Source organism: Lithobates pipiens, unplaced genomic scaffold (genome assembly GCF_037356315.1).
Source record: "Lithobates pipiens isolate NorthernLeopardFrog02 unplaced genomic scaffold, aLitPip1_a1.2 Scaffold_84, whole genome shotgun sequence".
Lineage (NCBI taxonomy): Eukaryota > Metazoa > Chordata > Amphibia > Anura > Ranidae > Lithobates > Lithobates pipiens.
The window spans coordinates 708,205-779,439 of NW_027507908.1; the positions used below are offsets into that span (position 1 = coordinate 708,205).

General features: G+C 47.6%; 5 protein-coding genes across 5 annotated transcripts; all 5 read right to left on the minus strand.

Annotated features, from left to right (window-relative positions):
- Nucleotides 1-20,375: 20,375 nt before the first annotated feature.
- On the minus strand, nucleotides 20,376-25,068 carry LOC143973597 (galectin-1-like). The gene is made up of 4 exons (XM_077474449.1): nucleotides 25,048-25,068; nucleotides 22,890-22,969; nucleotides 21,864-22,023; nucleotides 20,376-20,703 (listed from the first exon to the last, which is right to left on the minus strand). Exons 1-4 carry the CDS (start codon nucleotides 25,057-25,059, stop codon nucleotides 20,560-20,562), a joined length of 396 nt encoding a protein of 131 aa, XP_077330575.1. The 5' UTR covers nucleotides 25,060-25,068; the 3' UTR covers nucleotides 20,376-20,559.
- A 3,531-nt stretch (nucleotides 25,069-28,599) lies between these two features.
- Nucleotides 28,600-38,699, minus strand: LOC143973594 (galectin-1-like). Its single transcript, XM_077474446.1, has 4 exons — nucleotides 38,610-38,699; nucleotides 35,350-35,429; nucleotides 29,314-29,473; nucleotides 28,600-28,926 (listed from the first exon to the last, which is right to left on the minus strand). The coding sequence occupies exons 1-4, from the start codon at nucleotides 38,619-38,621 to the stop codon at nucleotides 28,783-28,785; spliced, it is 396 nt and encodes a 131-aa protein (XP_077330572.1). The 5' UTR covers nucleotides 38,622-38,699; the 3' UTR covers nucleotides 28,600-28,782.
- Nucleotides 38,700-41,605: 2,906 nt separating this feature from the next.
- LOC143973601 (galectin-1-like) lies at nucleotides 41,606-51,881 on the minus strand. Its single transcript, XM_077474453.1, has 4 exons — nucleotides 51,850-51,881; nucleotides 44,119-44,198; nucleotides 43,093-43,252; nucleotides 41,606-41,933 (listed from the first exon to the last, which is right to left on the minus strand). Exons 1-4 carry the CDS (start codon nucleotides 51,859-51,861, stop codon nucleotides 41,790-41,792), a joined length of 396 nt encoding a protein of 131 aa, XP_077330579.1. The 5' UTR covers nucleotides 51,862-51,881; the 3' UTR covers nucleotides 41,606-41,789.
- A 2,288-nt stretch (nucleotides 51,882-54,169) lies between these two features.
- On the minus strand, nucleotides 54,170-64,416 carry LOC143973596 (galectin-1-like). The gene is made up of 4 exons (XM_077474448.1): nucleotides 64,387-64,416; nucleotides 62,114-62,193; nucleotides 56,048-56,207; nucleotides 54,170-55,651 (listed from the first exon to the last, which is right to left on the minus strand). Exons 1-4 carry the CDS (start codon nucleotides 64,396-64,398, stop codon nucleotides 55,508-55,510), a joined length of 396 nt encoding a protein of 131 aa, XP_077330574.1. The 5' UTR covers nucleotides 64,399-64,416; the 3' UTR covers nucleotides 54,170-55,507.
- Nucleotides 64,417-68,823: 4,407 nt separating this feature from the next.
- Nucleotides 68,824-70,455, minus strand: LOC143973589 (galectin-1-like). Its single transcript, XM_077474445.1, has 3 exons — nucleotides 70,385-70,455; nucleotides 69,361-69,520; nucleotides 68,824-68,967 (listed from the first exon to the last, which is right to left on the minus strand). The coding sequence occupies exons 1-3, from the start codon at nucleotides 70,420-70,422 to the stop codon at nucleotides 68,824-68,826; spliced, it is 342 nt and encodes a 113-aa protein (XP_077330571.1). The 5' UTR covers nucleotides 70,423-70,455.
- Nucleotides 70,456-71,235: the final 780 nt, after the last annotated feature.

Sequence of the window (71,235 nt, forward strand, 5' to 3'; positions counted from 1 at the left end):
CACTTACACCCCCTTCCTGCCCAGGCCATTTTTCAGCTTTCAGCACTGTTGCACTTTGAATGACAATTACGCGGTCATACAACACTGTACCCAATCGACATTTTTATCATTTTCTTCCCACAAATAGAGATTTTTTACTAAACAAACTAAAAAAAAGACCAAAATTGTTGAAAAAATAAGTTTTTCTTTGTTTTTGTTATAAAATATAGTTTTCTCCTTCACTGAGGAGGCGGCACTGATGGGCACTGATGAGTAGGCAATTGATGGGCACTGATAGGCGACACTCACATGCAGCATTGATGGGCACTGATAGGTGGCACTGATATGCAGCACTGATGGCCACTGACAGGCTGCACTGATGGGCACTGACTGGTGGCATTGATGGGCACAGACCGGCGGCACTGATGGGCACTGATGGGCACTGACCGGCGGCACTGATGGGCACTGACCGGCAGCACTGATTGGCGGATTTAATGGACACTAATAGATGGCACTGATGGGCAGGTACTGACAGGTGTTAATGCTGTGCACTAATTGGCACTGTGATTGACACTGATTGGCACTATAGTGGGCACTGATTTGCACTGTGGTGGGCACTGATTGGCACTTTATTGGGCACTGAAAGAGGTTATGATGGGCACTGACTGATAGCTACTGGGCACCGATTGGCAGCTGATGGGTACATTTGATGGGGGCTGTGCTGATAATCAATGTGCTGATTATCAGCACAGACCCCCGCCAATTGGCTCTCCCTGTCAGAGCGAACTGAGGAATGCCGTTTACCAGCACTTCCTGGTTCACGCGATGATCAGCTGTGTGATTGGTCACAGCTGATCACGTGGTAAGAAGCCTCTGTCAGATTAAGTGTTGAGTATCTATGAAAAAGGAAAGAGATTGTGGGACTTTATATGAAGCACACTACTAAATGAAACGAACCAATGAGAACAATAATTGTTTAATTACAAAGGGCCTATATACATATAAATTGGTAGAGAAGGTATATATAATGTAATATAATAAAAAAGGTCTCGACAGATATCATCAAAACAATTGATAGTCCTCAATTATTCCAACATGATACACATAATAATGGACCTTGGGTGTGTGGGCCCAAATTGTACCGCTAACATTTATACATGGATAAGAATCAGCTTCTTTCTCTACGAAACGCGTAGAGATTTCCTACAATGCTACATCACAGTAACTACATGCAATATTTGTATTTTATTATAACGAATCATTCTTATCCATGTATAAATGTTAGCGGTACAATTTGGGCCCACATACCCAAGGTCCATTATTATGTGTATCATGTTGGAATAATTGAGGACTATCAATTGTTTTGATGATATCTGTCGAGACCTTTTTTATTATATTACATTATATATACCTTCTCTACCAATTTATATGTATATATGCTCTTTGTAATTAAACAATTATGGTCCTCATTGGTTCGTTTCATTTAGTAGTGTGCTTCATATAAAGTCCCACAATCTCTTTCCTTTTTCATAGATACTCAACACTTAATTTGTACAGCACTTTCCCCCCTGGGGACTCAATACACCGAGAAGGTGAGGCAGACATCTTGGAGAGGGCGTTGGCCGGGAATCGAACCCGGGTCATCTGCTTAGAAAGCAGCTATGCCCACCACTGCACCACCAACGCAAAAAAGTTGCATGTCTTTCACAGTAGGGGAGGAAACCCACGCAAGCACAGGGAGAACATGCAAACTCCATACAGTGTCCTGGTCAGGATTTGAACCAAGGACCCCATTGCTGCAAGACTCACCCCTAAGCCTCTGTGCTGCCCATAGACACTATACTAACACTGCACTACAATCACACACTATAATAACACTGCACTACAATCACACACTATAATAACACTGCACTACTAATAATATAATAACTAAATAACTGCGCCCGCACAGCTTAACACACAGCGCCAGCAATGTCGAGACACCTGAACCCCCACGCCTGCACGCCATGTTGGCCCGGCCTATTAAATCACCGGAGATTGGTACCTGCTACTGTTTTCCGTTACCGACTTTGGCGTGTCTTGACTATCCTTGTTTGCCTGTGATCCTGACCTTTTGGCGTGTACCCGACTATTCTTGTCTGCTTGTGGCCCCGACCTTGGCTTTGTCCCTCACCATCCCTATCCTCCTGTTGCCTACTGTGGGTGTGAGCTGGGGGACCCTGGGGGTCGCGACCTGGAGCCAGTTGCAGCCAAATCCATCCTCACCACCAGAGGCGCTGGTGAACACCTGCTGGCTCTTAAGACTCTGCTCCCCAGGGAATCTTCCGCTCTAACCCCAGTAGGATCTGTCCCCCATCTGCAGCAGTCAGCCGTAGGGTCCACAACCTTGCGGTGCACTCCTGATCCCTACGGTGTGCACCTGTCACCTCGCCTCAAGGTGACCTGACAATCACCATTCTGTGGGATGATGTTGCTGTGATCCCGAGGAGGCGTGACACCGGGAATGGGAACGTCAGTCTTGTCCATAACTCTGTTCAGTTTTTCTTACAACATGCGGCACTGGGAACAGGAAAGGAAGTCTCCGTAGCGCTCGCTGCATTTTTGCTTGGTGAAAAGATAACATCACTCGGGGGGGTGATGACATTCTGTCGTGGGAAGATATTCTCGTGCCTGTCCACCATTTCTGCTTTCAGCTTCTCTCTAAGCTGGCTTAGCCTAGCACTAAGGGAAGCTTGAGGAGGTGGGACTATGGAAACGGGAACATCAGTCTCTTCCATACAGCTGTCCACATTTTCCCTTGGTGGAATGATGACATCACTCGGGGGGCTGATGACATTCTGTCGTGGGAAGATATTCCCATGCCTGTCCACCATTTCTGCTTTCAGCTTCTCTATACGCTGGCTTAGCCTAGCACTGAGGGAAGCTTGAGGAGGTGGGACTATGCAAACGGGAACATAAGTCTCTTCCTTAGAGCTGTCCACATTTCCTCTTGTTGGAACAATGTCATCGCTCGTTGGGAATATGCCATCCTTAAACACTTTGGTTGGCCTTTGTTTCTTCACTGGCCGGCATAAATCCCGTATGTGAGCACGGATGTGATCCCTAGGAGGTGCGACTCGGAGAATAGGAACGTCGGTCTCCTCCATGGTGCTCTCCACATTTTCACTTGATGGTGGAATGATGTCATCACTTGGTGGTAGAATGACGTCCCTTGTTGATGGAATGGTGTCATCACTTGGTAGAAAGACGTCACTTGGTGGAATGGTGTCATCACCTGCTGGTAGAATGACATCACTTGGTGGAAAGGTGTCATCACTTGATGGTGGAATGACAGCACTTGATGGTGGAATGATGTCATCACTTGCTGATGGAATGACATCACTTGGTGGTGAGGTGATGTTGCTACTTCTTGGTCGGAACAGTCGGTAGATTGGCTTGAAACATGTTAGGAGTAGTACCACCAGCATGGCGATAAGCCCCAGAAAGCATTCTGACCGGTGTTCAGTAGCAATATTTATAAGCAGGGGTGGGATTATGTTCTCAAAGAATGCCCCCCCGCTGTTCCTGATATCAATCAGTAGATAAAGGAATCTACAAAGCTCCAGCATCATCAAATAGTGTTCTAATACACTGGCCAGGTAATTTTGGTGCAGGATGTACTTCAGAATGAGAACACAAACCAGGACTGCCAAGCTAAACCAGAATGGAGGGCGGTTCTGGAATAAAAACCAGCTCAAGGGTTCTAGCATTAGGTTCTCAAAGGACGTTCCCCTGCTGTTCCAGATATCCATCAGTGGATAAATGAATGCAGTCAGATCCAGAAATGTCAAATAGCGTCCTAATATGGTGACCAGGTAATTTTGGTGCAGGATGTACTTCAGAATCTGGAAAATGATCAGGACTGCCACGCTAAACCAGAGTGGAGGACGGATCAGGTATAAAAACCAGCTGATGGGTCCCGAAGGGTCATTTTCAATTCTTAATGTTTCCTCCACTGGCTGCTCCGTCCTCTTCATGTTCTCCTCAATGCTGGACCCTGTGGTGACATTTCTTGGCTCCTCCATGCGGGTCTGTGGGGGTTGGGCATCTCTGGGCACAGCCCATGGATACAAGATTCTAAATATCAGCAGAATCTTTGCTGGTTGTTGGGTTGTGGTCACAATCCCCTCCACTGGGGACCCTGTGGTGACATTTCTGGGCTCCTCCATGCGGGTCTGTGGGGGTTGGGCATCTCTGGGCACAGCCTGTGATGTGAATCTCCGCTGGCTGCTGCTGTCTTTCTACAATCCCCTCCTCCTGATCCATGTGGACCTCTGGGGATTGCTTGATGGTATTTCTGTTTAGTCCCCAAGGGACCAACAGAACAAGAATCACAGCGAGGACTTCGGTCCTCATTTTTTTATTTTTATAGAAAACGGCAAGAAATGCCAATTGCTATAAAAAGAAGACTAGACAATGCCAATCAATAAACTGACTCTCACTTCCAATAACTGGAGATAATATCAGCAATACAAATCACTCTGTCAGGAGCTCCTGCAAGAGAGATCTCTCTGCTGCAAAATTAAACATTCCCCTTAGGTGAATATATAGGACATATTATGTTATATACGGTAATTGGATGCTTTCCAGATCTGCTGTATATATTCACCTAAGGGGAATGTTTAATTTTAGGTGAATTATATATTATAAGAGGCTTCAGGAACAGAATTATGGGGGGGGGGGGGCAATAAAAACTGTTTACAGACCGAGAAAATTTAATTGCCGCATCAGATAGAAAAATATATATTTGTATTATTAGATCAGATCATAATTTATTATTTGTTTTATTATATATTTTAATTAATTATTGTTGTTAAAACATTATACTATATGTTTTATATGTATAATAATTATTTATTTATTTTAATATAATATTATTAATGATATTATTATTTGTAATAATATTTACAATAATAATAATTATTATTATCATTGTAAACATGAATACACTTAATAATAATAATAATAATATCAGTAGAATGAAATGTCTCTCTGTATTCAGTCATTTCAGGGACTGCACTGATCTCCGGGCCCACTAGAGGCCAGCACTTCCCACACTGTGCCATCACTAGACCGTCCTTCCGGGGATCAGCATAGAGCTCCGCCCGGTACCGGAAGTGACACGGGATGAGCGGCGTACCCTCTATACAGCAGTCCCGGTAGGCGGGGTGATGATAGGGAAGCTCTGCCCCCGGGTGGATGGCGGAGAGGAGACCCGGGGAGGGGGAGGGGCTCGCATTACATCCGTTACCATGGCAATGTTGTTTATTATGATTCCTTCTTACCGCACACACTGCTCAGCCATAGAGGAGAACACCGGAGGACCTCCCATAGACACACATACATACATATATAGACACACATATATACATATATACATACATAGACACACATATATACATATATACATACATAGACACACATATATACATACATAGACACACATATATACATACATAGACACACATATATACATAGACATACATATATACATACATAGACACACATATATACATACATAGACACACATATATACATAGACATACATATATACATACATAGACACACATATATACATAGACATACATATATACATAGACACACATATATACATATATACACATATATACATACATAGACACACATATATACATAGACACACATATATACATAGACACACATATATACATACATAGACACACATATATACATATATACATAGACACACATATATACATAGACACACATATATACATAGACACACATATATACATATATACACATATATACATACATAGACACACATATATACATAGACACACATATATACATACATAGACACACATATATACATAGACACACATATATACATAGACACACATATATACATACATAGACACACATATATACATAGACATACATATATACATAGACATACATATATACATAGACACACATATATACATAGACATACATATATACATAGACATACATATATACATACATAGACACACATACATATATACATACATAGACACACATATATACATACATAGACACACATATATACATACATAGACACACATATATACATATATATACTGTGGCAGCACGCAGGTAAAGTCACCTGGTTGTATTCAGGATGGGAAATATGTGTGTCCTAGATTCAGGCTTTATGCAGACTTTTACAATTAGAGGGGAAGAGTTAATGAGCCCAGCTGAATTAAGTGGGCTCATTAAGGCCTCTACAAAAAACCCCAGCATGCTTAGGGAGATGCTCCATCCTGGAACCAGTTTTGTGTGTATAGACTGGGGAGGCTGAGATCTGTTCTGTGCGGTGAGTTAACGCCTGTGTGGCAAACCTCTACAATGGCTGCACCCAGTTGTTAGACAGGGAGTCTACGTGTGTAGTTAGAGGTCAAGCTGACCAGGATTTATTTTCTTGTTTTATTTTGTTTGGCTGTTTATGTATCACTGCATGTAGCAGAAATAAACCGGATCTTTTGTTTTTTGAACCTACACCGCTGTCTGCTGTGCCTGACTTTGTGTTGTGAACCCATCCAGGGGGTCACACACACCCGCTACCGAGCAAACCCCTCACATTTGGTGGAGAATTTTGGCACTTTTTTTTTTTTTTGTTTTTTGTTAAGGCCAGCATGGAGGAGATACTGAGACAGCTGGCTCTAGCAAATGCAAACCAGCAACAAGCAAATGCAAATCAGCAGCAAACAAATGCAAATCAGCAGCAAACAAATGCAGCTTTACAAAAGAGCCTTGCAGCCCAGCAGCAGACAAATGCAACTTTGCAGCAGAGTCTGGAAGCTCAGCAACAAGCCCAGCAGCGATCTGAAGCCCGCTTCATAGACCTGTTGCAGAAGCAAGAGCAGAATTTTCAACAGAAAATAGAGACATTAATACAGCAACGTCCGCAGACCAATGAAGCAAGTGGTTACACTAATACCGCATCCTTTGGTGTGAGCCGTTTACTGACAAAAATGACTGGAGAGGATGATCCGGAGGTGTTTTTGACCACATTTGAAAGGACTGCTGAAAGGGAAAAGTGGCCTAAGGAGCAATGGGCTGGACTGGTGGCCCCTCTGTTAACTGGGGAATCGCAGAAAGCTTATTATGACCTAGAGCCTGACCAAGCAAAAGACTATGTGGTGCTAAAAGCAGAAATATTGGCACGGCTGGGTGTCACCCTGGCCGTCCGGGCTCAGCGTGTGCATAACTGGACTTTTCAGGTTGGAAAACCTCCCAGGTCTCAAATGTATGATCTCATTCACCTGAGCAGGAAGTGGCTGCAGCCACAGATTTTGACCGCACCAAACATTGTGGAGCGTGTTGTTATGGATCGTTTCCTGAGAGCTCTTCCTACTGCCATCCAAAAATGGGTAAGCCATGGAGACCCAGAAAATGCAGATAAACTTGTGGATCTGGTTGAGAGGTACTTGGCTACAGAGAACCTGACCACCTCTTCCAGGGACTCACGGACTTTCCCCCCCAAGACCAGATCATCCCCAGTGGCGGGTAAGATGACTCCAAGGGGTGAGGGTGGAGAGAGTGAGAGGGTGGGAGTTCTACCTAAGGTCTGGCGGGAGCAGCCCAGGAAGCCCATGCTGCAAGAGGCAGCGAAAAAGATTATTTGCTACCGCTGCCGGCAAGAGGGACATATTGCAGCCAATTGCCCCGTTGTGGATGAGCCTATGCAATGTGACTTTATAAGGGAGAGACGTCAGTCGCTGTTTGCGACAGTTGCATGCACTGCCATTCGGGGACCTGAGAAACATTTATGTAAAATGTGTATTAATGGTAGACATGTTGATGTGTTGCTAGATTCAGGTAGCCTGGTAACATTGATAAAAGCTGAATTAGTTACTACAGAGGTCTCTGGGAAGAACAGGGTGGCTGTTATTTGTGTGCATGGGGACACCCGAGAGTATCCTGTAACTTCAGTGTTTTTTGAGACCCCCAAAGGTAACCTCTCTCATCAGGTGGGGTTAGTGTCTCACTTACCACATGATGCTATTGTGGGAAGGGATTTTCCAAAATTCTGGGACCTCTGGGATTGTCCTGAGCCCCCCACTGGTGCCCCTATAAACCAGGAAGATGACCAGAATTCCTCTGGGGGTGGTGAGGACTCTCCTGAATTTCCCTTGTCGATTATTGGCGGGGGAAACTCGAGAAACTGGGGAGGAGCCAACATCCTCAGTTGAAAACATGCCGTCTGTGGAGTTTTCGGATCTTGAGGTTCACAGGGAAAATTTTGCCACAGAACAGTTAAAAGACCCCACCCTAATAAAGGCACGGGAAAATGTGGTGAAAATAGATGGCGAGTTAGTGAACCCAGATAAGACTTGCACTTACCCGTACTTCACTGTGGAAAGGGACCTGCTGTATCGAGTGACTCAAAGGGCAGAAGAAACCATTGAGCAACTTGTGGTGCCCAAACCTTACAGGAAGTTGGTGTTAGAATTGGCCCATGGGCACATTCTGGGAGGTCATCTGGGGGCCGAGAAAACCAGAGAGAGGGTACTGCAGAGATTCTATTGGCCTGGGGTCATGAAGGAAATAGAAAATTATTGTTCCCCCTGCCCTGTGTGTCAGAAGTCGGCACCTATGCCACATTTCCGTAACCCGCTGGTACCTCTTCCTATCATTGAGGTCCCCTTTGAAAGGATCGCAATGGATTTGGTAGGTCCGATAATGAAGTCCGCTAGGGGGCATCAGTACATTTTGGTTATATTGGACTATGCCACCCGTTATCCGGAAGCAATTCCTCTCCGAAATACCTCGGCCAAAACCATAGCCAAAGAGCTATCTCTGGTTTTTAGCCGCGTGGGTATTTGTAAGGAACTGCTTACGGACCAAGGTACACCCTTTATGTCCAGGGTTATGAAGGAACTATGCAAGTTGTACAAAGTGACACAATTGCGTACATCTGTGTATCACCCCCAAACAGATGGGTTGGTTGAAAGATTCAACAAAACCCTAAAACAAATGTTAAAGAAGGTGGTGGATAGAGATGGAAAGAATTGGGACTGTCTAATACCCTATCTGATGTTTGCTATTAGGGAGGTACCCCAATCCTCTACGGGTTTCTCACCCTTCGAGTTGCTCTATGGGAGACACCCAAGAGGGTTGCTGGATATCGCCAAGGAAACTTGGGAAAATGAGAGTTCTCCTCACAGGAGTGTGATTGAGCATGTCGCCCTGATGCAAGATAGAATTGCACAGGTAATGCCAATTGTAAAGGAACATTTAACCCAAGCGCAGTTAGCACAGCAAAGAGTGTACAACCGTGGGGCCAAGACACGTACTTTTTCCCCGGGGGATAGGGTCTTGGAGCTAGTCCCTACGGTTGAAAGCAAATTTCTGGCCAAATGGCAAGGTCCATATGAAGTAATTGAAAAAATTAGTGAGGTGAACTACAGGGTTAGACAGCCAGGAAGGCGAAAGCCGGAGCAGATCTATCACGTCAATCTGCTGAAAGCCTGGAGGGATAGGGAATCCCTAGTCGCAGAGACTTTGTCACAAACACAGCCTGATTGCTTAGTTCCTGAGGTTGGAATAGCAGACACCTTATCGAAAGCCCAACAACAGGAGGTTAAAGAGTTTGTACTTCGTAACAAAGAGATTTTCTCTGAGCTGCCGGGACAAACATCTGGCGTAGAGCATGACATTATTACCCCGCCAGGAGAAAGGGTAAAACTAAAACCTTATAGAATACCAGAGGCCCGACGGGAGGCAATACGTGGGGAGGTTCAAAGGATGTTGGAATTGGGTGTGATAGAGGAGTCCCAGAGTGACTGGTCCAGTCCTATCGTACTAGTGCTCAAACCTGATGGGAGCTGGCGGTTTTGTAACGATTTTCGACAATTGAATAAAGTTACAAAATTTGACACCTACCCCATGCCGCGTATAGATGAGTTGATTGACCGGCTGGGAACAGCCCGATATATGACAACTCTTGATCTCACCAAAGGGTATTGGCAAATTCCCCTGGCCGAATCGGCCAAGGAGAAAACTGCGGAATGAAGCCCCCCACCTCCACGGAGTGACCGGGTTTGAGGCTGAAGTTGAGGCTGAAGTTATACAAGAAACCCTATACCCACCACCATCCATACTCAGCAACCCAACCCTCCCCACACCACACCACACCACACCACACCACACCCACACCCACACCCACACCACACCCACACAACCCATTTTCTCAGCTTTTGCAGCTTCCATCGGTACTCATACTCACATTATCTGCCATGCTGCTTCCTTATCCGACAAACTTGTGATGAGCTGCACTTCTACCTCTTCATATATAGGAGGTCTGCTGGGGGCGGAGCCAGTCAGGAGGGAGGAGTCACCCCGCCCAGCTCTCCCTGGACTGAGAATTCATTACAGAGAATGAATTAAATGTGGATGGGGTGTGACTGAGCATGGGGCGCCCATCGTCACTCTGCTGGGGTGTCACCACTCACCACAAACAGCAAGGGGGCAAAAGATGACCGTCCTCAAAGTCATTTCTACAACACAAAGGGGGATATTTACTAAGACTGGAGAGTGCAAAACCTGGTGCAGCTGTGCATGGGAGCCAATCAGCTTCTCACTTCAGCTTCATCAATTAAGCTTTGCCAAAAAAAATCCTGGAAGCCGATTGGTTGCTATGCAGAGCTGCACCGGATTCTCTACTCTCCAGTTTTAGTAAACCGACCCCAAAGTAACAATTTCCATTCCCTGCCCCCCACCTCGCAGGCTATGGGCAGTATGTGATGTCTGTGTACATGGCTATGAGTGGTGTGGGACATCTCTGCACCTGGGAATGGGCAGGGTGGGGCAATTGTACTCTTGGGTACGGGTGGCTTGCAATGTCTGTGCATCTGGCTATGGGTGGCATGCAATGTCTGTGCACCTGGCTATGGGTGGCTTGCAATGTCTGTGCACCAGGCTATGGGTGGCTTGCAATGTATGTGCACCTGGTTATGGGTGGCTTGCAATGTCTGTGCACTTGGCTATGGGTGGCTTGCAATGTCTGTGCACCTGGCTATGGGTGGCTTGCAATGTATGTGCACCAGGCTATGGGTGGCTTGCAATGTCTGTGCACCAGGCTATGGGTGGCTTGCAATGTCTGTGCACCAGGCTATGGGTGGCTTGCAATGTATGTGCACCTTGCTATGGGTGGCTTGCAATGTCTGTGCACCAGGCTATGGGTGGCTTGCAATGTATGTGCACCTGGCTATGGGTGGCTTGGGATATTTGTGCACCTGGCTATGGGTGGCTTGGGACATCTTTGCATCTAGCTATGAGTGTTGTATGATGCCTGTACAACTGGCTATGAGAGGTGTTTGACATCTATGCACCTGGCTATGGATGGCATGGAATGTCTATACACCTGGCTATGAGAGGTGTGGGACAAATTATTCTCTGTGCCTTATCTACATGAAATCAGCCTCAGAACCCGTGTAATTCATATGTGTTTGGGTTTAAAGGGATGAGGTGGCAACTCTAAGCACTTCTCCATGTATACTAAGTCCTCACTAGGGATGAGCTTCGAGTTCGAGTCGAACTCATGTTCTACTCGAACATTGCCTGTTCGCCTGTTCAGCGAACAGTGAACAATTTGGGCTGTTCGCAGCAAATTCGAAAAGCCGGAACACCCTATACAAGTCTATGGGAGAAATCTAAAGTGCTAATTTTAAAGGGTAATATGCAGGTTACTGTCCTAAAAAGTGTTTGGGGACCCGGGTCCTGCCCCAGGGGACATGGATCAATGCAAAAAAAAGTTTTAAAAACTGCAGTTTTTTCAGGAGCAGTGATTTTAATCATGATTAAAGTGAAACAATAAAAGTGTAATATTCCTTTAAATTTCGTAGCTGGGGGGTATCTATAGTATGCCTGTGAAGGGGCGCATGTTTCTGGTGCTTAGAACTGTCCCTGCACAAAGTGTCATTTGTGAAGGAAAAAAAGTCTTTTAAAATCACTTGCGGCTATTGTCGGGTCCCGTAATACAGAGAACACTCAATGAGTGTTCTCTGCATTAGCCAACAATTCATTCATTCATTGATAAAAAAAAAAAAAGCGTGGGGGTTCCCCTAAATTCAATTACCAGGCCCTTCAGGTCTGACATGGATATTAAGGGGAACCCCGTGTCAAATTAAAAAAAAAATTGACGTGGGGGTCCCCCTAAATATCCATAACCAGACCCTTCAGGTCTGATATGGATATTAAGGGGAACCCTGCATCAAATTTGAAAAAAAATTGACGTGGGGGTCCCCCTAAAAATCCAAATCAGACCCTTTATCCAAGCACGCAACCTGGCAGGCCACAGGAAAAGAGGGGGGGACGAGAGAGCGCCCCCCCTCCCTCCTGAACCGTACCAGGCCACATACCCTCAACATTGGGAGGATGCTTTGGGGGTCTGTGACCCCTCAAAGCACCTTGTCCCCATGTTGATGAGGACAAGGGCCTCATCCTCACAACCCTGGCCGTTGGTTGTGAGGGTCTGCGGGCGGGGGGCTTATCAGAATCTGGAAGCCCCCTTTAACAAGGGGACCCCCAGATCCCGGCCCCCCCCCTGTTTGAAATGGTAAGGGGGTACAAAAGTACCCCTACCATTTCACAAAGAAAGTGTCAAAATGGTTAAATAAGACAAACACACTTTCGAAAAATTCCTTTATTAAAAATAAAAAAAATTAAAAAAAGATTCCAGCGGTGCTAATCCACTCTTGCTATCCAGCGACGGGTCTCCGGGGTCCAGCGATTGGATGATCATATCCAGCGACGGGGGATCTCTCAGTCCAGCGCTGTCCATACATCCTTCTTCTGTCTCCACTCCGGAGACACTGCAGAGATCCCAGCGCTGATGTTTCTTATATTAGAGGGGCGGGGCCACCCGTCACCTGACCCCGCCCCTCTGACGCTGGAGAGGGAAGCCAGGGGTTCCCCAGTGACGTGTGGGTGACCCCGCCCCCTCTGATGTAACGCAGGTTTCCGTTACATCAGAGGGGGCGGGGTCACCCACACGTCACTGGGGAACCCCTGGCTTCCCTCTCCAGCGTCAGAGGGGCGGGGTCAGGTGACGGGTGGCCCCGCCCTCCTAATATAAGAAACGTCAGCGCTGGGATCTCTGCAGTGTCTCCGGAGTGGAGACAGAAGTAGGATTTATGGACAGCGCTGGACTGAGAGATCCCCCGTCGCTGGATATGATCATCCATCGCTGGACCCCGGAGACCCGTCGCTGGATAGCAAGAGTGGATTAGCACCGCTGGAATCTTTTTTTTAATTTTTTTTATTTTTAATAAAGGAATTTTTCAAAAGTGTGTTTGTCTTAATTAACCATTTTGACACTTTCTTTGTGAAATGGTAGGGGTACTTTTGTACCCCCTTACCATTTCAAACAGGGGGGGCGGGATCTGGGGGTCCCCTTGTTAAGCCCCCCGCCCGCAGACCCTCACAACCAACGGCCAGGGTTGTGAGGATGAGGCCCTTGTCCTCATCAACATGGGGACAAGGTGCTTTGAGAGGTCACAGACCCCCAAAGCATCCTCCCAATGTTGAGGGTATGTGGCCTGGTACGGTTCAGGAGGGAGGGGGGGCTGCTCTCCCGTCCCCCCCTCTTTCCCTGCGGCCTGCCAGGTTGCGTGCTTGGATAAAGGGTCTGATATGGATTTTTAGGGGGACCCCCACGTCAATTTTTTTTTTTAATTTGATGCGGGGTTCCCCTTAATATCCATATCAGACCTGAAGGGTCTGGTTATGGATATTTAGGGGGGCCCCCACGTCAATTTTTTTTTAAATTTGACACGGGGTTCCCCTTAATATCCATGTCAGACCTGAAGGGCCTGGTAATTGAATTTAGGGGAACCCCCACGCTTTTTATTTTTTATTTATTTATCAATGAATGAATGAATTGTCGGCTAATGTAGAGAACACTCATTGAGTGTTCTCTGTATTACGGGACCCGACAATAGCCGCAAGTGATTTTAAAAGACTTTTTTTCTTGCACAAATGACACTTTGTGCAGGGACAGTTCTAAGCACCAGAAACATGCGCCCCTTCACAGGCATACTATAGATACCCCCCCAGCTGCGAAATTTAAAGGAATATTACACTTTTATTGTTTCACTTTAATCATGATTAAAATCACTGCTCCTGAAAAAACGGCAGTTTTTAAAACTTTTTTTTTGCATTGATCCATGTGCCCTGGGGCAGGACCCAGGTCCCCAAACACTTTTTAGGACAGTAACCTGCATATTTCCCTTTTAAAATGAGCACTTTAGATTGTGAACGTTCGAGTCCCATAGACTTTAACCCCCCTGACGGTATTCCCGAGTCTGACTCGGGGTGGATTTTTCATACCAAAAGCGGTATCCCCGAGTCAGACTCGGGACAGCGTCGCTGGATCCAGGAGGAGGTTTACTTACCTTCTCCTTCGGATCCAGCGTTGTCTCCCCGCTGTACGAGCGAGCCGTGTCTCGCTCGATGCATTACATCGCCGATCTCCGTGCCCTGCGAGCGTTGCGACGCACGGGGACGGAGATCGGCGCCAAATTCAAAAAGTGAAACAAACAGTATACATACAGTATAATGTAATCTTACAGATTACATTGCTGTATGTAAATATTTCACATCCCCGTTGTCCCTAGTGGTCTGCACAGTGTCCTGCATGCAGTTTTATATAATAAAAACTGTTCTTTATGCCTGGAAACTGGAGATTGCCCATAGCAACCAAAACTGTCACTGTACATCAAAAATGATTTTAGACCAGCTAGAAAACAGCGATAATAAATTAGAATCACTCGCAGAATTGAGCGATAGCGATTTGTGGGGAGATCCGTCATCAAATACTGAAAAGTAATGACAGTGACAATTCTGCAACTGAGCAAATTTCAGTGTTTTTGATTTGATTACATTATTGAATAATTTTTATTATTGTTATATTATTATTTGGTACAATTATTTATAATTATTTATTATATTATAATTTATGATTTAATTTTTCAAACTTTATCATACCCGGGATGTCTGCTAGACTCTGGTTTGGACAGATTTAAGAGAGTTATTGCTAAGAATTACAGGACTACAATATAAAACGCCAAATTTTCATGCAACATAATGGTACCGCTTTTAGCACCTAAAATCCGAAATAATCGTACCGCCAGGGAGGTTAATAGGGTTCTAAAGTTCACACGAAGTTTAGGTCTGTTCGCAGGTTCTGGTGCAAACCGAACAGGGGGGTGTTCGGCTCATCCCTAGTCCTCACCATTAGTGTCCATCACCTCATCACAGGACCTGCAGCTGAGGGGGATGAAGACACCTTCCATAGCAATGTTTCTCAACTCCAATCCTCAGGGCGCCTCAACAGGTCATGTTTTCAGGCTCTCCATTATTTTGCACAGGTGATCTGATCAGTTTCACTGCCTTAGGCTGCTTTCACACTGGGGCGGTATTCAGGCGTTACAGCGCTAAAAATAGCGCCTGTGTAGCGCCTGAAAAAAACCGGCCCCTTTAACTCCAGTGTGAAAGCCGGAGGGCTTTCACACTGGAGCAATGCGCTGGCAGGACGGTGAAAAAAGTCCTGCTAGCAGCATCTTTGCAGCGGTGAAGGAGCGGTGTATTCATCGCTCCTATCCATTGAAATCAATGGGACACAGCGGCAATACCGCCGGCAAAGCGCCGCTACAGTGGCGCTTTGCGGGCGGGTTTAACCCCTTTTCGGCCGCTAGCGGGGGTTAAAACCACCCCGCTAGCGCCCGCACACCGCCGCTAAAACGACGGTAAAGCGCCGCTAAAAATAGCGGCACTTTACCGCCGACGCCGCTCCCGCTGGAGTGTGAAAGCAGCCTTAGTAATTACCACAGCTGTTCCGTCTGAGGGAAATCCTGAAAACGTGACCTGTTGGGGCACCTTGAGGAGTGGGGTTGAGAAACGCTGTTCTATAGTATGTCAGTCACTTCCCAATATCCCTCTGTCCAGTAGGGCATGCTCCCAGATGGCACACACATTCCCTGGTTTCCACCACTTCTCACATAAGAGGACTCTGCCCAGACCTCCCATGGTCTGCACCACCTGGTCTGGGGCTTCAGCCCTGGAAAGGGCCCTTTAGATGAATAATGCAGGTCAGGAGGTGACGTCTTAATAGGGATGAGCTCCGGCGTGTTCGCATGGTCCATGTGCAGAGCCCGCCAGGAAGTCGGCACGGTGCTGCGCTAATCACAGGCAGTGAGACGCTGCCCCGATGGCTGCAGAGATCAGGCAAAGTCTCACTGCCTGTGATTAGCGCAGCGCTGCGCCAACTTCCTGGCGGGCTCTGCACATGGACATGTGAACACGCCTGAGCTCATCCCTACGTCTTAGTAGCTCTGGGGCATCTCGCTCCCATGCCCCATCTCTAGAGGATGGCTTTTTCTAAAAGGGGAGCTGTAGAGGAGGGCAGAGATTTTTTTTTTTTTGATGAAGGTAACCAGGCCTTTTTTTTTCAGTGGGAATGTGGGGGGAACGCATCTCCGGAACCTCCAGCACTGAATGTATTCTATTGAAGCTGACTGCTGTGGGGATCTATTGTCACTGGGAATCTATTTTTTTTTTTTTTGGGGGGTCTATTGTTGCTGGGGGGAGGTCTATCAAATTCCATACCATTTAGTAGCACAAAATGATCCTTGGTTCTGTACTCGATGTGTATATATATATATAAAATTAAAAAAAAGTAGATTAGAACAGAACACCCAGCCTGCATTTAATCTCGTTAGTCATAAGGTTATGATGATTGAGGTCTTCAGAGACATTCAGATTTCCTTGAATAGTTTTTAGTAGGGAACCATCTAAAATATGGAGTTCTGTGTTGTATCTCAGATAACGGTGTGTTAGCCAATGCATTCACATTTTCTCCAAACGTGGCCTCATTATTTGGGTACAAGTGTTTAATTTGGGGATAGGTAGTGATTACCATGGTGTTGTGGACATTGGTGGTGCCCTAGTCATGTGTATAACAGACCCTCCCAAATGATGACGAACCTTGGCACCCCAGATGTTTTGGAACTACATTTCCCATGATGCTCTTGCACTCTGCAGTGTAGTTGAGCATCATGGGAAATGTAGTTCCAAAACATCTGGGGTGCCTGAAGGTGAGTGAAACTAGGAGGGGGCAGCGTGACTGGAGCATGCAGAGGAGGTGGGGTATTTAGTGGTGCGATTTTGAAGGTAGTATTCCGCTTACCAGATTGGTGGGTTGCAGAGCTGAGGGGTATTTTGAGGGAGGAGGTTTTTTTTTTCTGAGTTCGTCAGAGATGTTTCCCCCACCCTCCCTTGTTTGTGTTGGTCTGAGGGTGCTTCCTATTTTCTTCAGGTGCTGGGGGTATATGTAGCAGGTTTTTCAAGATTTAGGTTTTAGACAGCCATTCAATTTGAGGCTGTTATTTTCTTGTCATAGTAGCAGACAGGGGTCTATTGGGTCTTTGAAGGGGGTGCTGGGTATTTAATTGTTTTGTAATAAAAGGCTGCTATGGCCTTTCAACTCCAGATGAAAGGAGTTTATCTGGTTAATTTGGTAGGGGGGGGGAAGAATATAGAGAACCGCTTTGGCAGGTCCCTCAGTCATGCTTCCCAAGCCCAAAGTGAGAAGGTTGGCAGCGCCAGGGAGATGGCTCCTAAATCTGAGCTGCCCTCTGCGGGGGTGGGAAGACTTCCACTTTATAGGTTATACTGGAGGAGAGCCTCTAGTCCCAACCTCCCTAATTAAGGTAGGTTTTTGGCACAGCCAAGATGCAAAACCCTGCTCTGGCCAGGGCAAGAGGACAGATTGTGGTTATAAGACGGGAACTCCCAAACGCTGGGAACAAATGAGAGAGGGCCTAATTTTGCAGTCAAAAGACCAACTTCACTGAGTTAGCAAGACATTGCTGAGCAACTGTTGGCACTTTAGCTGTAAAGATGGCAGGTCCTCAAACTGGGACATGTTTTGTGCCGACAGCTGGGGGCTTTGAAAACCAAGGGGGTGGAATCCTGACCAGTTCTATTAGCCAGGCTTCAAAGCTGAAGAGATGCCATAGATCTTGTTAGAGCTGCACAATTAAAAACAGCAAGAGTTATCACTTTTTTTTTTTTCACCGTTGGAATCGAAAATTACATAGAACCCCCAAAACAAATAAGTGGTTGTTGCAATATTTTATGTCACACTGCATTTGAAAGACAGCTGCACAAATGTTTCTACCCCCGCCGGCCCCCCAAAAATGAAAAAAAAAAACACACAATGGAGCTTGTTTGATTTTATTTGAAAGGTGTATGAAATCCATTTTTAGTACTGGGTAAAGCACAATGTATGGCTACATGAGCAGCAGGAACAGAGTTACAAGATAAGAATCTTTGGCCACTATGGACATTTCACAGATCCTGGATAGGGACATGTGGGGGACAGGCGGTTCCTCTGTGGGATTCTTCATTTGAATGTGATGGATTTGAGCTGGAGGTCCACCAAAGACAAGTAGGAGATCACCTCTATGGGAAAGCGGACTGGAAATGAGAGAGGATTTCCGGTAGGTAGATGTATGGTGATCATGTCTTGCTCAAACTGGAAGTAAACCTGCAAGAAAAAAAAAAAAAAAAAAGTCAATAAGTGATCTACAAATGACTGACTTGAGGGTAAATGAGAATACAATTATTCAGAGTCAACACACACTTTTTCTTATCCCCCATGTACACTTCAATGTCACATTATTTCCTCTATTGCCCCCCCCCCCCCGATCAGACCAGCAGCAACCATTTGCTAGGCGGTATATAATAGCACACAATCCAAACTTGATGTTGGTTCATTGTGACTCCTAAGGCCAGCAACCTTTATCTTATTGTTATTTGATTATGAATATTATTGTTTGTTTTAAGGAATGTTAATTTTTTGGTTATTTGTTAATAAATGGCCAATGCATTCACATTTTCTCCAACGTGGCCTCATTATTTGGGTACAAGTGTTTAATTTGGGGATAGGTAGTGATTACCATGGTGTTGTGGACATTGGTGGTGCCCTAGTCATGTGTATAACAGACCCTCCCAAATGATGACGAACCTTGGCACCCCAGATGTTTTGGAACTACATTTCCCATGATGCTCTTGCACTCTGCAGTGTAGTTGAGCATCTTGGGAAATGTAGTTCCAAAACATCTGGGGTGCCAAAGTTCACCATCACTGACCTATGCAACTATGATGAATTGTCAGTATGTGGCCTGGAGGTGAGTGAAACTAGGAGGGGGCAGCGTGACTGGGGCATGCAGAGGAGGTGGGGTATTTAGTGGTGCGATTTTGAAGGTAGTATTCCGCTTACCAGATTGGTGGGTTGCAGAGCTGAGGGGTATTTTGAGGGAGGAGGATTTTTTTTTTCTGAGTTCGTCAGAGATGTTTCCCCCACCCTCCCTTGTTTGTGTTGGTCTGAGGGTGCTTCCTATTTTCTTCAGGTGCTGGGGGTATATGTAGCAGGTTTTTCAGGATTTAGGTTTTAGACAGCCATTCAATTTGAGGCTGTTATTTTCTTGTCATAGTAGCAGACAGGGGTCTATTGGGTCTTTGAACGGGGTGCTGGGTATTTAATTGTTTTGTAATAAAAGGCTGCTATGGCCTTTCAACTCCAGATGAAAGGAGTTTATCTGGTTAATTTGGTAGGGGGGGGGGAAGAATATAGAGAACCGCTTCGGCAGGTCCCTCAGTCATGCTTCCCAAGCCCAAAGTGAGAAGGTTGGCAGCGCCAGGGAGATGGCTCCTAAATCTGAGCTGCCCTCTGCGGGGGTGGGAAGACTTCCACTTTATAGGTTATACTGGAGGAGAGCCTCTAGTCCCAACCTCCCTAATTAAGGTAGGTTTTTGGCACAGCCAAAATGCAAAACCCTGCTCTGGCCAGGGCAAGAGGACAGATTGTGGTTATAAGACGGGAACTCCCAAACGCTGGGAACAAATGAGAGAGGGCCTAATTTTGCAGTCAAAAGACCAACTTCACTGAGTTAGCAAGACATTGCTGAGCAACTGTTGGCACTTTAGCTGTAAAGATGGCAGGTCCTCAAACTGGGACATGTTTTGTGCCGACAGCTGGGGGCTTTGAAAACCAAGGGGGTGGAATCCTGACCAGTTCTATTAGCCAGGCTTCAAAGCTGAAGAGATGCCATAGATCTTGTTAGAGCTGCACAATTAAAAACAGCAAGAGTTATCACATTTTTTTTTCACCTTTGGGATCTTGACAAGAGATCGAAAATTACATAGAACCCCCAAAACAAATAAGTGGTTGTTGCAATATTTTATGTCACACTGCATTTGAAAGACAGCTGCACAAATGTTTCTACCCCCGCCACCCCCCCAAAAAATGAAAAAAAACACACACAATGGAGCTTGTTTGATTTTATTTGAAAGGTGTATGAAATCCATTTCTAGTACTGGGTAAAGCACAATGTATGGCTACATGAGCAGCAGGAACAGAGTTACAAGATAAGAATCTTTGGCCACTATGGACATTTCACAGATCCTGGATAGGGACATGTGGGGGGACAGGCGGTTCCTCTGTGGGATTCTTCATTTGAATGTGATGGATTTGAGCTGGAGGTCCACCAAAGACAAGTAGGAGATCACCTCTATGGGAAAGCGGACTGGAAATGAGAGAGGATTTCCGGTAGGTAGATGTATGGTGATCATGTCTTGCTCAAACTGGAAGTAAACCTGCAAGAAAGAAAAAAAAAAGAAAAAAAGTCAATAAGTGATCTACAAATGACTGACTTGAGGGTAAATGAGAATACAATTATTCAGAGTCAACACACACTTTTTCTTATCCCCCATGTACACTTCAATGTCACATTATTTCCTCTATTGCCCCCCCCCCCCCTCCCCCCGATCAGACCAGCAGCAACCATTTGCTAGGTGGTATATAATAGCACACAATGGTAGCGTGATGGATGGAATCAATTGGATCTTCTATGCGGGAGGTCCTCATCCTTCATGGAATGAGCTGAAGGGGTGACCATCATAGCAAATCCTTTATACCCTTGAAAAATGGAACAAGTTCCCCCACCAGCGGGGTTTTTAGGCAGCAAAAAACAAAGATAGATGCATGTCAAATTAATATGAAAAAATGTTTAATATTGGATAAAAACATGAGCTCCACCTGAACACTTAAAAACAAGCTCTTATATACAGAATACAATATTATCAATGGACATACACTGAACAGACTTAGCTATAAATACACTGTATGAAGTAATAACAGTAGAAATATAGTTCTAACGCGTTTCAACCACTTAGGGTCTTCTTCAGAGATGGTCTGTTAATAAAAACAAAATTACACTCATGAATCTATCAAGTGTTCTTTGTATTGGGATTATCTAATTTTTGTTAATATGATTTACCCAATGGTGTGCTTCCAAAGGAATTTTGATTCTATTCATGTTGAGATTTCTATCACAGATGTAGCTTACCACACTGGCCGGCCGCCTATACAAGCACCTACTTCCTATATTTATGGGGGGTACGGTATCCGTGTGACTTCCCGCGAGCCACGCCTCTGGTTTTCCGACTCCACTCCCTCTTCTTGGCATCTTGGCGGAACATACGGACCGGGTAACATCCCAGATATGTGAAGGAAACTGAAACATTACCCTATGGGGGAACTCCACCACTAAGTATTATAACTTACAACTTTATTTCCTTTGGAGAACTTGCTCCATTTTACGATTTGATAGGGGTGAGCAGCACCCTCCGAGCTCTTTGTAGCACTGTGTTCTTCCTGATTATCATCCTTTATACCCTTCACCTAACCCATCATTCAGAGATATGTGCCCAATATGCACAAGGATACCACTTTGCCCCATCCAACATAGACCTACTGTGATGTCTGACCCCTCCTGGAAGGGGAAGACGCTTTCCTTCAGCTCCTCTCCATAGACATCGTCCACCATAGAGTTCAGGATTATCTTGCGCTCATCAAAGCGAGGGTTAAAGTGCAGCACTATATTCTTTTCATCTTTTCCCAAGTTTATGGAAAACCTAGAACGACGGAAACAGCAATTATTCTGCTCAGCTGACCTTGTTGGATATTGTACTCAAGTCATTCACCAGTGGTCCTCCCATGGATACTTCACCATCCCCCACATTATGAATTTACATGATATCAGCTAATATTCCCTCACTGACATTTAGAGTTGTAGCCACTATGGAACAATTCATCCTGGATGGTCAAAAACAGTGAAGTCATTGAAGACTAGTCTCGGCTCTCTTCTCCCATCCATCCCAATAGTGAGAGGGAGAAAGGAGAGCAGAGTGTCACTACTACTTTGTGCCCTTTCTCAAGAGATATCTGCCCCAACAGTAGATAAAGTGCTTTGAGATCCCCAGGGAGAAAAAGGGCTACAGAAATTAAAAGCCAAATCCTAAATTATAAATATAAAGTTTTATTTTTTTGTTCACATCACTTCCATAAGGTGTCACCATCCTCTGAAGGACCAGAAGTTGCGGAAATTCAGCCAACCCCCATGGGGTGTATGTACCATGGCAGGGAAGAGGTCTGCCAAATCAGACCAGTGGAGGGATGGAGGACTGGTAGACAGAGAGTGTAGATGGGAGTCACAGGATTGTCAGTTGTCATATTTCAGATGATGGCTGACAAGTTGGACAAGTTTTATCCAGGATGACATTTTGTCACAAATGTTGAAGCTAAATTTGCTCCAATCAAATCAATTTGATGTCTGGTATTATTTAAGGGACCAAATCCCCAGTGAGGGGTCAGTAGGATGGATTGTACACAGAGCACACTTCTACTTCTGTAAGTTGTACATTTGGCAAATTCTAGTATTATACAGAGATCAGACGTATATATTATACAATAAGTAGCCAAGGATAAAAGCTTCACCTACCTTTTACATCCCTCCGGAATGAAGCCCCCCACCTCCATGGAGTGACCGGGTTTGAGGCTGAAGTTATACAAGACAACCGTCTGTATGGGAGAAAGGAGAAAATTTACTACAAAACCCGTATACTAGAGGGGCAGGGCCGTCTTACTGAGATCAGCCCAGGGGCCCCAGATGCACATGGGCACCCCCCCCCCCCCCCCCAAACAGGGCCAGTCGTATCTAGAATGACAATATCGACACTGCAGGGTGGAATTGTATACTGCAGCCCTCAAATGGTTAATTGAGAGCCGGTCTCCTGGTGATCACCCCGGTGGAAGAGATCAGATGGAGGAAGAGGAGATCCAGAGATGAGAGTGCAAATAGCAGGCTGTTACAGCTTACATGAAATTGCCTCTGCTCTGCATCACACAGCCCCGCCCCCTCCTGACCCCACGCCTGTGATAGACAGAACATCCCATTATTGGACCTGCATTCTGTCTATCACAGGCACGGGGTCAGGAGGGGCGGGGCTGTGTGTGACGGCGAGCAGAGCCGAGGCAATTTCATATAAGCTGTAAGAGCCTGCTATTCACACTCATCTCTGGATCTCCTCTTCCTCCAGTCATGATCCGGTCCACCATCTCTCTTCCTCCGCCATGGCGAGGCTGCAGTGATGGGCACAGTGAGGCTTTATACTTTTATTCTCGAGTGAAAAAATTAAAATAAAAAATTGGGACAAGCTTGGAGGGGCCCCAGAGAATTACTCTGCCCAGGGGCCCATGATGCTGTGAAGATGGCCCTATACAGGGGGATGCTTATTACACCCTGTATACTAGAGGGGGGGATGATTATTACACCCTGTATACTAGGGGGGGGGGGAGGAAAGAGGATGATTATTACACCCTGTATACTAGAGGGGGGAGGGGGAGAAGAGGATGATTATTACACCCTGTATACTAGAGGGGGGAGGGGGAGAAGAGGATGATTAGTACACCCTGTATACTAGAGGGGGGGGGGAGAAGAGGATGATTATTACACCCTGTATACTAGAGGGGGGGGGGAGAAGAGGATGATTATTACACCCTGTATACTAGAGGGGGGGGGGGAGAAGAGGATGATTATTACACCCTGTATACTAGAGGGGGGGGGAGAAGAGGATGATTATTACACCCTGTATACTAGAGGGGGGGGGGGAGAAGAGGATGATTATTACACCCTGTATACTAGAGGGGGGGAGAAGAGGATGATTATTACACCCTGTATACTAGAGGGGGGGGGAGGATGATTATTACACCCTGTATACTAGAGGGGGGGGAGGGAGGATGATTATTACACCCTGTATACTAGAGGGGGCGAGGGGAGGGCAGATGATTATTACACCCTGTATACTAGAGGGGGCGAGGGGAGGGCAGATGATTATTACACCCTGTATACTAGAGGGGGCGAGGGGAGGGCGGATGATTATTACACCCTGTATACTAGAGGGGGCGAGGGGAGGGAGGATGATTATTACACCCTGTATACTAGAGGGGGCGAGGGGAGGGCAGATGATTATTACACCCTGTATACTAGAGGGGGCGAGGGGAGGGCGGATGATTATTACACCCTGTATACTAGAGGGGGCGAGGGGAGGGCGGATGATTATTACACCCAGTATACTGGGGGGGGGGGGTGTTTATAACACCATTTAGATTAAAGACAGGTCATCATTTATACACCCAGCAACACCATAACAACCACATGAAGCAGCACCATACCACCATTGCCCAGACCCAGCAACCCTATACCAATCTATACCTACCACCCTTCATTCTCAAACCCTATTCCTTCCACTTACCATCCCCAACAGCACTATTTGCATGACAGCCCAAAACACCAACAGCACCATACCCACACCCAACAACTAGGGTTGCCACATCATCCCTTTAACACAGGACACATATGAATTACACAGGTTCTGAGGCTGATTTAATGCAGATAAAAAGGTACCAAGTGAGTGTACTTAATGTGTGTCCTGGATTAAAGGGATGATGTGGCAACCCTACCAACAGCCCTACATCATCCATTGTCCTAACCCATCAACCCTATACCCACCACCATCCATACTCAGCAACCCAACCCTCCCCACACCACACCACCCATTTTCTCAGCTTTTGCAGCTTCCATCGGTACTCATACTCACATTATCTGCCATGCTGCTTCCTTATCCGACAAACTTGTGATGAGCTGCACTTCTACCTCTTCATATATAGGAGGTCTGCTGGGGGCGGAGCCAGTCAGGAGGGAGGAGTCACCCCGCCCAGCTCTCCCTGGACTGAGAATTCATTACAGAGAATGAATGAAATGTGGATGGGGTGTGACTGAGCATGGGGCGCCCATCGTCACTCTGCTGGGGTGTCACCACTCACCACAAACAGCAAGGGGGCAAAAGATGACCGTCCTCAAAGTCATTTCTACAACACAAAGGGGGAGATTTACTAAGACTGGAGAGTGCAAAACCTGGTGCAGCTGTGCATGGGAGCCAATCAGCTTCTCACTTCAGCTTCATCAATTAAGCTTTGCCAAAAAAAATCCTGGAAGCCGATTGGTTGCTATGCAGAGCTGCACCGGATTCTCTACTCTCCAGTTTTAGTAAACCGACCCCAAAGTAACAATTTCCATTCCCTGCCCCCCACCTCGCAGGCTATGGGCAGTATGTGATGTCTGTGTACATGGCTATGAGTGGTGTGGGACATCTCTGCACCTGGGAATGGGCAGGGTGGGGCAATTGTACTCTTGGGTACGGGTGGCTTGCAATGTCTGTGCATCTGGCTATGGGTGGCATGCAATGTCTGTGCACCTGGCTATGGGTGGCTTGCAATGTCTGTGCACCAGGCTATGGGTGGCTTGCAATGTATGTGCACCTGGTTATGGGTGGCTTGCAATGTCTGTGCACCTGGCTATGGGTGGCTTGCAATGTATGTGCACCAGGCTATGGGTGGCTTGCAATGTATGTGCACCAGGCTATGGGTGGCTTGCAATGTATGTGCACCAGGCTATGGGTTGCTTGCAATGTCTGTGCACCAGGCTATGGGTGGCTTGCAATGTCTGTGCACCAGGCTATGGGTGGCTTGCAATGTCTGTGCACCAGGCTATGGGTGGCTTGCAATGTCTGTGCACCAGGCTATGGGTGGCTTGCAATGTATGTTTCTCAACTCCAATCCTCAGGGCGCCTCAACAGGTCATGTTTTCAGGCTCTCCATTATTTTGCACAGGTGATTTAATCAGTTTCACTGCCTTAGTAATTACCACAGCTGTTCCGTCTGAGGGAAATCCTGAAAACATGACCTGTTGGGGCACCTTGAGGAGTGGGGTTGAGAAACTCTGTTCTATAGTATGTCAGTCACTTCCCAATATCCCTCTGTCCAGGAGGGCATGCTCCCAGATGGCACACACATTCCCTGGTTTCCACCACTTCTCACATAAGAGGACTCTGCCCAGACCTCCCATGGTCTGCACCACCTGGTCTGGGGCTTCAGCCCTGGAAAGGGCCCTTTAGATGAATAATGCAGGTCAGGAGGTGACGTCTTAATAGGGATGAGCTCCGGCGTGTTCGCATGGTCCATGTGCAGAGCCCGCCAGGAAGTCGGCACCGTGCTGCGCTAATCACAGGCAGTGAGACGCTGCCCCGATGTGCGGCTGCAGAGATCGGGCAATGTCTCACTGCCTGTGATTAGCGCAGCGCTGCGCCGACTTCCTGGCGGGCTCTGCACATGGACATGCGAACACGCCTGAGCTCATCCCTACGTCTTAGTAGCTCTGGGGCATCTCGCTCCCATGCCCCATCTCTAGAGGATGGCTTTTTCTAAAAGGGGAGCTGTAGAGGAGGGCAGAGATTTTTTTGTTTTGATGAAGGTAACCAGGCCCTTTTTTTCAGTGGGAATGTGGGGGGAGAACGCATCTCCGGAACCTCCAGCACTGAATGTATTCTATTGAAGACTACTGTGGGGATCTATTGTCACTGGGAATCAATTTTTTTTTTTGTGGGGGTCTATTGTTGCTGGGGGGAGGTCTGTCATGTGTTGGGGGATCTATTGTTGCTGTGGTGGGGTCTATCAAATTCCATACCATTTAGTAGCACAAAATGATCCTTAGTTCTGTACTCGATATAAAAAAAAGGAGTAGATTAGAACAGAACACCCAGCCTGCATTTAATCTCGCTAGTCATAAGGTTATGATGATTGAGGTCTTCAGAGACATTCAGATTTCCTTGAATAGTTTTTAGTAGGGACCATCTAATGTATGGAGTTCTGTGTTGCATCTCAGATAACGGTGTGTTAGCCAATGCATTCACATTTTCTCCAAACGTGGCCTCATTATTTGGGTACAAGTGTTTAATTTGGGGATAGGTAGTGATTACCATGGTGTTGTGGACATTGGTGGTGCCCTAGTCATGTGTATAACAGACCCTCCCAAATGATGACGAACCTTGGCACCCCAGATGTTTTGGAACTACATTTCCCATGATGCTCTTGCACTCTGCAGTGTAGTTGAGCATCATGGGAAATGTAGTTCCAAAACATCTGGGGTGCCTGAAGGTGAGTGAAACTAGGAGGGGGCAGCGTGACTGGGGCATGCAGAGGAGGTGGGGTATTTAGTGATGCGATTTTGAAAGTAGTATTCCGCTTACCAGATTGGTGGGTTGCAGAGCTGAGGGGTATTTTGAGGGAGGAGGTGGGGGGGGGGGGGATTTTTTTTCTGAGTTCGTCAGAGATGTTTCCCCCACCCTCCCTTGTTTGTGTTGGTCTGAGGGTGCTTCCTATTTTCTTCAGGTGCTGGGGGTATATGTAGCAGGTTTTTCAGGATTTAGGTTTTAGACGGCCATTCAATTTGAGGCTGTTATTTTCTTGTCATAGTAGCAGACAGGGGTCTATTGGGTCTTTGAACGGGGTGCTGGGTATTTAATTGTTTTGTAATAAAAGGCTGCTATGGCCTTTCAACTCCAGATGAAAGGAGTTTATCTGGTTAATTTGGTAGGGGGGGGGGGGGGGAAGAATATAGAGAACCGCTTCGGCAGGTCCCTCAGTCATGCTTCCCAAGCCCAAAGTGAGAAGGTTGGCAGCGCCAGGGAGATGGCTCCTAAATCTGAGCTGCCCTCTGTGGGGGTGGGAAGACTTCCCCTTTATAGGTTATACTGGAGGAGATCCTCTAGTCCCAACCTCCCTAATTAAGGTAGGTTTTTGGCACAGCCAAAATGCAAAACCCTGCTCTGGCCAGGGCAAGAGGACAGATTGTGGTTATAAGACGGGAACTCCCAAACGCTGGGAACAAATGAGAGAGGGCCTAATTTTGCAGTCAAAAGACCAACTTCACTGAGTTAGCAAGACATTGCTGAGCAACTGTTGGCACTTTAGCTGTAAAGATGGCAGGTCCTCAAACTGGGACATGTTTTGTGCCGACAGCTGGGGGCTTTGAAAACCAAGGGGGTGGAATCCTGACCAGTTCTATTAGCCAGGCTTCAAAGCTGAAGAGATGCCATAGATCTTGTTAGAGCTGCACAATTAAAAACAGCAAGAGTTATCACTTTTTTTTCACCGTTGGGATCTTGACAAGAGATCGAAAATTACATAGAACCCCCAAAACAAATTTTATGTCACTGCATTTGAAAGACAGCTGCACAAATGTTTCTACCACCGCCACCCCCCCAAAAATGAAAAAAAAAAAAGAAAAAAAAAAAAAAAAAAAAGACACAATGGAGCTTGTTTGATTTTATTTGAAAGGTGTATGAAATCCATTTCTAGTACTGGGTAAAGCACAATGTATGGCTACATGAGCAGCAGGAACAGAGTTACAAGATAAGAATCTTTGGCCACTATGGACATTTCACAGATCCTGGATAGGGACATGTGGGGGACAGGTGGTTAATCTGTGGGATTCTTCATTTGAATGTGATGGATTTGAGCTGGAGGTCCACCAAAGACAAGTAGGAGATCACCTCTATGGGAAAGCGGACTGGAAATGAGAGAGGATTTCCGGTAGGTAGATGTATGGTGATCATGTCTTGCTCAAACTGGAAGTAAACCTGCAAGAAAAAAAAAAAAAAAAAAGTCAATAAGTGATCTACAAATGACTGACTTGAGGGTAAATGAGAATACAATTATTCAGAGTCAACACACACACATTCTTCTTATTCCCCCCCATGTACACTTCAATGTCACACATTTCCTCTATTGCCCCCCCCCCCAATCAGACCAGCAGCAACCATGTTAGGTGGTATATAATAGCACACAATGGTAGCATGATGGAATCAATTGGATCTTCTATGCGGGAGGTCCTCATCCTTCATGGAATGAGCTGAAGGGGTGACCATCATAGCAAATCCTTTATACCCTTCACCTCAGCCATCATTCAGAGATATGTGCCCAATATTCACAAGGATACCACTTTGCCCCATCCAACATAGACCTACCGTGATGTCTGACCCCTCCTGGAAGGGGAAGACGCTTTCCTTCAGCTCCTCTCCATAGACATCGTCCACCATAGAGTTCAGGATTATCTTGCGCTCATCAAAGCGAGGGTTAAAGTGCAGCACTATATTCTTTTCATCTTTTCCCAAGTTTATGGAAAACCTAGAAAGACGGAAACAGCAATTATTCTGCTCAGCTGACCTTGTTGGATATCGTACTCAAGTCATTCACCAGTGGTCCTCCCATGGGTACTTCACCATCCCCCACATTATGAATTTACATGATATCAGCTAATATTCCCTCACTGACATTTAGAGTTGTAGCCACTATGGAACAATTCATCCTGGATGGTCAAAAACAGTGAAGTCATTGAAGACTAGTCTCGGCTCTCTTCTCCCATCCATCCCAATAGTGAGAGGGAGAAAGGAGAGCCACTACTACTTTGTGCCCTTTCTCAAGAGATATCTGCCCAAACAGTCCCCAGGGAGAAAAATGGCTACAGAAATTAAAAGCCAAATCCTAAATTATAAATATAAAAAGTTTATTTAATTTTTGTTTTGTTCACATCACTTCCATAAGTAGGGATGAGCCGAACACCCCTCTCGGTTCGCACCAGAACTTTCGAACGGACCGAAAATTCGTACAAACTTTAGAACCCCATTGAAGTCTATGGGACTCGAACGGTCGAAATTAAAAGTGCTAATTTTAATGGCCATTATGCAAGATACTGTCCTAAAAAGGGTTTGGGGACCTAGCTCCTGCCCCAGGGGACATGGGTTAATGCTTAAAATGTTTTTAAAAATGGCCGTTTTGGCGGGAGCACTGATTTTAATGACGATTAAAGTGAAAAAATAAAATAAGTAAATATCGTGCCAGGGGTGTCTATAGTATGCCTGTGAAGTGCCACGTGTTTAGAACAGTCCCTGCACAAAATGACATTTAACAGAAATAACGTCATTTAAAACTGCTTGCGGTTTTAATGTTATATCTAGTTCCGGCAATATGGATGAAAATCATTGAGAAAAATGGCATGGGTAGCCCCCCCGCCCATTACCAGCCCCTTTGAGTCTTGTACGGATATTAAGGGGAATCCCGTACCCATATTTAAAAAAAAAAAAAAAAAAAGAAATACGTGTGGCCCCCAGGCCCTATATACTCAGAACAGCAGTATACAGGCGGTGCAAACAAGACAGGGACTGTGTAGGTTTGTTGTGTTAAGTAGAATCTGTTTGTAATTTTCAACTGGTACATTTTTAAAGTGTAGCTCCAGTCTATTTTTAAGCTCTTTGGAAAACATAGGGAAGGGTTATCACCCCTGTATAATTTGTTTTGCCGTCCGTCTTTTTTCATCTCACTTGCTGTTGTCTCCTTCCGTTTGCAAGTAGGAGATGTTTGCAAGTTGGATGTTTGAAAGTAGGGGCCTGCCCTATATGCTCTGCAGAAATGGCGGAACAAGGTGTTGGTTTTGCCACAACATTGTAAGCCCTCAAAGTGACTCTTGCTGGGCGCTGGAGCGCCCTGCTGTGAACTATTATATCAAGAATTGTAATTACATGCCCCTGTTAAACAGGGGTTGAAAAATTGGGCCTTAGGCACTGGTGCCACAACACTGCAACCTCTCCCATATACTCTAGTTGTGGTGCAGGAATGAGCCCTGCTGAAAAGCATCAAAAATTGGAATTAAACTTGGGCTGGTGGCATCACCCAGAACCAAAAATGTTCTTCCAACATATCAGCGGAGGAGGAAGAGAATAGACAATCAACATAAAAAGGACAGTCACTCAGCATCGGCAGTCTTGAAGGGATGTGATATTTAAAAAAAAAAAAAAATATTCAGTTACATCAGCTTCAGGTGCTTGGTAGCTGTGGGTGATCCGAGACTGATTCTTCTTTATGAAGGTCAGTCGATCAACTGATTCGGTAGACAGGCGCACCCTGTGATCGGTAACAAAGCCACTAGCAGCACTGAAGGTGCGTTCCGAAAGAACGCTGGATGCAGGACAGGCCAGTAGCTAAATTGCATACTGTGCAAGCTCTGGCCAGTGATCCATCTTCAAGACCCAGTAAGCCAGAGGATTTTCGGTGGGAAAGGTGTCCAAGTCTGACCTTGCCCCTAGGTATTCCTGCACCATGTAAATCAGATGCTGGCGATGGTTGCGTACAGATGCATACCTTGGGGCTGCAGACAAAAAAAAAAAAAAAAAAAATTGTCTGAACGCATCAGTCAGACGGCCACCTTCACCGCTCCTTCTGACCGATGCCTCAGCAACATGTTGTCCAGGACCAGGAGTTCGTAACCTCCCAGTCTCTGGGAACACGTTGCACAGACCTTTCTGCAAGGCCTCCTGGAGATGCCTCATCCTCTGTGACGGCAAGATAAGGTTGGCAACCTTACCCTTGTACCGTGGATCAAGGAGTGGCCAGCCAGTAATTGTCCCTCTCCTTGATCCGAAAAATACGAGGATCCTTCTGCAGGCTTTGCAGCTTAGGTTAGCTGGGGCATTTGGTCCTGAGTCGCCTGGGTCACTAAGGACAACATGATCCACAGCTATCTCCTCCCAGCCACGTTCAAGTCCGTAAACCATCCCTACAAGACGGCTGCTGCTGATGCTGAGTGCCAGCCTCCACCTCCATGCTGACACAATCATCATCCTCCTCATCCTCTTCCTGTGTGATGGGCGGCACAGCAGGAACACCGTCTGGATAAAGGGGGCCTTGAGAGGCAAGGAAATCTTCTTCCTGCCCCTGTTCTGCCTCAAGTGCCCTGTCCATTATTCCACGCAACAAATGCGCCAACAGGTGGACAAGAGGTACAGTGTCACTGATGCATGCACCGTCACCGCTCACCATCCTTGTGGTCTCCTCAAGTTGAGACAGGACAGTGCATGCATCCCTGATCATGCCCCACTGGTGTGGTGAGAAAAAACCGAGCTCCCCTGACCCTGTCCTGGTGCCGTAGTCACACAGGTACTCATTGATGGCCCTCTGCTGCGTGTGCAGCCGCTGCAGCATGGCCAATGTTGAGTTCCACCTGGTGGGCATGTCACATATAAGGCGGTGCTTGAGCAGGTTCAACTCCTTTTGGAGCTCAGCCAGCCGAGCACAGGCATTAAATGATTGGCAGAAATGCACAGACTTTCCTGGCCTGCTTCAGGACATCCTGTAAGCCGGGGTACCTACCCAAGAACCGCTACACCACCAGGTTAAGGACGTGAGCCACACGTGGCACATGGGTCAGTTGTCCCTATCAGAGGGCAGAGAGGAGGTTGGTGCCATTGTCGCAAACCACCATTCCTGGCTTAAGCTGGCGTGGTGTCAACCACCTCTCGGCCTGCCCCTGCAGAGCTGACAAAATATCTGCCCCAGTGTGGCTCCTGTCCCCCAAACAAACCAGCGCAAGCACGGCATGGCATAGTTTTGCCTGCACACTTGCGTAGCCCCTGGAACGCCTACAGAGCACCGCTGGTTCTGAGGACAGAGCACTGGAAGAGGCCATGGAGGAAGAAGAAGAGGTGGTGGAGGAGAGGTGTGTCACAACCAATAGTAACATTTTGGAGGTGTGGTGGTGGAACCACCTCCAACACTACTGCACCTTGTCCTGCATCCTTCCCAGCTGCCAGAAGAGTGACCCAATGGGCCGTGAAACACAGGTAACGTCCCTGTCCATGCCTGCTGGACCACAAGTCAGCAGTAATATGCACTTTACCGGCATGTGGAAGGCTATGTCCTTGCCTCGCTGGACAGGGCGGTCAGTGGTAGAGAGCCGGAATCGCCTTCCGTGAGAAAAAGTGGCGTTTGGGGACCTGCCACTGAGGAACCACACATTGTACAAACTCACGGAAGGGGGCCGAGTCTACCAACTGAAAAGGCAGCAGTTAAAGTGCTAGCAATTAGCCAAGCTAGCATTCAACCGCTGGGCATGTGGATGGCTGGGAGTGAACTTCTTTCAACGGTCCAGCAGCTGGGGCAGGGACATTTGCCTGCTATAATTGGACGTGGGTGTACTGATAGCAGAGTGCCCTGAAGCACTTGGCTGTGACACACCTAATTCTACACCTTCATTCCTCTCAGAGCAGGTTTCAGAGAGGACTGAAGGTCTAGTGGGGTTGGAGATCCCAGCTGATGAGGAGCAAGGAGAGGTCCGCTTTGCTCTTTGGTGTGGGTCTTTGAGGTACGCTTGCCAACGAGCTGCATGGCAGGTCAACATATGTCTGGTCAAGCATGTGGTGCCCAAGCGGCTGATGTTTTGGCCATGGGAGATACATTTGAGACATATGTTGCAAATAGCAGCGGTGCGATCGGATGCACTCGTCTCAAATAAGGCCCACACCAAAGAACTTTTAGAATAACGTGCAGAGGCAGCGCCCTGCACAGGCGGAGCTCTGAGGTGTGATTTAGTTGGTGTGCTGCCCCTAAGCTGGCCCCCGGAGGGCATCCTGCCTAGTTGGACATGTGCCGTCTCCTCCTCCTCTCCTACCAGGCACCCACGTGGAGTCAGTGCCCTCATCATCCCCTCCCTCTTCATCACTGGAGTAAACCTGGCAGTATGCTGTAGCTTGTGGAACATGACTGCCAGATTTCTGTCCTTCTTGAGCATCACCTCTCTCTGCGCTCAAGCTACTGCCTTCCTCTAGCTGGGTATCATCATCAGAGCCTACAAAACACTGGGCATCCTCCTGGAGCATGTACCCAACACTGTGCTCAAAGAGTTCAGGAGACTCCTCAGGAGGATGTGGTGGGTCTAGGGAAGGAGTCACTGATGATGACATTGAGAGGAGGGAAGACGATGCGTTGGCAGCTGCTTTGCTAATACCCTGAGCCTGGGTGAGAGAGGATGAGGAGGATGAGGAGGATGAAGAGGGCTTGGTCATCCACTCTACCAAGTCGTTGGCAGGTTGCGGCTCAACATGTCCAGCTGCCGAAAAGAAGGACAAGCATGTCCCATAGCCACGTGCTGACGACGATGCACCGCGTCCACGACCAGCACTGTTGTCTCTAGACAGAGCCCGTTTGCCCTCTTTTATCGGCTCATGCCTGTCTGCCTCTCCTTGCTGGCCTTCCAGACATGGTAGTGGCCTGAAGGGAAAACCAGCAATTGGGTAGTGTATATTGTGACACACACACGGCTCAATTAGAGAAGAGCTATGTAGGTGATATAACGGTGTATACTGTTGTCAGGGCACGCAGACAACCACTACAGAAGAGCAAGAACGCAAAATCGTCCAATAACGAATGGTGTATACTGTGCTGAAGGTACACAGAACACCCACTAACTCCTACAGACGCCAACACTACACAAGGCCACCACGCTGGCAGCCTTATATAGTGTGGGGCGTGTACTACACAGCCTGAGCTATGATTGGCCACAGGCAGGATGCCTGTGGCCAATCATGGCTCTCCTCGCTGCCAGCGCTGTGATTGGCCAAGCATGCGGGGTCACAGTGCATGCTTGGCCAATCATGAGCCAGCAATGCACTGCGATGGTGCAGTGCACTGTGGGCCGTGAGCACCACACGAATTTGGAGCGAATGGCCCATAACGTTCGGTATTTGCCGAACAGCTGATGTTCGAGTCAAATGTATGTTCAACACGAAGCTCATCCCTATCCATAAGGTGCCACCATCCTCTGAAGGGCCATTAGTCCTGGAAATTCAGCCAACCCCCATGGGGTGTATGTACCATGGCAGGGAAGAGGTCTGCCAGTCAGACCAGTGAAGGGATGGAGGACTGGTAGACAGAGCGTAGATGGGAGTCACAGGATTGTCAGTTATATTTCAGATGATGGCTGACAAGTCAGACAAGTTTTATCCAGGATGACATTTTGACAACAAATGTTGAAGCTAAATTAGCTCCAATCAAATCAATTTGATGTCTGGTATTATTTGAGGGACCAAATCCCCAGTGAGGGGTCATTAGGATGGATTGTACACAGAGCACACTTCTACTTCTGTAAGTTGTACATTTGGCAAATTCTAGTATTACAGAGATCAGACGTAAATATTATACAATAAGTAGCCGAGGATAAAATCTTCACCTACCTTTTACATCCCTCTGGAATGAAGCCCCCCACCTCCACGGAGTGACCGGGTTTGAGGCTGAAGTTATACAAGACAACCGTCTGTATGGGAGAAAGGAGAAAATTTACTACAAAACCCGTATACTAGAGGGGCAGGGCTGTCTTACCGAGATCAGCCCAGGGGCCCCAGATACACATGGAGGGGCCCCCTCCCCAATCAGGGCCAGTCATATCTAGAGTGACGATATCGGCACTGCAGGGTGGAATTGTATACTGCAGCCCTCAAATGCTTGATTGCGAGCTGGTCTCCCGGTGGAAGAGATCAGAGGGAGGAAGAGGAGATCCGGAGATGAGAGTGCGAATAGCAGGCTCTTACAGCTTACATGAAATTGCCTCTGCTCTGCGTCACACAGCCACGCCCACTCCTGACCCCACGCCTGTGATAGGCAGAACATCCCAGCATTGGACCTGCATTCTGTCTATCACAGGCGTGGGGTCAGGAGGGGGCGGGGCTGTGTGTGACGGCGAGCAGAACGGAGGCAATTTCATATAAGCTGTAACAGCCTGCTATTCACACTCATCTCTGGATCTCCTCTTCCTCCAGTCATGATCTGGTCCACCATCTCTCTTCCTCCGCCATGGCGAGGCTGCAGTGTTGGGCACAGTGAGGCTTTATACTTTTATTCTTGAGTGCACAAAATAAAATAAAAATTGGGACAGGCTTGTAGGGGCCCCAGAGAATTACTCTGCCCATGGGCCCATGATGCCTTGAAGATGGCCCTGTACAGGGGGAGGATTATTACACCCTGTATACTGGATTGAGGGAGGGAGGATTATTACACCCTGTATACTGGATTGAGGGAGGGAGGGAGGATTATTAAACCCTGTATACTGGATTGAGGGAGGGAGGGAGGATTATTAAACCCTGTATACTAGGGGGGGGGATTATTACACCCTGTATACTAGGGGGGGGGATTATTACACCCTGTATACTAGGGGGGGGGGATTATTACACCCTGTATACTAGGGGGGGGGATTATTACACCCTGTATACTAGGGGGGGGGGATTACACCCTATATACTAGGGGGGGATTACACCCTATATACTAGGGGGGGGGGATTACACCCTATATACTAGGGGGGGGGGATTACACCCTATATACTAGGGGGGGGGATTACACCCTATATACTAGGGGGGGGGGATTACACCCTATATACTAGGGGGGGGATTACACCCTATATACTAGGGGGGGGATTACACCCTATTTACTAGGGGGGGGGATTACACCCTATTTACTAGGGGGGGGGATTACACCCTATATACTAGGGGGGGGGATTACACCCTATATACTAGGGGGGGATTACACCCTATATACTAGGGGGGGATTATTACACCCTATATACTAGGGGGGGGGGATTATTACACCCTATATACTAGGGGGGGGGGATTATTACACCCTATATACTAGGGGGGGATTACACCCTATATACTAGGGGGGGGATTACACCCTATATACTAGGGGGGGGATTACACCCTATATACTAGGGGGGGGATTACACCCTATATACTAGGGGGGGGGATTACACCCTATATACTAGGGGGGGGGGATTACACCCTATATACTAGGGGGGGGGATTACACCCTATATACTAGGGGGGGGGATTACACCCTATATACTAGGGGGGGGATTACACCCTATATACTAGGGGGGGGATTACACCCTATATACTAGGGGGGGGGGATTACACCCTATATACTAGGGGGGGGGATTACACCCTATATACTAGGGGGGGGGATTACACCCTATATACTGGGGGGGGATTACACCCTATATACTGGGGGGGGATTACACCCTATATACTGGGGGGGGGATTACACCCTATATACTGGGGGGGGGATTACACCCTATATACTAGGGGGGGGGATTACACCCTATATACTAGGGGGGGGGATTACACCCTATATACTAGGGGGGGGGGGATTACACCCTATATACTAGAGGGGGGGGGATTACACCCTGTATACTAGAGGGGGGGGGGGATTACACCCTGTATACTAGAGGGGGGGGGATTACACCCTGTATACTAGAGGGGGGGGGGGATTACACCCTGTATACTAGAGGGGGGGGGGATTACACCCTGTATACTAGAGGGGGGGGATTACACCCTGTATACTAGAGGGGGGGGGATTACACCCTGTATACTAGAGGGGGGGATTACACCCTGTATACTAGAGGGGGGGGGGGATTACACCCTGTATACTAGAGGGGGGGGATTACACCCTGTATACTAGAGGGGGGGGGGGATTACACCCTGTATACTAGAGGGGGGGGGGATTACACCCTGTATACTAGAGGGGGGGATTACACCCTGTATACTAGAGGGGGGGGGATTACACCCTGTATACTAGAGGGGGGGGATTACACCCTGTATACTAGAGGGGGGGGATTACACCCTGTATACTAGAGGGGGGGGGATTACACCCTGTATACTAGAGGGGGGGGGGGATTACACCCTGTATACTAGAGGGGGGGGGGGATTACACCCTGTATACTAGAGGGGGGGGATTACACCCTGTATACTAGAGGGGGGGGGGATTACACCCTGTATACTAGAGGGGGGGGGGATTACACCCTGTATACTAGAGGGGGGGGGGATTACACCCTGTATACTAGAGGGGGGGGGATTACACCCTGTATACTAGAGGGGGGGGGATTACACCCTGTATACTAGAGGGGGGGGAAGGGGAGGATGTTTACTACACCCTTTATATTAAAAGGCAGGTCATCATTTATACACCCAGCAACACCATACTAACCACATGAAGCAGCACCATACCATTGCCCAGACCCAGCAACCCTATACCAATCTATACCTACCACCCTTCATTCTCAAACCCTATTCCTTCCACTTACCATCCCCAACAGCACTATTTGCATGACAGCCCAAACACCAACTGCACCATACCCACACCCAACAACTAGGGTTGCCACATCATCCCTTTAACCCAGGACACATGAATTACACGGGTTCGGAGGCTGATTTAATGCAGATAAAGGTACCAAGTGAGTGTAATTCATGTGTGTACTGGATTAAAGGGACAATGTGGCAACCCTACCAACAGCCCTACATCACCCCATGTCCTCACCCATCAACCCTATACCCACCACCATCCATACTCAGCAACCCAACCCTCCCCACACCATACCGCACTATACCCACCACTGCCTTCAGCCCACACAACCCATTTTCTCAGCTTTTGCAGCTTCCATCGGTACTCACATTATCTGCCATGCTGCTTTCTTATCAGACAAACTTGTGATCACCTGCACTTCTACCTCTTCATATATAGGAGGTCTGCTGGGGGCGGAGCCAGTCAGGAGGGAGGAGTCACCCCGCCCAGCGCTCCCTGGACTGAGAATTCATTACAGAGAATGAATGAAATGTGGATGGGGTGTGACTGAGCATGGGGCGCCCATCGTCACTCTGCTGGGGTGTCACCACTCACCACAAACAACAAGGGGGCAAAAGATGACCGTCCTCAAAGTCATTTCTACAACACAAAGGGGGGAGATTTACTAAGACTGGAGAGTGCAAAACCTGGTGCAGCTGTGCATGGGAGCCAATCAGCTTCTCACTTCAGCTTCATCAATTAAGCTTTGCCAAAAAAAAAAATCCTGAAACTGATTGGTTTCTATGCAGAACTGCACCGGATTCTCTTCTCTCCAGTTTTAATAAACCGACCCCAAAGTAACAATTTCCATTCCCTGCCCCCCACCTCGCAGGCTATGGGCAGTATGTGATGTCTGTGTACATGGCTATGAGTGGTGTGGGACATCTCTGCACCTGGGAATGGGCAGGGTGGGGCAATTGTACACTTGGGTACGGGTGGCTTGCAATGTCTGTGCACCTGGCTATGGGTGGCTTGCAATGTCTGTGCACCTGGAACTTCAATCCTCAAGGCGCCCCAACAGCGGCTGCAGAGATCGGGCAATGTCTCACTGCCTGTGAATAGCGCAGCACTGCGCCGACTTCCTGGCGGGCTCTGCACATGGACATGCGAACACGCCTGAGCTCATCCCTACGTCTTAGTATCTCTGGGGCATCTCGCTCCCATGCCCCATCTCTAGAGGATGGCTTTCTCTAAAAGGGGAGCTGTAGAGGAGGGCAGAGATATTTTTTTTGTTTTGATGAAGGTAACCAGGGCTTTTTTTTCAGCAGCTCCGGAACCTCCAGCACTGAATGTTGAATGAATATTGAAGCTGGCTGCTGTGGGGATCTATTGTCACTGGGAATCAATTTTTTTTTGTGGGGGTCTATTGTTGCTGGGGGGAGGTCTGTCATGTGTTGGGGGATCTATTGTTGCTGTGGTGGGGTCTATCAAATTCCATACAATTTAGTAGCACAAAATGATCCTTGGTTCTGTACTCGATATAATAAAAAAAAAAAAAAGGGAGTAGATTAGAACAGAACACCCAGCCTGCATTTAATCTCGTTAGTCATAAGGTTATGGTGATTGAGGTCTTTAGAGACATTCAGATTTCCTTGAATAGTTTTTAGTAGGGACCATCTAATGTATGGAGTCCTGTGTTGTATCTCAGATAATGGTGTGTTAGTTGGGAAGTTGTAACTCTGAGGTATGTGCAGAGGGGTGAGTGGTCACTGAGCCGGTGTGGTGCGGCTGGGAATTTTAGTCCACTAGATCCAAACTTGATGTTGGTTCATTGTGACTCCTAAGGCCAGCAACCTTTATCTTATTGTTATTTGATTATGAATATTATTGTTTGTTTTAAGGAATGTTAATTTTTTGGTTATTTGTTAATAAATGGCCAATGCATTCACATTTTCTCCAACGTGGCCTCATTATTTGGGTACAAGTGTTTAATTTGGGGATAGGTAGTGATTACCATGGTGTTGTGGACATTGGTGGTGCCCTAGTCATGTGTATAACAGACCCTCCCAAATGATGACGAACCTTGGCACCCCAGATGTTTTGGAACTACATTTCCCATGATGCTCTTGCACTCTGCAGTGTAGTTGAGCATCATGGGAAATGTAGTTCCAAAACATCTGGGGTGCCAAAGTTCACCATCACTGACCTATGCAACTATGATGAATTGTCAGTATGTGGCCTGGAGGTGAGTGACACTAGGAGGGGGCAGCGTGACTGGGGCATGCAGAGGAGGTGGGGTATTTAGTGGTGCGATTTTGAAGGTAGTATTCCGCTTACCAGATTGGTGGGTTGCAGAGCTGAGGGGTATTTTGAGGGAGGAGGATTTTTTTTTTCTGAGTTCGTCAGAGATGTTTCCCCCACCCTCCCTTGTTTGTGTTGGTCTGAGGGTGCTTCCTATTTTCTTCAGGTGCTGGGGGTATATGTAGCAGGTTTTTCAGGATTTAGGTTTTAGACAGCCATTCAATTTGAGGCTGTTATTTTCTTGTCATAGTAGCAGACAGGGGTCTATTGGGTCTTTGAACGGGGTGCTGGGTATTTAATTGTTTTGTAATAAAAGGCTGCTATGGCCTTTCAACTCCAGATGAAAGGAGTTTATCTGGTTAATTTGGTAGGGGGGGGGGGGAAGAATATAGAGAACCGCTTCGGCAGGTCCCTCAGTCATGCTTCCCAAGCCCAAAGTGAGAAGGTTGGCAGCGCCAGGGAGATGGCTCCTAAATCTGAGCTGCCCTCTGCGGGGGTGGGAAGACTTCCACTTTATAGGTTATACTGGAGGAGAGCCTCTAGTCCCAACCTCCCTAATTAAGGTAGGTTTTTGGCACAGCCAAAATGCAAAACCCTGCTCTGGCCAGGGCAAGAGGACAGATTGTGGTTATAAGACGGGAACTCCCAAACGCTGGGAACAAATGAGAGAGGGCCTAATTTTGCAGTCAAAAGACCAACTTCACTGAGTTAGCAAGACATTGCTGAGCAACTGTTGGCACTTTAGCTGTAAAGATGGCAGGTCCTCAAACTGGGACATGTTTTGTGCCGACAGCTGGGGGCTTTGAAAACCAAGTAGGTGGAATCCTGACCAGTTCTATTAGCCAGGCTTCAAAGCTGAAGAGATGCCATAGATCTTGTTAGAGCTGCACAATTAAAAACAGCAAGAGTTATCACATTTTTTTCACCGTTGGGATCTTGACAAGAGATCGAAAATTACATAGAACCCCCAAAACAAATAAGTGGTTGTTGCAATATTTTATGTCACACTGCATTTGAAAGACAGCTGCACAAATGTTTCTACCCCCGCCACCCCCCAAAAAATGAAAAAAAAACACACACAATGGAGCTTGTTTGATTTTATTTGAAAGGTGTATGAAATCCATTTCTAGTACTGGGTAAAGCACAATGTATGGCTACATGAGCAGCAGGAACAGAGTTACAAGATAAGAATCTTTGGCCACTATGGACATTTCACAGATCCTGGATAGGGACATGTGGGGGGACAGGCGGTTCCTCTGTGGGATTCTTCATTTGAATGTGATGGATTTGAGCTGGAGGTCCACCAAAGACAAGTAGGAGATCACCTCTATGGGAAAGCGGACTGGAAATGAGAGAGGATTTCCGGTAGGTAGATGTATGGTGATCATGTCTTGCTCAAACTGGAAGTAAACCTGCAAGAAAAAAAAAAAAAAAAAAAAGTCAATAAGTGATCTACAAATGACTGACTTGAGGGTAAATGAGAATACAATTATTCAGAGTCAACACACACTTTTTCTTATCCCCCATGTACACTTCAATGTCACATTATTTCCTCTATTGCCCCCCCCCCTCCCCCCGATCAGACCAGCAGCAACCATTTGCTAGGTGGTATATAATAGCACACAATGGTAGCGTGATGGATGGAATCAATTGGATCTTCTATGCGGGAGGTCCTCCTCCTTCATGGAATGAGCTGAAGGGGTGACCATCATAGCAAATCCTTTATACCCTTGAAAAATGGAACAAGTTCCCCCACCAGCGGGGTTTTTAGGCAGCAAAAAACAAAGATAGATGCATGTCAAATTAATATGAAAAAATGTTTAATATTGGATAAAAACATGAGCTCCACCTGAACACTTAAAAACAAGCTCTTATATAGAGAATACAATATTATCAATGGACATACACTGAACAGACTTAGCTATAAATACACTGTATGAAGTAATAACAGTAGAAATATAGTTCTAACGCGTTTCAACCACTTAGGGTCTTCTTCAGAGATGGTCTGTTAATAAAAACAAAATTACACTCATGAATCTATCAAGTGTTCTTTGTATTGGGATTATCTAATTTTTGTTAATATGATTTACCCAATGGTGTGCTTCCAAAGGAATTTTGATTCTATTCATGTTGAGATTTCTATCACAGATGTAGCTTACCACACTGGCCGGCCGCCTATACAAGCACCTACTTCCTATATTTATGGGGGGTACGGTATCCGTGTGACTTCCCGCGAGCCACGCCTCTGGTTTTCCGACTCCACTCCCTCTTCTTGGCATCTTGGCGAAACATACGGACCGGGTAACATCCCAGATATGTGAAGGAAACTGAAACATTACCCTATGGGGGAACTCCACCACTAAGTATTATAACTTACAACTTACTCTATTTCCTTTGGAGAACTTGTTCCATTTTACGATTTGATAGGGGTGAGCAGCACCCTCCGAGCTCTTTGTAGCACTGTGTTCTTCCTGATTATCATCCTTTATACCCTTCACCTAACCCATCATTCAGAGATATGTGCCCAATATGCACAAGGATACCACTTTGCCCCATCCAACATAGACCTACTGTGATGTCTGACCCCTCCTGGAAGGGGAAGACGCTTTCCTTCAGCTCCTCTCCATAGACATCGTCCACCATAGAGTTCAGGATTATCTTGCGCTCATCAAAGCGAGGGTTAAAGTGCAGCACTATATTCTTTTCATCTTTTCCCAAGTTTATGGAAAACCTAGAATGACGGAAACAGCAATTATTCTGCTCAGCTGACCTTGTTGGATATCGTACTCAAGTCATTCACCAGTGGTCCTCCCATGGATACTTCCCCATCCCCCACATTATGAATTTACATGATATCAGCTAATATTCCCTCACTGACATTTAGAGTTGTAGCCACTATGGAACAATTCATCCTGGATGGTCAAAAACAGTGAAGTCATTGAAGACTAGTCTCGGCTCTCTTCTCCCATCCATCCCAATAGTGAGAGGGAGAAAGGAGAGCAGAGTGTCACTACTACTTTGTGCCATTTCTCAAGAGATATCTGCCCCAACAGTAGATAAAGTGCTTTGAGATCCCCAGGGAGAAAAAGGGCTACAGAAATTAAAAGCCAAATCCTAAATTATAAATATAAAGTTTTATTTTTTTGTTCACATCACTTCCATAAGGTGTCACCATCCTCTGAAGGACCAGAAGTCGCGGAAATTCAGCCAACCCCCATGGGGTGTATGTACCATGGCAGGGAAGAGGTCTGCCAAATCAGACCAGTGGAGGGATGGAGGACTGGTAGACAGAGAGTGTAGATGGGAGTCACAGGATTGTTAGTTGTCATATTTCAGATGATGGCTGACAAGTTGGACAAGTTTTATCCAGGATGACATTTTGTCACAAATGTTGAAGCTAAATTTGCTCCAATCAAATCAATTTGATGTCTGGTATTATTTAAGGGACCAAATTCCCAGTGAGGGGTTAGTAGGATGGACTGTACACAGAGCACACTTCTACTTCTGTAAGTTGTACATTTGGCAAATTCTAGTATTATACAGAGATCAGACGTATATATTATACAATAAGTAGCCAAGGATAAAAGCTTCACCTACCTTTTACATCCCTCCGGAATGAAGCCCCCCACCTCCACGGAGTGACCGGGTTTGAGGCTGAAGTTATACAAGACAACCGTCTGTATGGGAGAAAGGAGAAAACCGGAGTTAGACTTACCGGTAACTCTTTTTCTAGGAGTCTTCCAGGACAGCCTTTGAGATATAGGGCTCCTCCCTCCGGGACAGGAAACACGTCAAGCCAATTAAATAAAAGGTGTGGTCCTCCAGGCCCTCCTCAGTTTTACTCCAAGAACCGCCGGGAGGCTCTGAAAGACATAACACACTAACAATCACGTTAATACACATCCTCACCACTTAGTCCAATTTAAACAACTTTGGGTGGGAAGCCAGGCTGTCCTGGAAGACTCCTAGAAAAAGAGTTACCGGTAAGTCTAACTCTCATATCGTCTTCCAGGACAGCCTTTGAGATGATAAGCAAGGAGCTCACCTTGTCAGGGCGGGATCACTGCCTGGAGGACCTTACGTCCAAAAGTCTGCTCTTTATCATACCATAAATCCAGACGGTAATGTCTTGCGAACGTTGAGTAGCTGGACCACGTTGCTGCTTTGCAGATCTCCTCCGGAGAGGCTCCAGCCCTCTCTGCCCATGATGCAGAAACCGCCCTTGTAGAGTGTGCCTTAACTAAGGGTGCCTGCTTCCCCTCTAACTCATAGGCTTTAACTATCGCCATTCGTATCCACCTGGCGATAGACGCTTTGGACGCCTTGCAGCCCTTGCGGGCGCCCGAAAAATTAACAAAAAGTGAGTCTGACTTCCTGAAGACCCTAGTGGCTTCTAAAAAAATTAATAGACTTCTCCTGACGTCTAACAAACTTAAAGATCTCGCCTCGTCCTCGTCTGAGGTTGAGAAAAAAGTTGGCAAAATAATATCCTGTGTCCTATGAAAAGTGGACACCACTTTAGGAAGAAAACTAGGGTCAGTCTTAAGTACTACCCTGTCTTCTAAGATTAACAGAAATGGCTCTCTGACCGAGAGCGCCTGCAGATCACTGACCCTTCTAGCTGATGTGATCGCTATCAAAAACACAGTCTTTAGTACCATCCACTTAAGTGATGCTCCCTCTAAAGGTTCAAATGGATCTTGGGTCAAAGCCCTAAGAACCAAGGCCAAATCCCAAGTAGGACAGGACTTCATTCTCACAGGCCTGGATCTAGATAGAGCCTTGAAGAAGTTCCTGACAAATGGATTCTGCTGAAGGGAGGACTGAAGGAAAACGCTTAAGGCCGCCACCTGTACCTTTAGAGTGCTGATAGATAGGCCCAGCTCTACCCCTGCTTGTAGAAAGTCCAGGACTGCCGGGACCCCGGGGCTTGCAATTCCCTGTTCTTGCAACCAGGAATTAAACCTCTTTCCTACCTTGGCATAAATTGCCCTAGTAACTGGTTTACGGCATTCTAACAAGGTCTTAATCACTCTTTCTGAGAAACCCTGTGACCTTAAGATTTGTTCCTCAGATACCAGGCCGCAAGCTTGAGCCTCTCTATCTGAGGGCACAGGATCGGCCCCTGGGAAAGCAAGTCCTCCCTGACTGGCAGAAACAGCGGAGGATGGACGGCCAATTTCTTTATGCTGGCAAACCAGGGTCTCTTTGGCCAAAAAGGAGCTACTAAAATGAGGTCCGTAGTCTCCGAACGGAACTTCTGCAGGACCTCCGCCACCATCCTTACGGGAGGAAAGGCATAACACAGGCCGAACAGCCATGGATTGGCAAGGGCGTCTATCCCCCTGGCCCGATCCTGTGGGTGAACCGAAAAAAATTGCGTCACCTTCCTGTTGCCTTCTGTTGCAAACAGGTCTATTTCTGGCCTTCCCCAGCATGACACAATCTCCTCGAACACTTCCTTGTTGAGGGATCACTCGTCCTGACCTATCTTCTGGCGACTGAGAAAGTTGGCCAGTAAATTCTGAGTTCCCTTTAGGTGAATGGCTGATATTGAGGACAAGTTCTTCTCTGCCCAGCAGAAGATTCTGTCCGCAATTACCTGGAGTGCAGGGCTTCTGGTTCCCCCTTGCTTGTTCAGGTAGGCTACTGCTGCCACATTGTCTGAGCGAACCTGCAGATCCCTGCCATGTAACTGGGACTGGAAGGTTTCTATAGCCTTCCAAACTGCCAGAAGTTCCTTCTGGTTTGAGGAGCGACCCGTCTCTAGGTCCGACCAGGAACCCTGGGCTAAGGTTCCCTCTAGGTGGGCACCCCAACCCAGCGCACTGGCATCGGTCGTGACCACCACCGTAGCCTGTGGGGACCAGGGAAGACCCCTGTCTAGGTTGACCTGGGCCCGCCACCACCAAAGAGACCTCCTGACTGCCGAGGATAGGGGCATAACCTGATCCAGGCTCTCCTGCCTGCCATCCCAATAACGGAGCATGAGTCTCTGTAAAGGACGCTGATGATGCCTTGCCCAGGCCACCGCTGGAAAGCATGATGTCATCAACCCCAGGACTCTCATAACCTCCCTGATCTGGGCTTCCCGACCAGATTGAAGCTGGGCTACCGCCTGCTCTAGCTTGCAGATCTTCTCCTCCAGAAGAAATACCCTCATTTCCACCGAAGAAATCCTGTATCCTAAATACAGGACCTCCTGTGAGGGGGTCAGCTGGGATTTTTCCTGGTTTATCAGCCACCCCAGTGAGCGCAGGAAAACCAAGGCCTCCTGTATGTCCCTCTGCAGTTGTTGGGCCGACTGGGCTATGAACAGTAGATCGTCCAGATATGGGATCACTGTTATAGCCTTGAGCCTTAATGGGGCCAGTGCCTCTGCCAGAACCTTTGTAAAGATTCTTGGTGAGGCTGAGAGCCCGAAGGGGAGAGCTCGAAACTGGAGGTGTAACACACCAGTGTTCAACCTCACCGCCAACCTGAGAAACCTCTGAGATTCCAGATAAATCGGGATATGCAAATATGCATCCCTGAGATCCACTGTGGCCATGTGACAGCCCTGAAACAGGAACTTGGTTACCGAGAAGATTGACTCCATCCGGAACCGCTTGTATTTTATAAATCTGTTCAGGGGGCGGAGATTCAGTATTAACCTGAACTTCCCCGAAGGTTTCTTTACCACGAATACGTGGGAGTAAACCCCCAAGCCTCGCTCCTCCTGAGGCATCTGCACCATTACTTCTTGGTCCACCAGATCCCCCAGAAGAAGAGCCAAAGCCTCTGCTTTCTCTTGGTCCCTTGGTAACCTTGTTACTTGAAAATTTGGGAGGGGAACTGAACCAAACTCCAACCTGTAGCCGTTCCTTATTACATCTCGAATGAACGGACTTTCGGTTGAAGCTTCCCACTGTGGGAGGAACTTCCCCAGTCTTCCTCCCACCGGGACGCAGGAGTCACTGGGTTTTAGGGGAGGGTTGAGGAGGATTGAATAAGATTCCTCCTCTGCCTCTTCCCTTGTGACCTGTCCAATGCTTTTTGGGGCAAACCTCCCTTTCCTGCAGGTTCTGCTGCCTGGGGCTTCGAAAAAGGCGCTTCCCTTCAGGTCTCTTTTTCCTTTCTGGGAAAGCTTTCTTCCTATCCTGCGTGCGTTCTAACGCCTCTTGCAGGCCGGGCCCGAACAAATGATCCCCTGAAAAGGGTAATCCACATAACTTCAATTTTGAAGCTGTGTCTCCTGACCAGGTTTTAAGCCAAACGGCCCTTCTGGCAGCGTTCACTAGTGCTGCAGATCTAGCAGCCAGTTTGACTGATTCTGCAGAGGCATCAGCTAAAAAGCCCACAGCCTTGAACAGTAGCGGAAAGGACTTCAACAGCTGTTGCCTAGAAGTACCCGCAGAAATATGCGATTGTAACTGTGTAAGTCAACACTCCAAGTTTCTGGCCACACAGGTAGCTGCTAGGGCCGGTTTAAGCCCGATGGAAGAGGCATCCCAGGCTCTCTTAAGCAGCACATCTCCCCTCTTATCCATAGGGTCCCTGAGTTAATCCATATCATCAAAGGCCAGATCTGTCTTCTTAGAGACTTTAGCCAAGGGAGCATCTAATTTGGGAACCTTGTTCCAGGGATGCACCGCATCCGACTCAAAAGGGAACCTCCTTCTAAGGCTACCTGAAAAAAATGGCCTTTTTTCCGGTTGTTCCCACTCCAGCAGAATCGCCTCCACTAGCGACTTATGGACGGGGAATACCCTGTCTTTCATTACACTCGACCCTTGATACATCATGTCGTGTTTTGAAAGCTGGACCTGTTCTTCCCTGATCTCCAAAGTGTCATATATAGCCTTGAGGAGGTCACCCACATCATCCAAAGACAGCTTGTATCTGGCTGATCTAATGGCCTCTTCCTCCCCCTCAGATTCAGAAGTAGACTCTGTCCTAGAGGAGGCTAATGACCTGGGTAACCTCTCCCTATCCACCTCCTCCTCCTGACTTGGTTCGGATAAGGAAGGCATACTCACGGCCCTGGGTAAAGGGACAGAGGGACCCTGCATCCTATCCATCATGTTTTTGAAAGATTGGAAGGTGGATGCAATCTCATCCTTTACGGATGTTAAAACATTGTGACAAGCTGCCACCGAGTCCTCTTTCACCAGGCTACTGACACAATCCGGGCAAAGCGGATTCTCCCAACCGGTGCCTAACTTAGCCCCACACACGGCACATTTCCTTCTGGGCAAAGGTATCTGGGCTCTGTCCTGTTTAACCTAAAAACAAAGAAAAACAGGGTCCCATTAAAATACCACCCCTGACCACACACCACTGTGCTTCTAGGGTCTGTCTACGAAGTGCCCCCCTTCACCAGCAGGTTCTCCACCCCGGGAAGGTACTACGGGTCAGAGTGACCCCCCACCCCCCAGTGTAAGCCCTGGTCTGCCCTCACCAAGCTTACCTGAGAGGTACTGGAGCCTGTTGAACCAGAGTCCACCTGCACAACTGCACTCTCCATGGTTCCTGTGTCTCACTCAGTCTCTCTGAGCCTTCACACCGCTCCAGGCAACCCTGTAGTCACACCGCCACGCCCAAAGGACTGGAACAGGTCCTGCGGCGCCCCCTGATGACGCGAATCCGGCGGAAGTGCGTCTCTCCCACTTCCGTACGCCAGAGCGCAAAGACTCCACCCCGACGCCGAGCGTTCCTTACGAACGCACCGCTCACAGTACCCGGACGCCGGTCGGTGGAACGAACGTCTCCCGCCGCCATCCGACAGGTACGAGCGGTTAGCGCTCCGAGGGGGAGATTGCCGCGCATCGGGGTCCCGTTCTCTCCGAACGTTTTAAATGGCAGCGGGGACTGAAAGCTACCCTCTCCTCCCTTCGTACGGACCGAGGGGTGCTAAGGGTCAGGTCCATCAAGGTGCTCTCCCCAGACAAAACCCCTGAGAAGGAGCTCCCCTTACCAGTTCCAAACGTGCTCCTTCCTGTCCGGCAGGAAACACAAAGACTGAGGAGGGCCTGGAGGACCACACCTTTTATTTAATTGGCTTGACGTGTTTCCTGTCCCGGAGGGAGGAGCCCTATATCTCAAAGGCTGTCCTGGAAGACGATATGAGAAAATTGACTACAAAACCCGTATACTAGAGGGGCAGGGCCGTCTTACTGAGATCAGCCCAGGGGCCCCAGATGCACATGGGCACCCCCCCCCCCCCAAACAGGGCCAGTCGTATCTAGAACGACAATATCGACACTGCAGGGTGGAATTGTATACTGCAGCCCTCAAATGGTTAATTGAGGGCCGGTCTCCTGGTGATCACCCCGGTGGAAGAGATCAGATAGAGGAAGAGGAGATCCAGAGATGAGAGTGCGAATAGCAGGCTGTTACAGCTTACATGAAATTGCCTCTGCTCTGCATCACACAGCCCCGCCCCCTCCTGACCCCGCGCCTGTGATAGACAGAACATCCCATTATTGGACCTGCATTCTGTCTATCACAGGCACGGGGTCAGGAGGGGCGGGGCTGTGTGTGACGGCGAGCAGAGCCGAGGCAATTTCATACAAGCTGTAAGAGCCTGCTATTCACACTCATCTCTGGATCTCCTCTTCCTCCAGTCATGATCCGGTCCACCATCTCTCTTCCTCCGCCATGGCGAGGCTGCAGTGATGGGCACAGTGAGGCTTTATACTTTTATTCTCGAGTGAAAAAATAAAAATAAAAAATTGGGACAAGCTTGTAGGGGCCCCAGAGAATTACTCTGCCCAGGGGCCCATGATGCTGTGAAGATGGCCCTATACAGGGGGATGCTTATTACACCCTGTATACTAGAGGGGGAGGGGGGGGGGAAGAGAGGATGACTATTACACCCTGTATACTAGAGGGGGGGATGATTATTACACCCTGTATACTAGAGGGGGGAGGGGGAGAAGAGGATGATTATTACACCCTGTATACTAGAGGGGGGAGGGGGACAAGAGGATGATTATTACACCCTGTATACTAGAGGGGGGGAGAAGAGGATGATTATTACACCCTGTATACTAGAGGGGGGGGGGGAGAAGAGGATGATTATTACACCCTGTATACTAGAGGGGGGGGAGAGAAGAGGATGATTATTACACCCTGTATACTAGAGGGGGGGGGAGAGAAGAGGATGATTATTACACCCTGTATACTAGAGGGGGGGGGAGAGAGAAGAGGATGATTATTACACCCTGTATACTAGAGGGGGGGGGGGAGAGAGAAGAGGATGATTATTACACCCTGTATACTAGAGGGGGGGGGAGAAGAGGATGATTATTACACCCTGTATACTAGAGGGGGGGGGGGGAGGGAGGATGATTATTACACCCTGTATACTAGAGGGGGGGGGGGAGGGAGGATGATTATTACACCCTGTATACTAGAGGGGGGGGAGGGAGGATGATTATTACACCCTGTATACTAGAGGGGGCGAGGGGAGGGCAGATGATTATTACACCCTGTATACTAGAGGGGGCGAGGGGAGGGCAGATGATTATTACACCCTGTATACTAGAGGGGGCGAGGGGAGGGCGGATGATTATTACACCCTGTATACTAGAGGGGGCGAGGGGAGGGCGGATGATTATTACACCCTGTATACTAGAGGGGGCGAGGGGAGGGAGGATGATTATTACACCCTGTATACTAGAGGGGGCGAGGGGAGGGCGGATGATTATTACACCCTGTATACTAGAGGGGGCGAGGGGAGGGCGGATGATTATTATACCCTGTATATTAGAGGGGGCGAGGGGAGGGCGGATGATTATTACACCCAGTATACTGGGGGGGGGGGGTGTTTATAACACCGTTTAGATTAAAGACAGGTCATCATTTATACACCCAGCAACACCATAACAACCACATGAAGCAGCACCATACCACCATTGCCCAGACCCAGCAACCCTATACCAATCTATACCTACCACCCTTCATTCTCAAACCCTATTCCTTCCACTTACCATCCCCAACAGCACTATTTGCATGACAGCCCAAAACACCAACAGCACCATACCCACACCCAACAACTAGGGTTGCCACATCATCCCTTTAACACAGGACACATATGAATTACACAGGTTCTGAGGCTGATTTAATGCAGATAAAAAGGTACCAAGTGAGTGTACTTAATGTGTGTCCTGGATTAAAGGGATGATGTGGCAACCCTACCAACAGCCCTACATCATCCATTGTCCTAACCCATCAACCCTATACCCACCACCATCCATACTCAGCAACCCAACCCTCCCCACACCACACCACACCACACCACCCATTTTCTCAGCTTTTGCAGCTTCCATCGGTACTCATACTCACATTATCTGCCATGCTGCTTCCTTATCCGACAAACTTGTGATGAGCTGCACTTCTACCTCTTCATATATAGGAGGTCTGCTGGGGGCGGAGCCAGTCAGGAGGGAGGAGTCACCCCGCCCAGCTCTCCCTGGACTGAGAATTCATTACAGAGAATGAATGAAATGTGGATGGGGTGTGACTGAGCATGGGGCGCCCATCGTCACTCTGCTGGGGTGTCACCACTCACCACAAACAGCAAGGGGGCAAAAGATGACCGTCCTCAAAGTCATTTCTACAACACAAAGGGGGGAGATTTACTAAGACTGGAGAGTGCAAAACCTGGTGCAGCTGTGCATGGGAGCCAATCAGCTTCTCACTTCAGCTTCATCAATTAAGCTTTGCCAAAAAAAATCCTGGAAGCCGATTGGTTGCTATGCAGAGCTGCACCGGATTCTCTACTCTCCAGTTTTAGTAAACCGACCCCAAAGTAACAATTTCCATTCCCTGCCCCCCACCTCGCAGGCTATGGGCAGTATGTGATGTCTGTGTACATGGCTATGAGTGGTGTGGGACATCTCTGCACCTGGGAATGGGCAGGGTGGGGCAATTGTACTCTTGGGTACGGGTGGCTTGCAATGTCTGTGCATCTGGCTATGGGTGGCATGCAATGTCTGTGCACCTGGCTATGGGTGGCTTGCAATGTCTGTGCATCTGGCTATGGGTGGCATGCAATGTCTGTGCACCAGGCTATGGGTGGCTTGCAATGTCTGTGCACCAGGCTATGGGTGGCTTGCAATGTATGTGCACCAGGCTATGGGTGGCATGCAATGTCTGTGCACCAGGCTATGGGTGGCTTGCAATGTCTTTGCACCAGGCTATGGGTGGCTTGCAATGTCTGTGCACCAGGCTATGGGTGGCTTGCAATGTATGTTTCTCAACTCCAATCCTCAGGGCGCCTCAACAGGTCATGTTTTCAGGCTCTCCATTATTTTGCACAGGTGATTTGATCAGTTTCACTGCCTTAGTAATTACCACAGCTGTTCCGTCTGAGGGAAATCCTGAAAACATGACCTGTTGGGGCACCTGGAGGAGTGGGGTTGAGAAACTCTGTTCTATAGTATGTCAGTCACTTCCCAATATCCCTCTGTCCAGTAGGGCATGCTCCCAGATGGCACACACATTCCCTGGTTTCCACCACTTCTCACATAAGAGGACTCTGCCCAGACCTCCCATGGTCTGCACCACCTGGTCTGGGGCTTCAGCCCTGGAAAGGGCCCTTTAGATGAATAATGCAGGTCAGGAGGTGACGTCTTAATAGGGATGAGCTCCGGCGTGTTCGCATGGTCCATGTGCAGAGCCCGCCAGGAAGTCGGCACAGTGCTGCGCTAATCACAGGCAGTGAGACGCTGCCCCAATGTGCGGCTGCAGAGATCGGGCAATGTCTCACTGCCTGTGATTAGCGCAGCGCTGCGCCGACTTCCTGGCGGGCTCTGCACATGAACACGCCTGAGCTCATCCCTACGTCTTAGTAGCTCTGGGGCATCTCGCTCCCATGCCCCATCTCTAGAGGATGGCTTTTTCTAAAAGGGGAGCTGTAGAGGAGGGCAGAGATTTTTTTGTTTTGATGAAGGTAACCAGGCCCTTTTTTTCAGTGGGAATGTGGGGGGAGAACGCATCTCCGGAACCTCCAGCACTGAATGTATTCTATTGAAGACTACTGTGGGGATCTATTGTCACTGGGAATCAATTTTTTTTTTTTGTGGGGGTCTATTGTTGCTGGGGGGAGGTCTGTCATGTGTTGGGGGATCTATTGTTGCTGTGGTAGGGTTTATCAAATTCCATACCATTTAGTAGCACAAGATGATCCTTGGTTCTGTACTCGATGTATATATATATATATATTTTTTAAAAAAAGTAGATTAGAACAGAACACCCAGCCTGCATTTAATCTCGCTAGTCATAAGGTTATGATGATTGAGGTCTTCAGAGACATTCAGATTTCCTTGAATAGTTTTTAGTAGGGACCATCTAATGTATGGAGTTCTGTGTTGTATCTCAGATAACGGTGTGTTAGCCAATGCATTCACATTTTCTCCAAACGTGGCCTCATTATTTGGGTACAAGTGTTTAATTTGGGGATAGGTAGTGATTACCATGGTGTTGTGGACATTGGTGGTGCCCTAGTCATGTGTATAACAGACCCTCCCAAATGATGACGAACCTTGGCACCCCAGATGTTTTGGAACTACATTTCCCATGATGCTCTTGCACTCTGCAGTGTAGTTGAGCATCATGGGAAATGTAGTTCCAAAACATCTGGGGTGCCTGAAGGTGAGTGAAACTAGGAGGGGGCAGCGTGACTGGGGCATGCAGAGGAGGTGGGGTATTTAGTGGTGCGATTTTGAAGGTAGTATTCCGCTTACCAGATTGGTGGGTTGCAGAGCTGAGGGGTATTTTGAGGGAGGAGGTGGGGGGGGGGGGGGATTTTTTTTCTGAGTTCGTCAGAGATGTTTCCCCCACCCTCCCTTGTTTGTGTTGGTCTGAGGGTGCTTCCTATTTTCTTCAGGTGCTGGGGGTATATGTAGCAGGTTTTTCAGGATTTAGGTTTTAGACGGCCATTCAATTTGAGGCTGTTATTTTCTTGTCATAGTAGCAGACAGGGGTCTATTGGGTCTTTGAACGGGGTGCTGGGTATTTAATTGTTTTGTAATAAAAGGCTGCTATGGCCTTTCAACTCCAGATGAAAGGAGTTTATCTGGTTAATTTGGTAGGGGGGGGGGGGGAAGAATATAGAGAACAGCTTCGGCAGGTCCCTCAGTCATGCTTCCCAAGCCCAAAGTGAGAAGGTTGGCAGCGCCAGGGAGATGGCTCCTAAATCTGAGCTGCCCTCTGCGGGGGTGGGAAGACTTCCCCTTTATAGGTTATACTGGAGGAGATCCTCTAGTCCCAACCTCCCTAATTAAGGTAGGTTTTTGGCACAGCCAAGATGCAAAACCCTGTCCTCTTGCCCTGGCCAGAGCAGATTGTGGTTATAAAACGGGAACTCCCAAACGCTGGGAACAAATGAGAGAGGGCCTAATTTTTGCAGTCAAAAGACCGACTTTACTGGGTTAGCAAGACATTGCTGAGCAACTGTTGGCACTTTAGCTGTAAAGATGGCAGGTCCTCAAACTGGGACATGTTTTGTGCCAACAGCTGGGGGCTTTGAAAACCAAGGGGGTGGAATCCTGACCAGTTCTATTAGCCAGGCTTCAAAGCTGAAGAGATGCCATAGATCTTGTTAGAGCTGCACAATTAAAAACAGCAAGAGTTATCACATTTTTTTTTCACCGTTGGGATCTTGACAAGAGATCGAAAATTACATAGAACCCCCAAAACAAATTTTATGTCACACTGCATTTGAAAGACAGCTGCACAAATGTTTCTACCACCGCCACCCCCCCAAAAATGAAAGAAAAAAAAAAAAAAAAAAAAAAAAAAAAAAAGACACAATGGAGCTTGTTTGATTTTTTTTTTGAAAGGTGTATGAAATCCATTTCTAGTACTGGGTAAAGCACAATATATGGCTACATGAGCAGCAGGAACAGAGTTACAAGATAAGAATCTTTGGCCACTATGGACATTTCACAGATCCTGGATAGGGACATGTGGGGGACAGGTGGTTAATCTGTGGGATTCTTCATTTGAATGTGATGGATTTGAGCTGGAGGTCCACCAAAGACAAGTAGGAGATCACCTCTATGGGAAAGCGGACTGGAAATGAGAGAGGATTTCCGGTAGGTAGATGTATGGTGATATTGTCTTGCTCAAACTGGAAGTAAACCTGCAAGAAAGAAAAAAAAAAAAATAAGTCAATAAGTGATCTACAAATGACTGACTTGAGGGTAAATGAGAATACAATTATTCAGAGTCAACACACACACTTTTTTTCTTCTTATTCCCCCATGTACACTTCAATGTCACACATTATTTCCTCTATTGCCACCCCCCCCAATCAGACCAGCAGCAACCATTTGTTAGGTGGTATATAATAGCACACAATGGTAGCATGATGGAATCAATTGGATCTTCTATGCGGGAGGTCCTCATCCTTCATGGAATGAGCTGAAGGGGTGACCATCATAGCAAATCCTTTATACCCTTCACCTAACCCATCATTCAGAGATATGTGCCCAATATTCACAAGGATACCACTTTGCCCCATCCAACATAGACCTACCGTGATGTCTGACCCCTCCTGGAAGGGGAAGACGCTTTCCTTCAGCTCCTCTCCATAGACATCGTCCACCATAGAGTTCAGGATTATCTTGCGCTCATCAAAGCGAGGGTTAAAGTGCAGCACTATATTCTTTTCATCTTTTCCCAAGTTTATGGAAAACCTAGAAAGACGGAAACAGCAATTATTCTGCTCAGCTGACCTTGTTGGATATCGTACTCAAGTCATTCACCAGTGGTCCTCCCATGGGTACTTCACCATCCCCCACATTATGAATTTACATGATATCAGCTAATATTCCCTCACTGACATTTAGAGTTGTAGCCACTATGGAACAATTCATCCTGGATGGTCAAAAACAGTGAAGTCATTGAAGACTAGTCTCAGCTCTCTTCTCCCATCCATCCCAATAGTGAGAGGGAGAAAGGAGAGCCGAGAGTCACTACTACTTTGTGCCCTTTCTCAAGAGATATCTGCCCAAACAGTCCCCAGGGAGAAAAATGGCTACAGAAATTAAAAGCCAAATCCTAAATTATAAATATAAAAAGTTTATTTATTTAATTTTTGTTTTGTTCACATCACTTCCATAAGTAGGGATGAGCCGAACACCCCTCGGTTCGCACCAGAACTTTCGAACGGACCGAAAATTCGTACAAACTTTAGAACCCCATTGAAGTCTATGGATCTCGAACGGTCGAAATTAAAAGTGCTAATTTTAATGGCCAATATGCAAGATACTGTCCTAAAAAGGGTTTGGGGACCTAGCTCCTGCCCCAGGGGACATGGGTTAATGCTTAAAATGTTTTTAAAAATGGCCGTTTTGGCGGGAGCACTGATTTTAATGACGATTAAAGTGAAAAAAAAAAAAAAAGTAAATATCGTGCCGGGGGTGTCTATAGTATGCCTGTGAAGTGCCACGTGTTTAGAACAGTCCTTGCACAAAATGACATTTAACAGAAATAACGTCATTTAAAACTGCTTGCGGTTTTAATGTTATATCTAGTTCCGGCAATATGGATGAAAATCATTGAGAAAAATGGCATGGGTAGCCCCCCCGCCCATTACCAGACCCTTTGAGTCTTGTACGGATATTAAGGGGAATCCCGTACCCATATTTAAAAAAAAAAAAAAAAAAAAAAAAAAAAATACGTGTGGCCCCCAGGCCCTATATACTCAGAACAGCAGTATACAGGCGGTGCAAACAAGACAGGGACTGTGTAGGTTTGTTGTGTTAAGTAGAATCTGTTTGTAATTTTCAACTGGTACATTTTTAAAGTGTAGCTCCAGTGTATTTTTAAGCTCTTTGGAAAACATAGGGAAGGGTCATCACCCCTGTATAATTTGTTTTGCCGTCCGTCTTTTTTCATCTCACTTGCTGTTGTCTCCTTCCGTTTGCAAGTAGGAGATGTTTGCAAGTTGGATGTTTGAAAGTAGGGGCCTGCCCTATATGCTCTGCAGAAATGGCGGAACAAGGTGTTGGTTTTGCCACAACATTGTAAGCCCTCAAAGTGACTCTTGCTGGGCGCTGGAGCGCCCTGCTGTGAACTATTATATCAAGAATTGTAATTACATGCCCCTGTTAAACAGGGGTTGAAAAATTGGGCCTTAGGCACTGGTGCCACAACACTGCAACCTCTCCCATATACTCTAGTTGTGGTGCAGGAATGAGCCCTGCTGAAAAGCATCAAAAATTGGAATTAAACTTGGGCTGGTGGCATCACCCAGAACCAAAAATGTTCTTCCAACATATCAGCGGAGGAGGAAGAGGATAGACAAATCAACATAAAAAGGACAATCACTCAGCATCAGCAGTCTTGAAGGGATGTGACATTTAAAAATAAAAAATAATAATTATTCAGTTACATCAGCTTCAGGTGCTTGGTAGCTGTGGGTGATCCGAGACTGATTCATCTTTATGAAGGTCAGTCGATCAACTGATTCGGTAGACAGGCGCACCCTGTGATCGGTAACAAAGCCACTAGCAGCACTGAAGGTGCGTTCCGAAAGAACGCTGGATGCAGGACAGGCCAGTAGCTAAATTGCATACTGTGCAAGCTCTGGCCAGTGATCCATCTTCAAGACCCAGTAAGCCAGAGGATTTTCGGTGGGAAAGGTGTCCAAGTCTGACCTTGCCCCTAGGTATTCCTGCACCATGTAAATCAGATGCTGGCGATGGTTGCGTACAGATGCATACCTTGGGGCTGCGGACAAAAAAAAAAAAAAAAAAAAAAAAATAAAAAAAAATTGTCTGAACGCATCAGTCAGACGGCCACCTTCACCGCTCCTTCTGACCGATGCCTCAGCAACATGTTGTCCAGGACCAGGAGTTTGTAACCTCCCAGTCTCTGGGAACACGTTGCACAGACCTTTCTGCAAGGCCTCCTGGAGATGCCTCATCCTCTGTGACGGCAAGATAAGGTTGGCAACCTTACCCTTGTACCGTGGATCAAGGAGTGGCCAGCCAGCAATTGTCCCTCTCCTTGATCCGAAAAATACGAGGATCCTTCTGCAGGCTTTGCAGCTTAGGTTAGCTGAGGCATTTGGTCCTGAGTCGCCTGGGTCACTAAGGACAACATGATCCACAGCTATCTCCTCCCAGCCACGTTCAAGTCCGTAAACCATCCCTACAAGACGGCTGCTGCTGATGCTGAGTGCCAGCCTCCACCTCCATGCTGACACAATCATCATCCTCCTCATCCTCTTCCTGTGTGATGGGTGGCACAGCAGGAACACCGTCTGGATAAAGGGGGCCTTGAGAGGCAAGGAAATCTTCTTCCTGCCCCTGTTCTGCCTCAAGTGCCCTGTCCATTATTCCACGCAACAAATGCGCCAACAGGTGGACAAGAGGTACAGTGTCACTGATGCATGCACCGTCACCATCCTTGTGGTCTCCTCAAATTGTGACAGGACAGTGCATGCATCCCTGATCATGCCCCACTGGTGTGGTGAGAAAAAAAACCGAGCTCCCCTGACCTGTCCTGGTGCCGTAGTCGCACAGGTACTCATTGATGGCCCTCTGCTGCGTGTGCAGCCGCTGCAGCATGGCCAACGTTAATTTCCTACTGGTGGGCATGTCACATATAAGGCGGTGCTTGAGCAGGTTCAACTCCTTTTGGAGCTCAGCCAGCCGAGCACAGGCATTAAATGATTGGCAGAAATGCACAGACTTTCCTGGCCTGCTTCAGGACATCCTGTAAGCCGGGGTACCTACCCAAGAACCGCTACACCACCAGGTTAAGGACATGAGCCACACGTGGCACATGGGTCAGTTGTCCCTATCAGAGGGCAGAGAGGAGGTTGGTGCCATTGTCGCAAACCACCATTCCTGGCTTAAGCTGGCGTGGTGTCAACCACCTCTCGGCCTGCCCCTGCAGAGCTGACAAAATATCTGCCCCAGTGTGGCTCCTGTCCCCCAAACAAACCAGCGCAAGCACGGCATGGCATAGTTTTGCCTGCGCACTTGCGTAGCCCCTGGAACGCCTACAGAGCACCGCTGGTTCTGAGGACAGAGCACTGGAAGAGGCCATGGAGGAAGAAGAAGAGGTGGTGGAGGAGAGGTGTGTCACAACCAATAGTAACATTTTGGAGGTGTGGTGGTGGAACCACCTCCAACACTACTGCACCTTGTCCTGCATCCTTCCCAGCTGCCAGAAGAGTGACCCAATGGGCCGTGAAACACAGGTAACGTCCCTGTCCATGCCTGCTGGACCACAAGTCAGCAGTAATATGCACTTTACCACTGACCGCCCTGTCCAGCGAGGCAAGGACATAGCCTTCCACATGCCGGTAGAGAGCCGGAATCGCCTTCCGTGAGAAAAAGTGGCGTTTGGGGACCTGCCACTGAGGAACCACACATTGTACAAACTCACGGAAGGGGGCCGAGTCTACCAACTGAAAAGGCAGCAGTTAAAGTGCTAGCAATTAGCCAAGCTAGCATTCAACCGCTGGGCATGTGGATGGCTGGGAGTGAACTTCTTTCAACGGTCCAGCAGCTGGGGCAGGGACATTTGCCTGCTATAATTGGACGTGGGTGTACTGATAGCAGAGTGCCCTGAAGCACTTGGCTGTGACACACCTAATTCTACACCTTCATTCCTCTCAGAGCAGGTTTCAGAGAGGACTGAAGGTCTAGTGGGGTTGGAGATCCCAGCTGATGAGGAGCAAGGAGAGGTCCGCTTTGCTCTTTGGTGTGGGTCTTTGAGGTACGCTTGCCAACGAGCTGCATGGCAGGTCAACATATGTCTGGTCAAGCATGTGGTGCCCAAGCGGCTGATGTTTTGGCCATGGGAGATACATTTGAGACATATGTTGCAAATAGCAGCGGTGCGATCGGATGCACTCGTCTCAAATAAGGCCCACACCAAAGAACTTTTAGAATAACGTGCAGAGGCAGCGCCCTGCACAGGCGGAGCTCTGAGGTGTGATTTAGTTGGTGTGCTGCCCCTAAGCTGGCCCCCGGAGGGCATCCTGCCTAGTTGGACATGTGCCGTCTCCTCCTCCTCTCCTACCAGGCACCCACGTGGAGTCAGTGCCCTCATCATCCCCTCCCTCTTCATCGCTGGAGTAAACCTGGCAGTATGCTGTAGCTTGTGGAACATGACTGCCAGATTTCTGTCCTTCTTGAGCATCACCTCTCTGCGCTCAAGCTACTGCCTTCCTCTAGCTGGGTATCATCATCAGAGCCTACAAAACACTGGGCATCCTCCTGGAGCATGTACCCAACACTGTGCTCAAAGAGTTCAGGAGACTCCTCAGGAGGATGTGGTGGGTCTAGGGAAGGAGTCACTGATGATGACATTGAGAGGAGGGAAGACGATGCGTTGGCAGCTGCTTTGCTAATACCCTGAGCCTGGGTGAGAGAGGATGAGGAGGATGAGGAGGATGAAGAGGGCTTGGTCATCCACTCTACCAAGTCGTTGGCAGGTTGCGGCTCAACATGTCCAGCTGCCGAAAAGAAGGACAAGCATGTCCCATAGCCACGTGCTGACGACGATGCACCGCGTCCACGACCAGCACTGTTGTCTCTAGACAGAGCCCGTTTGCCCTCTTTTATCGGCTCATGCCTGTCTGCCTCTCCTTGCTGGCCTTCCAGACATGGTAGTGGCCTGAAGGGAAAACCAGCAATTGGGTAGTGTATATTGTGACACACACACGGCTCAATTAGAGAAGAGCTATGTAGGTGATATAACGGTGTATACTGTGGTCAGGGCACGCAGACAACCACTACAGAAGAGCAAGAACGCAAAATCGTCCAATAACGAATGGTGTATACTGTGCTGAAGGTACACAGAACACCCACTAACTCCTACAGACGCCAACACACTACACAAGGCCACCATGCTGGCAGCCTTATATAGTGTGGGGCGTGTACTACACAGCCTGAGCTATGATTGGCCACAGGCAGGATGCCTGTGGCCAATCATGGCTCTCCTCGCTGCCAGCGCTGTGATTGGCCAAGCATGCGGGGTCACAGTGCATGCTTGGCCAATCATGAGCCAGCAATGCACTGCGATGGTGCAGTGCACTGTGGGCCGTGAGCACCACACGAATTTGGAGCGAATGGCCCATAACGTTCGGTATTTGCCGAACAGCTGATGTTCGAGTCAAATGTATGTTCAACACGAAGCTCATCCCTATCCATAAGGTGCCACCATCCTCTGAAGGGCCATTAGTCCTGGAAATTCAGCCAACCCCCATGGGGTGTATGTACCATGGCAGGGAAGAGGTCTGCCAGTCAGACCAGTGAAGGGATGGAGGACTGGTAGACAGAGCGTAGATGGGAGTCACAGGATTGTCAGTTATATTTCAGATGATGGCTGACAAGTCAGACAAGTTTTATCCAGGATGACATTTTGACAACAAATGTTGAAGCTAAATTAGCTCCAATCAAATCAATTTGATGTCTGGTATTATTTGAGGGACCAAATCCCCAGTGAGGGGTCATTAGGATGGATTGTACACAGAGCACACTTCTACTTCTGTAAGTTGTACATTTGGCAAATTCTAGTATTACAGAGATCAGACGTAAATATTATACAATAAGTAGCCGAGGATAAAATCTTCACCTACCTTTTACATCCCTCTGGAATGAAGCCCCCCACCTCCACGGAGTGACCGGGTTTGAGGCTGAAGTTATACAAGACAACCGTCTGTATGGGAGAAAGGAGAAAATTTACTACAAAACCCGTATACTAGAGGGGCAGGGCTGTCTTACCGAGATCAGCCCAGGGGCCCCAGATACACATGGAGGGGCCCCCTCCCCAATCAGGGCCAGTCATATCTAGAGTGACGATATCGGCACTGCAGGGTGGAATTGTATACTGCAGCCCTCAAATGCTTGATTGCGAGCTGGTCTCCCGGTGGAAGAGATCAGAGGGAGGAAGAGGAGATCCGGAGATGAGAGTGCGAATAGCAGGCTCTTACAGCTTACATGAAATTGCCTCTGCTCTGCGTCACACAGCCACGCCCACTCCTGACCCCACGCCTGTGATAGGCAGAACATCCCAGCATTGGACCTGCATTCTGTCTATCACAGGCGTGGGGTCAGGAGGGGGCGGGGCTGTGTGTGACGGCGAGCAGAACGGAGGCAATTTCATATAAGCTGTAACAGCCTGCTATTCACACTCATCTCTGGATCTCCTCTTCCTCCAGTCATGATCTGGTCCACCATCTCTCTTCCTCCGCCATGGCGAGGCTGCAGTGTTGGGCACAGTGAGGCTTTATACTTTTATTCTTGAGTGCACAAAATAAAATAAAAATTGGGACAGGCTTGTAGGGGCCCCAGAGAATTACTCTGCCCATGGGCCCATGATGCCTTGAAGATGGCCCTGTACAGGGGGATGATTATTACACCCTGTATACTGGATTGAGGGAGGGAGGATTATTACACCCTGTATACTGGATTGAGGGAGGGAGGATTATTACACCCTGTATACTGGATTGAGGGAGGGAGGGAGGGAGGGAGGATTATTACATCCTGTATACTGGATTGAGGGAGGGAGGGAGGATTATTACATCCTGTATACTGGATTGAGGGAGGGAGGGAGGATTATTACATCCTGTATACTGGATTGAGGGAGGGAGGGAGGATTATTAAACCCTGTATACTGGAGGGGGGGGGAGGATTATTACACCCTGTATACTGGGGGGGGGGGGAGGATTATTACACCCTGTATACTAGGGGGGGGGGGATTATTACACCCTGTATACTAGGGGGGGGGGGGGGATTATTACACCCTGTATACTAGGGGGGGGGGGATTATTACACCCTGTATACTAGGGGGGGGGGGGATTATTACACCCTGTATACTAGGGGGGGGGGATTATTACACCCTGTATACTAGGGGGGGGGGATTATTACACCCTGTATACTAGGGGGGGGGAGGATTATTACACCCTGTATACTAGAGGGGGGGGGGAGGATTATTACACCCTGTATACTAGAGGGGGGGGGGAGGATTATTACACCCTGTATACTAGAGGGGGGGGGGGAGGATTATTACACCCTGTATACTAGAGGGGGGGGGGGAGGATTATTACACCCTGTATACTAGAGGGGGGGGGGGGGATTATTACACCCTGTATACTAGAGGGGGGGGGGAGGATTATTACACCCTGTATACTAGAGGGGGGGGGGAGGATTATTACACCCTGTATACTAGAGGGGGGGGAGGATTATTACACCCTGTATACTAGAGGGAGGGGAGGATTATTACGCCCTGTATACTAGAGGGAGGGGAGGATTATTACACCCTGTATACTAGAGGGGGAGGATTATTACACCCTGTATACTAGAGGGGGAGGATTATTACACCCTGTATATTAAAAAGGCAGGTCATCATCATTATTTATACACCCAGCAACACCATACTAACCACATGAAGCAGCACCATACCATTGCCCAGACCCAGCAACCCTATACCAATCTATACCTACCACCCTTCATTCTCAAACCCTATTCCTTCCACTTACCATCCCCAACAGCACTTTTTGCATGACAGCCCAAACACCAACTGCACCATACCCACACCAAACAACTAGGGTTGCCACATCATCCCTTTAACCCAGGACACATATGAATTACACGGGTTCTGAGGCTGATTTAATACAGATAAAGGTACCAAGTGAGTGTAATGTGTGTCCTGGATTAAAGGGATGATGTGGCAACCGTACCAACAGCCCTAAATCACCCCATGTCCTCACCCATCAACCCTATACCCACCACCATCCATACTCAGCAACCCAACCCTCTCCACACCATACCGCACTACACCCACCACTGCCTTCAGCCCACACAACCCATTTTCTCAGCTTTTGCAGCTTCCATCAGTACTCATACTCACATTATCTGCCATGCTGCTTTCTTATCAGACAAACTTGTGAGCAGCTGCACTTCTACTTCTTCATATATAGGAGGTCTGCTGGGGGCGGAGCCAGTCAGGAGGGAGGAGTCACCCCGCCCAGCACTCCCTGGACTGAGAATTCATCACAGAGAATGAATGAAATGTGGATGGGGTGTGACTGAGCATGGGGCACCCATCGTCACTCTGCTGGGGTGTCACCACTCACCACAAACAGCAAGGGGGCAAAAGATGACCGTCCTCAAAGTCATTTCTACAACACAAAGGGGGGAGATTTACTAAGACTGGAGAGTGCAAAACCTGGTGCAGCTGTGCATGGGAGCCAATCAGCTTCTCACTTCAGCTTCATCAATTAAGCTTTGCCAAAAAAAATCCTGAAACTGATTGGTTTCTATGCAGAACTGCACCGGATTCTCTTCTCTCCGGTTTTAGTAAACCGACCCCAAAGTAACAATTTCCATTCCCTGCCCCCCACCTCGCAGGCTATGGGCAGTATGTGATGTCTGTGTACATGGCTATGAGTGGTGTGGGACATCTCTGCACCTGGGAATGGGCAGGGTGGGGCAATTGTACACTTGGGTACGGGTGGCTTGCAATGTCTGTGCACCTGGCTATGGGTGGCTTGCAATGTCTGTGCACCTGGCTATGGGTGGCTTGCAATGTCTGTGCACCAGGCTATGGGTGGCTTGCAATGTCTGTGCACCAGGCTATGGGTGGCTTGCAATGTATGTGCACCTGGCTATGGGTGGCTTGCAATGTATGTGCACCTGGCTATGGGTGGCTTGCAATGTCTGTGCACCAGGCTATGGGTGGCTTGCAATGTCTGTGCACCAGGCTATGGGTGGCTTGCAATGTCTGGCTATGAGTGGTGTGGGACATCTCTGCACCTGGGAATGGGCAGGGTGGGGCAATTGTACACTTGGGTACGGGTGGGTTGCAATGTCTGTGCACCTGGCTATGGGTGGCTTGCAATGTCTGTGCACCTGGCTATGGGTGGCTTGCAATGTCTGTGCACCTAGCTATGGGTGGCTTGCAATGTATGTGCACCAGGCTATGGGTGGCTTGCAATGTATGTGCACCTGGCTAGGGATATTTGTGCACCTGGCTATGGGTGGCTTGGGATATTTGTGCACCTGGCTATGGGTGGCTTGGGACATCTTTGCATATAGCTATGAGTGTTGTATGATGCCTGTACAACTGGCTATGAGAGGTGTTTGACATCTGTGCACCTGGCTATGGATGGCATGGAATGTCTATGCACCTGGCTATGAGAGGTGTGGGACAAATTATTCTCTGTGCCTTATCTACATGAAATCAGCCTCACAACCCGTGTAATTCATATGTGTTCAGGTTTAAAGGGATGAGGTGGCAACTCTAAAGGCCCATACACACGATCAGACTTTTTGACAACAAACATGCAAATTTGCTGTTTTAGAGCAACATCCGACCGTGTGTACGCTCCATCGGACAAACTTTTTCGGTTTTCATCTGACTTTTGTTGGCTGTGCGAACGGACAAACTTACTGGCAACAAAAGTCAGATGGAGCAAAGTCTGATCGTGTGTACAGAAAACCATAGGACTTTTGTACAAGGTACAAACAGGCATGCTCAGAACCAATGCAAAAGATCAGACAACAATACAGAAGTTGACCAAAGGTGGCGGTAAAGAGCAGAAAAAACACATGATTTGGTGAAAGTTGTCTGAAAAAGTCCTGCTGTGTGTATGCAATACAAGTTCAGGGCCGACTCCCTTTGTACAAAAATCCAAGGGAAAGTTTGTACAAAGTCCTATCGTGTGTATGAGGCTTAAGAACTTCTCTATGTATACTAAGTCCTCACCATTAGTGTCCATCACCTCATCACAGGACCTGCAGATGAGGGGGATGAAGACACCTTCCATAGCAATGTTTCTCAACTCCAATCCTCAAGGCGCCCCAACAGCGGCTGCAGAGATCGGGCAATGTCTCACTGCCTGTGAATAGCGCAGCGCTGCGCCGACTTCCTGGCGGGCTCTGCACATGGACATGCGAACACGCCTGAGCTCATCCCTACGTCTTAGTATCTCTGGGGCATCTCGCTCCCATGCCCCATCTCTAGAGGATGGCTTTCTCTAAAAGGGGAGCTGTAGAGGAGGGCAGAGATATTTTTTTTGTTTTGATGAAGGTAACCAGGGCTTTTTTTTCAGCAGCTCCGGAACCTCCAGCACTGAATGTTGAATGAATATTGAAGCTGACTGCTGTGGGGATCTATTGTCACTGGGAATCAATTTTTTTTTGTGGGGGTCTATTGTTGCTGGGGGGAGGTCTGTCATGTGTTGGGGGATCTATTGTTGCTGTGGTGGGGTCTATCAAATTCCATACAATTTAGTAGCACAAAATGATCCTTGGTTCTGTACTCGATATAAAAAAAAAAAAGGGAGTAGATTAGAACAGAACACCCAGCCTGCAATTAATCTCGTTAGTCATAAGGTTATGGTGATTGAGGTCTTTAGAGACATTCAGATTTCCTTGAATAGTTTTTAGTAGGGACCATCTAATGTATGGAGTCCTGTGTTGTATCTCAGATAATGGTGTGTTAGTTGGGAAGTTGTAACTCTGAGGTATGTGCAGAGGGGTGAGTGGTCACTGAGCCGGTGTGGTGCGGCTGGGAATTTTAGTCCACTAGATCCAAACTTGATGTTGGTTCATTGTGACTCCTAAGGCCAGCAACCTTTATCTTATTGTTATTTGATTATGAATATTATTGTTTGTTTTAAGGAATGTTAATTTTTTGGTTATTTGTTAATAAATGGCCAATGCATTCACATTTTCTCCAACGTGGCCTCATTATTTGGGTACAAGTGTTTAATTTGGGGATAGGTAGTGATTACCATGGTGTTGTGGACATTGGTGGTGCCCTAGTCATGTGTATAACAGACCCTCCCAAATGATGACGAACCTTGGCACCCCAGATGTTTTGGAACTACATTTCCCATGATGCTCTTGCACTCTGCAGTGTAGTTGAGCATCATGGGAAATGTAGTTCCAAAACATCTGGGGTGCCAAAGTTCACCATCACTGACCTATGCAACTATGATGAATTGTCAGTATGTGGCCTGGAGGTGAGTGACACTAGGAGGGGGCAGCGTGACTGGGGCATGCAGAGGAGGTGGGGTATTTAGTGGTGCGATTTTGAAGGTAGTATTCCGCTTACCAGATTGGTGGGTTGCAGAGCTGAGGGGTATTTTGAGGGAGGAGGATTTTTTTTTCTGAGTTCGTCAGAGATGTTTCCCCCACCCTCCCTTGTTTGTGTTGGTCTGAGGGTGCTTCCTATTTTCTTCAGGTGCTGGGGGTATATGTAGCAGGTTTTTCAGGATTTAGGTTTTAGACAGCCATTCAATTTGAGGCTGTTATTTTCTTGTCATAGTAGCAGACAGGGGTCTATTGGGTCTTTGAACGGGGTGCTGGGTATTTAATTGTTTTGTAATAAAAGGCTGCTATGGCCTTTCAACTCCAGATGAAAGGAGTTTATCTGGTTAATTTGGTAGGGGGGGGGAAGAATATAGAGAACCGCTTCGGCAGGTCCCTCAGTCATGCTTCCCAAGCCCAAAGTGAGAAGGTTGGCAGCGCCAGGGAGATGGCTCCTAAATCTGAGCTGCCCTCTGCGGGGGTGGGAAGACTTCCACTTTATAGGTTATACTGGAGGAGAGCCTCTAGTCCCAACCTCCCTAATTAAGGTAGGTTTTTGGCACAGCCAAAATGCAAAACCCTGCTCTGGCCAGGGCAAGAGGACAGATTGTGGTTATAAGACGGGAACTCCCAAACGCTGGAAACAAATGAGAGAGGGCCTAATTTTGCAGTCAAAAGACCAACTTCACTGAGTTAGCAAGACATTGCTGAGCAACTGTTGGCACTTTAGCTGTAAAGATGGCAGGTCCTCAAACTGGGACATGTTTTGTGCCGACAGCTGGGGGCTTTGAAAACCAAGGGGGTGGAATCCTGACCAGTTCTATTAGCCAGGCTTCAAAGCTGAAGAGATGCCATAGATCTTGTTAGAGCTGCACAATTAAAAACAGCAAGAGTTATCACATTTTTTTTCACCGTTGGGATCTTGACAAGAGATCGAAAATTACATAGAACCCCCAAAACAAATAAGTGGTTGTTGCAATATTTTATGTCACACTGCATTTGAAAGACAGCTGCACAAATGTTTCTACCCCCGCCGGCCCCCCAAAAATGAAAAAAAAAACACACAATGGAGCTTGTTTGATTTTATTTGAAAGGTGTATGAAATCCATTTCTAGTACTGGGTAAAGCACAATGTATGGCTACATGAGCAGCAGGAACAGAGTTACAAGATAAGAATCTTTGGCCACTATGGACATTTCACAGATCCTGTACAGGGACATGTGGGGGACAGATGGTTCCTCTGTGGGATTCTTCATTTGAATGTGATGGATTTGAGCTGGAGGTCCACCAAAGACAAGAAGGAGATCACCTCTATGGGAAAGCGGACTGGAAATGAGAGAGGATTTCCGGTAGGTAGATGTATGGTGATCGTGTCTTGCTCAAACTGGAAGTAAACCTGCAAGAAAGAAAAAAAAAAAAAAAAAAAGTCAATAAGTGATCTACAAATGACTGACTTGAGGGTAAATGAGAATACAATTATTCAGAGTCAACACACACTTTTTCTTATCACCCTGTACACTTCAATGTCACACATTATTTCCTCTATTGCCCCCCCCCCGATCAGACCAGCAGCAACCATTTGCTAGGCGGTATATAATAGCACACAATGGTAGCGTGATGGATGGAATCAATTGGATCTTCTATGCGGGAGGTCCTCATCCTTCATGGAATGAGCTGAAGGGGTGACCATCATAGCAAATCCTTTATACCCTTCACCTAACCCATCATTCAGAGATATGTGCCCAATATGTACAAGGATACCACTTTGCCCCATCCAACATAGACCTGCCGTGATGTCTGACCCCTCCTGGAAGGGGAAGACGCTTTCCTTCAGCTCCTCTCCATAGACATCATCCACCATAGAGTTCAAGATTATCTTGCGCTCATCAAAACGAGGGTTAAAGTGCAGCACTATATTCTTTTCATCTTTTCCCAAGTTTATGGAAAACCTAGAAAGACGGAAACAGCAATTATTCTGCTCAGCTGACCTTGTTGGATATCGTACTCAAGTCATTCACCAGTGGTCCTCCCATGGGTACTTCACCATCCCCCACATTATGAATTTACATGATATCAGCTAATATTCCCTCACTGACATTTAGAGTTGTAGCCACTATGGAACAATTCATCCTGGATGGTCAAAAACAGTGAAGTCATTGAAGACTAGTCTCGGCTCTCTTCTCCCATCCATCCCAATAGTGAGAGGGAGAAAGGAGAGCAGAGTGTCACTACTACTTTGTGCCCTTTCTCAAGAGATATCTGCCCCAACAGTAGATAAAGTGCTTTGAGATCCCCAGGGAGAAAAAGGGCTACAGAAATTAAAAGCCAAATCCTAAATTATAAATATAAAGTTTTATTTTTTTGTTCACATCACTTCCATAAGGTGTCACCATCCTCTGAAGGACCAGAAGTCCCGGAAATTCAGCCAACCCGCATGGGGTGTATGTACCATGGCAGGGAAGAGGTCTGCCAATCAGACCAGTGGAGGGATGGAGGACTGGTAGACAGAGTGTAGATGGGAGTCACAGGATTGTCAGTTGTCATATTTCAGATGATGGCTGACAAGTCAGACAAGTTTTATCCAGGATGACATTTTGACAACAAATGTTGAAGCTAAATTTGCTCCAATCAAATCAATTTGATGTCTGGTATTATTTGAGGGACCAAATTCCCAGTGAGGGGTCAGTAGGATGGACTGTACACAGAGCACACTTCTACTTCTGTAAGTTGTACATTTGGCAAATTCTAGTATTATACAGAGATCAGACGTATATATAACACAATAAGTAGCCGAGGATAAAATCTTCACCTACCTTTTACATCCCTCCGGAATGAAGCCCCCCACCTCCATGGAGTGACCGGGTTTGAGGCTGAAGTTATACAAGACAGTGGTCTGTATGGGAGAAAGGAGAACATTTACTACAAAACCTGTATACTAGAGGGGCAGGGCCGTCTTACTGAGATCAGCCCAGGGGCCCCAGATGCACATGGGGGCCCCCTCCCCAATCAGGGCCAGTCGTATCTAGAGTGACGATATCGGCACTGCAGGGTGGAATTGTATACTGCAGCCCTCAAATGGTTGATTGGGAGCTGGTCTCCCGGTGATCTCCCAGGTGGAAGAGAGCAGATGGAGGAAGAGGAGATCTGGAGATGAGTGTGAACAGGCATGTACTGGCCATCGGAACTACCGGGAGTTTCCCGGTGGGCCGATGGCTCAGTGGGCCACTCTGATGTAAGGGGGTGATGATGGGACACACTGTTGTAAGGGGGTGATGATGGGACGCTCAAAATGTAAGTGGGCCGGTCTGGATGAAGTCCAGGGCCAAATTTCTGTCCCAGTCCAGCCCTGAGTGTGAATAGCAGGCTCTTACAGCTTACATGAAATTGCCTCCGCTCGCCATCACACAGCCCCACCCCCTCCTGACCTTGCGCCTGTGAGACAGAACATCCCAGCATTGGACCTGCATTCTATCCATCACAGGCGTGGGGTCAGGACGGGGCGGGGCTGTGTGACGGTGAGCAGAGCTGAGGCAATTTCATGTAAGATGTAACAGCCTGCTGCTATTCACACTCCTCTCCGGATCTCCTCTTCCTCCAGTCATGATCCGGTCCAGGCTGCAGTGTTGGGCACAGTGAGGCTTTATACTTTTTATTCTCGAGTGGA

Coding starts and splice junctions, on each gene's coding strand:
- LOC143973597 (XM_077474449.1), bottom strand. Junction 22,024..22,889: donor ATTCCGGAGGGATGTAAAAG/GTAGGTGAAGCT, acceptor CCGTCGTTCTAG/GTTTTCCATAAACTTGGGAA. Junction 20,704..21,863: donor AGGAGGGGTCAGACATCACA/GTAGGTCTATGT, acceptor TCTTTCTTGCAG/GTTTACTTCCAGTTTGAGCA.
- LOC143973594 (XM_077474446.1), bottom strand. Junction 29,474..35,349: donor ATTCCAGAGGGATGTAAAAG/GTAGGTGAAGAT, acceptor CCGTCTTTCTAG/GTTTTCCATAAACTTGGGAA. Junction 28,927..29,313: donor AGGAGGGGTCAGACATCACG/GTAGGTCTATGT, acceptor TTTTTCTTGCAG/GTTTACTTCCAGTTTGAGCA.
- LOC143973601 (XM_077474453.1), bottom strand. Junction 43,253..44,118: donor ATTCCGGAGGGATGTAAAAG/GTAGGTGAAGCT, acceptor CCGTCATTCTAG/GTTTTCCATAAACTTGGGAA. Junction 41,934..43,092: donor AGGAGGGGTCAGACATCACA/GTAGGTCTATGT, acceptor TTTTTCTTGCAG/GTTTACTTCCAGTTTGAGCA.
- LOC143973596 (XM_077474448.1), bottom strand. Junction 56,208..62,113: donor ATTCCAGAGGGATGTAAAAG/GTAGGTGAAGAT, acceptor CCGTCTTTCTAG/GTTTTCCATAAACTTGGGAA. Junction 55,652..56,047: donor AGGAGGGGTCAGACATCACG/GTAGGTCTATGT, acceptor TCTTTCTTGCAG/GTTTACTTCCAGTTTGAGCA.
- LOC143973589 (XM_077474445.1), bottom strand. CDS start 70,422: ATGGAGGTGGGGGGCTTCATTCCGGAGGGATGTAAAAG. Junction 69,521..70,384: donor ATTCCGGAGGGATGTAAAAG/GTAGGTGAAGAT, acceptor CCGTCTTTCTAG/GTTTTCCATAAACTTGGGAA. Junction 68,968..69,360: donor AGGAGGGGTCAGACATCACG/GCAGGTCTATGT, acceptor TCTTTCTTGCAG/GTTTACTTCCAGTTTGAGCA.